The sequence below is a fragment of the Leptodactylus fuscus genome, chromosome 1 (assembly GCF_031893055.1).
Source record: "Leptodactylus fuscus isolate aLepFus1 chromosome 1, aLepFus1.hap2, whole genome shotgun sequence".
Taxonomy (NCBI): Eukaryota; Metazoa; Chordata; class Amphibia; order Anura; family Leptodactylidae; genus Leptodactylus; species Leptodactylus fuscus.
Window position 1 is genome coordinate 197,898,406 of NC_134265.1, and position 60,948 is coordinate 197,959,353.

The 60,948-nt window shown below is 44.2% G+C and overlaps 2 protein-coding genes across 2 annotated transcripts; both read left to right on the forward strand.

Moving 5' to 3' along the window:
* Positions 1-16,734: 16,734 nt before the first annotated feature.
* On the forward strand, positions 16,735-24,615 carry TPGS1 (tubulin polyglutamylase complex subunit 1). The gene is made up of 2 exons (XM_075281724.1): positions 16,735-17,159; positions 21,647-24,615. Exons 1-2 carry the CDS (start codon positions 16,771-16,773, stop codon positions 22,173-22,175), a joined length of 918 nt encoding a protein of 305 aa, XP_075137825.1. The 5' UTR covers positions 16,735-16,770; the 3' UTR covers positions 22,176-24,615.
* Positions 24,616-38,305: 13,690 nt separating this feature from the next.
* On the forward strand, positions 38,306-58,104 carry CDC34 (cell division cycle 34, ubiquitin conjugating enzyme). The gene is made up of 5 exons (XM_075281781.1): positions 38,306-38,731; positions 45,208-45,294; positions 48,874-48,971; positions 50,322-50,456; positions 57,336-58,104. The coding sequence occupies exons 1-5, from the start codon at positions 38,549-38,551 to the stop codon at positions 57,544-57,546; spliced, it is 714 nt and encodes a 237-aa protein (XP_075137882.1). The 5' UTR covers positions 38,306-38,548; the 3' UTR covers positions 57,547-58,104.
* Positions 58,105-60,948: the final 2,844 nt, after the last annotated feature.

The following is a 60,948-nucleotide window of genomic DNA, read 5'->3' on the forward strand; positions in this document are numbered from 1 at the left end:
GTGAACATATGGAGGGTAAAGAGTTAAAAATGAATGGTCCAAACTGTGATTAACCTAAGGTACAGGCAGCTAATAACTTTATTTACATTGAATATATAACGTGTAATGGATTAAAGAGTGTATATTTATGACAGTTCCTGTAATGACCATCCAAAGTCAATACCTGTAGTATAGACTACCTATTCCGCGAAAAAGGGACATGCAACAGGTGTTATTTGTCTATGGGCCCATTCAGACTGATTTTTGCACTCAAAGGAATGGTAAACCACACTTGGATGTCCAAAATAAAAAAAGAAAAAAAAAACAGAAATGGATCCATTAACTCTATGTGAACAGATGCCTATACATTTGCTGCTAAATAGCTGATCACAACATGACGTGAACAGTCCTTCAAAAAGAATTTCAGCTGATCTCAGAAAGTGATATGAGTTGATCCCATCTTTGCACTTAAAGGAGTATTCCCATAACGCTTGTTCTGCCACCTGCAGGCTCTGTGCTCTCTTCACTTCCTGGATTTGTCGGCACATTGGTGGGCAGGCTTTCACTTGCTCTGCTATCTGCTATGTTTGAAGTCAATAATGAGGTATTGGTTGTAAATGCATTACCACAGTATAAAGCTGATGTGGAAACTGATGTAGCAGAGCTAGATTTGAGTCAGCTTGCATTACATACAGAGGTAATGGACTCCTTATCTCAGCCCTTATCAGTCAAATTCAATTAAGCTGAAGAAAGACAGAACAGTAATCCCGGAGCTCTCACCTCCCCCATCTGAGGAGCTCCATTGCTTGTCAGATACACACAGCTCAGAGCTGCTCCCAGGACTCAGCCACTCCCTCCACCCCTGAGAGCAGTGAGCTAGGTCAATTGGGAACTGAGCAGATAAGCTCAGTGGCCATAGAAACACAGTGTCAACAACGAAGTGAATAAATTAAGATAGCGGCCAAACAAAGCAGTTTTGATAAAGCAATGCATTTAGGAAATGTCTTAAATCCACACAAACTAGCAGTATAGATAGGATGCTTTTCATGGGACAACCCCTTTAAAATAATTAAAATAATATGAAATAAACATAGGTTACTCACTAGAAGTGCTATTATTACTATATATTACTTTAATGGATTGTTTTACTTGTATTATCTAATATTCCTTGTTAAACCCTTGAGGATTCAGTGGTTTTTAGAACACAAGCAATTGTATAACACGAAGCTCCTGGGTCCCATAGGACATTTCCCCCAGAATGTGTGATTAATAGCATTAGTGTCTTCTCATGTAGCAGCTCAGTTTTTGGGCCCCCTTACACAATGTGGCCTAAGCTACCTCTGCACTTACTATAGCTACCCATCTGACAGCTGTAGCTTTTTATTATTATTGATGTACTATACTTGTGTTTCTTGCAGGGCAAGTTTAATCATTTTATTTCATTTCCTTTATTTATTTTTTTCTTTGGAGGGAGTGATGGAAAGAAAGCAACTTTTTAATATATATTCCGTTCATTAGTAATAACACTTTAGCTTCTGTGTGTCTTCCATTATTTGATCATATAATAAACATTATTTCTATTAAAAAAAACAAAAAAACAAACTGGTTCATTATTTTGCAACTTTTCTATTACCTGAGTTTACTTTCTAAGGCTAGGTTAGCACCTGCGTCTCCTCTCCACTGGGGGATTCCATTTCCCATTAAGCTTCAAAAATGTGCATTTTTCACTCTTTTCTGGTGGAAACCAGGCAGACCCAGGGTCGGACTGGCCCACCGGGGAACCAGGGAATCCCCCGGTGGACCCCGAGCCCTGACTGTTCGCATTTTGTCAATGCAAATGCATTGGTTAGGGGCCTGATCGGGATGACCAGGGGATCCAATTGTGCATCTAACCAATGCATTTGCATTGACAAAATGAGAGCTAATAGTTTCAGGCAGGGCTGGCATTATGGGGGGGGGCAAACTGGGCAATTGCCCAGGGCCCCAGCAATTGCAGGGGCCCCCTGGCGATGGAATACTTTCTCTATTAATATAGGGAAAGTATATATCGGAAGGACACTGTGTGTAGTTGCAGCAATGGCTAATAGCAGCCAGTGCAGGAGCTGCAGGTATTCATTGAGGAAGCTCCACTCAGCGCTCTCAGGAGGTTTCACAATCCCCCCGCCCCCCCTTCACTGGTTGCCTACCAATGAGAGGGTGAGGAGAGCTCACCCTATACAGATGATGGACCCTGTCGAGCTCCTGCCATTACAGCCTGCAGACAAGAGAAGGAGCAGTGTGGAGAGGTCAGCAAAGTGATAGTAAAAAATTACAGGTACATACTGGAGTTACTACTGTGTGTCTATTAATGTCAGGCATTTGGGGTGATTAATTTAGTTTCAGTAAGTCCATGTGCCTCACGTTAATAGCAATTAACCCCATCATGTCCCTCACATTAACCCCTGTGTGCCCCATATAAGGGTTACTAATATGTGAGATATATGGGGGTAATAATAATGAAGATACTTAATTATTATCTCCATGTCTCTCACATATCAGTAACTCTTATGTGAGGTACACAAGGGTTAATGTAAGTGACATGATGGGGTTAATTGATATTAATGTGAGGCACATGGAGTTACTAAATTGTAATGCACATGACCAGACTTATTATCCTCAATTGTGGATAAAAGTATGAACTATTATATTTCATTGGGCCCGGACATATGGCTGTTGTTTTTGCGGCCATGTGTCTGGGCCAAATTGAAGAGCTGCAAATTATGGAGCAGGTTCTATATGTGTCCTATAGCTGTCCTATACCTAGACCTTTCATGTCATCAGAGATGGGTGGTATTATATACCAATAGAAAGACTGAAATCACTGCCAGCTTTCACGGTATGTGCCCCTGTGCTGGAGATATCGGAGCCATTAATTTCGGCAGCAATATCTCTCCACTGTCAGAAGAACGGGTCTTAGGTTCTATTCACACGGAGGAAAACAGTGCTTTATTTGGCGCTGAATTTTCCACGCTGAAAAAAAAGCCTCCCATTGAATTCAATGGGTTCTGCTAGCTTTTTTTTCCACTAGCGGAATTTTCCAATAGTGGAAAATTCTGCTAGTGGAAAAAAACTACCGGCACCCATTGAAGTCAATGGGAGGCTTTTTTTTTCAGCGCTGAAAATAGCGGTCAGCAGGTGACGTGACAGTATTTAGTCCTGGTATAGCTGTCAGCAGGTGACGTGACAGTATTTAGTCCTGGTATAGCAGTCAGTAGCTGACGTGACAGTATTTAGTCCTGGTATAGCAGTCAGCAGGTGACGTGACAGTACTTAGTCCTGGTATAGCGGTCAGTAGCTGACGTGACAGTATTTAGTCCTGGTATAGCAGTCAGCAGGTGACGTGACAGTATTTAGTCCTGGTATAGTGGTCAGCGGGTGACGTGACAGTATGTAGCCCTGGTATAGCTGTCAGCAGGTGACGTGACAGTATTTAGTCCTGGTATAGCAGTCAGCAGGTGACGTGACAGTATTTAGTCCTGGTATAGTGGTCAGCGGGTGACGTGACAGTATGTAGCCCTGGTATAGCTGTCAGCAGGTGACGTGACAGTATTTAGTCCTGGTATAGCTGTCAGCAGGTGATGTGACAGTATTTAGTCCTGGTATAGTGGTCAGTAGCTGACGTGACAGTATTTAGTCCTGGTATAGCGGTCAGTAGCTGACGTGACAGTATTTAGTCCTGGTATAGCAGTCAGCAGGTGACGTGACAGTATTTAGTCCTGGTATAGTGGTCAGTGGGTGACGTGACAGTATGTAGCCCTGGTATAGCTGTCAGCAGGTGACGTGACTGTATTTAGCCCTGGTATAGTGGTCAGCAGGTGAAGTAACAGTATTTAGTCCTGGTATAGCTGTCAGCAGGTGACGTGACAGTATTTAGTCCTGGTATAGCAGTCAGCAGGTGAAGTAACAGTATTTAGTCCTGGTATAGCAGTCAGCAGGTGACGTGACAGTATTTAGTCCTGGTATAGTGGTCAGCGGGTGACGTGACAGTATTTAGTCCTGTTATAGCAGTCAGCAGGTGACGTGACAGTATTTAGTCCTGGTATAGCTGTCAGCAGGTGACCACTATACCATTAGTATTTAGTCCTGGTATAGTGGTCAGTAGCTGACGTGACAGTATTTAGTCCTGGTATAGCGGTCAGTAGCTGACATGACAGTATTTAGTCCTGGTATAGCGACAGTATTTAGTCCTGGTATAGTGGTCAGCAGGTGACGTGACAATATTTAGTCCTGGTATAGCGACAGTATTTAGTCCTGGTATAGTGGTCAGCGGGTGAAGTGACAGTATTTAGTCCTGGTATAGCGGTCAGCAGGTGACATGACAGCGTTTAGTCCTGGTATAGTGGTCAGCAGGTGACGTGGTCAGTAGCTGACGTGACAGTATTTAGTCCTGGTATAGCGGTCAGTAGCTGACGTGACAGTATTTAGTCCTGGTATAGCAGTCAGCAGGTGACGTGACAGTATTTAGTCCTGGTATAGTGGTCAGCGGGTGACGTGACAGTATGTAGCCCTGGTATAGCTGTCAGCAAGTGACGTGACAGTATTTAGTCCTGGTATAGCGGTCAGCAGGTGAAGTAACAGTATTTAGTCCTGGTATAGCTGTCAGCAGGTGACGTGACAGTATTTAGTCCTGGTATAGTGGTCAACAGGTGACGTGACAATATTTAGTCCTGGTATAGCGACAGTATTTAGTCCTGGTATAGTGGTCAGCAGGTGACGTGACAATATTTAGTCCTGGTATAGCGACAGTATTTAGTCCTGGTATAGTGGTCAGCGGGTGACGTGACAGTATTTAGTCCTGGTATAGCTGTCAGCAGGTGACGTGACAGAATTTAGTCCTGGTATAGTGGTCATCAGGTGACGTGACAATATTTAGTCCTGGTATAGCGACAGTATTTAGTCCTGGTATAGTGGTCAGCAGGTGACGTGACAGTATTTAGTCCTGGTATAGCGGTCAGCAGGTGACGTGTCAGTATTTAGTCCTTGTATAGTGGTCAGTGGCTGACGTGACAGTATTTAGTCCTGGTATAGCAGTCAGCAGGTGACGTGTCAGTATTTAGTCCTGGTATAGCGGTCAGCAGGTGACATGTCAGTATTTAGTCCTGGTATAGCGGCAGCAGGTTACGTGACAGTATTTAGTCCTGGTATAGCAGTCAGTAGCTGACGTGACAGTATTTAGTCCTGGTATAGCAGTCAGCAGGTGACGTGACAGTACTTAGTTCTGGTATAGCGGTCAGTAGCTGACGTGACAGTATTTAGTCCTGGTATAGCAGTCAGTAGCTGACGTGACAGTATTTAGTCCTGGTATAGCGGTCAGCAGGTGAAGTAACAGTATTTAGTCCAGGTATAGCTGTCAGCAGGTGACGTGACAGTATTTAGTCCTGGTATAGTGGTCAACAGGTGACGTGACAATATTTAGTCCTGGTATAGCGACAGTATTTAGTCCTGGTATAGTGGTCAGCAGGTGACGTGACAATATTTAGTCCTGGTATAGCGACAGTATTTAGTCCTGGTATAGTGGTCAGCGGGTGACGTGACAGTATTTAGTCCTGGTATAGCTGTCAGCAGGTGATGTGACAGAATTTAGTCCTGGTATAGTGGTCAGCAGGTGACGTGACAATATTTAGTCCTGGTATAGCGACAGTATTTAGTCCTGGTATAACGGTCAGCGGGTGACGTGACAGAATTTAATCCTGGTATAGCTGTAAGCAGGTGACATGACAGTATTTAGTCCTGGTATAGTGGTCAGCAGGTGACGTGACAGTATTTAGTCCTGGTATAGCGGTCAGCAGGTGACGTGTCAGTATTTAGTCCTTGTATAGTGGTCAGTGGCTGACGTGACAGTATTTAGTCCTGGTATAGCAGTCAGCAGGTGACGTGTCAGTATTTAGTCCTGGTATAGCGGTCAGCAGGTGACATGTCAGTATTTAGTCCTGGTATAGCGGCAGCAGGTTACGTGACAGTTTTTAGTCCTGGTATAGCAGTCAGTAGCTGACATGACAGTATTTAGTCCTGGTATAGCAGTCAGCAGGTGACGTGACAGTACTTAGTCCTGGTATAGCGGTCAGTAGCTGACGTGACAGTATTTAGTCCTGGTATAGCAGTCAGCAGGTGACGTGACAGTATTTAGGCCTGGTATAGTGGTCAGCGGGTGACGTGACAGTATTTAGTCCTGGTATAGCTGTCAGCAGGTGACTTGACAGTAGTTAGTCCTGGTATAGCGGTCAGTGGGTGACGTGACAGTATTTAGTCCTGTTATAGCAGTCAGCAGGTGACGTGACAGTATTTAGTCCGGTATAGCGGTCAGCGGGTGACGTGACAGAATTTAGTCCTGGTATAGCAGTCAGCAGGTGACGTTTTGTTTTTAGTCCTGGTATAGCGGTCAGCAGGTGACATGACAGTATTTAGTCCTGGTATAGCGGTCAGCAGGTGACATGACAGAATTTAGTCCTGGTATAGCGGTCCTATTTGATAATTCTGTATTTATATAAATATTTTTTTAGTGTTGCTTTTGCACCTGAACCTTAAAGTTAAGGCACAGAAGCAACTAGTTTGCCTAGGCAAAAAACTTACAAATTTACAAACAAGCACTTAAAAGACATTAAGAACACCCCTGTAAGTACCAGTGATAGGTACTGCAGCACATCGAATTAACAGAATGTGACTATGTTGCATGTACTAGTGGGGCCCCACTTTTCATTTTGCCCAGGGCCCCATTTTGTATAAAACCAGCCCTGGTGTCAGAAGCCGGAACGGTAACCACGGGGGCCCCAGGCAACAATGTAAAAATTAAAGATGGCCAGCTTCCGGCAATTGCCCAGGTCCTCAGCACACAGGGGCCCCTTGCCATTGCATACTTTCCCTATCGGGAGGACATCATTAATGCTGCAGCATCAGCTAATGGCTGCTTGTCTTTTAACCCTTCCGGGCACTTACCAGCCTCAGCTATCTCTGCCACTAGCTGCCACTTCATAAAGACTTGTCCTTGCTGCCTAAACCCCCCCCCTCCCCCTTATAAACTAGTGAGTCATCCCTTAGATCGTAGTGTGTGGGGACAGTCTGCGGCCATGCTTCACTTCAGGAAAATGTGAGTATATTCTTTTGGTAAAATCTGGATATTTAATATGTATATGTGTGTATATTTCTTTACTGTATGTGTCTAGTATACTGTGTGAGTACTGTATGGTTCTATGTAGGTATGTGTGAGTATATACAGTAATAATGTATATGTTTGAGCATATATGAATGTAAATCTGTGAGTATACAGTGGTGCAAAAAAGTATTTAGTCAGTCACCAATAGTGCAAGTTCCACCACTTAAAAAGATGAGAGGCGTCTGTAATTTACATCAAAGGTCAGAGGCGGATCCAGGGCCGGGCGAGGGCAGATGAAGGGGGGGGGGGGAGAACGGCATGACATTGGGGCAGATGGAGGGGGGGAGAACATCATGACACTGGGGCAGATGAAGGGGGGAGAACGGCTTGACACTGGGGCAGATGGAGGGGGGGAGAACGGCATAACACTGGGACAGATGGAGGGGGGGAGAACGGCATGACACTGGGGCAGATGAAGGGGGGGAGAACGGCATGACACTGGGGCAGATGAAGGGGGGGAGAACAGCATGACACTGTGGCAAATGAAGGGGGGGGAGAACGGCATGACACTGAGGCAGATGAAGGGGGGAGAATAGCATGACACTGGGGTGGATGGAGGGGGGAGAACAGCATGACACTGGGGCAGATGAAGGGGCGAGAACGGCATGACACTGGGGCAAATGAAGGGGGAGAGAATGGCATGACACTGGGGCAAATGAAGGGGGGGAGAACGGCATGACACTGAGGCAGATGAAGGGGGGAGAATGGCATGATACTGGGGCAGATGAAGGGGGGGATGGCATGACATTGGGGCAGATGAAGGGGGGAGAACGGCATGACACTGGGGCAGAGACGGAGGGGGGACATGAAACTGTGGGCAGATAAAGGGGGAGAATGGCATGAAACTGGGGACAGAGATAGAGGGGGGGACATGAAACTAGGGGTAGATGAAGGGTGTATATGAAAATGGGGAGAGATGGAGGGGGGACATATAATTTACGGGTGACTGTAGGAGGATTATACTGTGTGGAATCACATGAAAAATGAATGAGAATGGGCGGAGTCAACATAAAAGTGGGTGGGGCCTAATTTGCTGCGGCGCGCTGCGCGTAGGGCCCCGCCAAAGTCAATTGCCCAGGGCCCCGCAAACCCTGGATCCGCCACTGTCATAGGTAGACCTCATCTATGAGAGACAAAATGAGAAAACAAATCCAGAAAATCTCACTGTCTGATTTTGTAAGAATTTATTTGCAAATTATGGTGGAAAATAAGTATTTGGTCAGTAACAAAATTTCATCTCAATACTTTGTTATATATTCTTTGTTGGCAATGACAGAGGTCAAACGTTTTCTGTAAGTCTTCACAAGGTTGGCACACACTGTTGTTGGTATGTTCGCCCATTCCTCCATGCAGCTCTCCTCTAGAGCAGTGATGTTTTGGGGCTGTCGCTTGGCAACACGGACTTTCAACTCCCTCCAAAGGTTTTCTATAGGGTTGAGATCTGGAGACTGGCTAGGCCACTCCAGGACCTTGAAATGCTTCTTACAAAGCCACTCCTTCGTTGCTCCTTTGTGTGCTTTGGATCATTGTCATATTGAAAGACCCAGCCACGTTTCATCTTCAATGCCCTTGCTGATGGAAGGAGGTTTGCACTCAAAATCTCACAATACATGGCCCCATTCATTCTTTCATGTACCCGGATCAGTCGTCCTGGCCCCTTTGCAGAGAAACAGCCCCAAAGCATGATGTTTCCACCCCCATGCTTTACAGTAGGTATGGTGTTTGATGGATGCAACTCAGTATTCTTTTTCCTCCAAACACGAAAAGTTGTGTTTCTACCAAACAGTTCCAGTTTGGTTTCATCAGACCATAGGACATTCTCCCAATACTCTTCTGGATCATCCAAATGCTCTCTAGCAAACTTAAGACGGGCCCGGACATGTACTGGCTTAAGCAGTGGGACACGTCTGGCACTGCAGGATCTGAGTCCCTGGCGGCGTAGTGTGTTACTGATGGTAGGCTTTGTTACATTGGTCCCAGCTCTCTGCAGTTCATTCACTAGGACCCCCCGCGTGGTTCTGGGATTTTTGCTCACCGTTCTTGTGATCATTTTGACCCCACGGGGTGAGATTTTGCGTGGAGCCCCAGATCGAGGGAGATTATCAGTGGTCTTGTATGTCTTCCATTTTCTAATTATTGCTCCCACAGTTGATTTCTTCAATCCAAGCTGGTTGCCTATTGCAGATTCAGTCTTCCCAGCCTGGTGCAGGGCTACAATTTTTTTTCTGGTGTCCTTTGACAGCTCTTTAGTCTTCACCATAGTGGAGTTTGGAGTCTGACTGTTTGAGGGTGTGCACAGGTGTCTTTTTATCCTGATAAGTTTAAACAGGTGCCATTACTACAGGTAATGAGTGGATGAAAGAGGAGACTCTTAAAGAAGAGGTTACAGGTCTGTGAGAGCCAGAAATCTTGATTGTTTGTAGGTGACTAAATACTTATTTTCCACCATAATTTGCAAATAAATTCTTACAAAATCAGACAATGTGATTTTCTGGATTTGTTTTCTCATTTTGTCTCTCATAGTTGAGGTCTACCTTTGATGTAAATTACAGACGCCTCTCATCTTTTTAAGTGGTGGGACTTGCACTATTGGTGACTGACTAAATACTTTTTTGCCCCACTGTATATGATATATCTATGAATGTGTAGGTATATAGTGTGTGCAATCCCATCCACACATTGCAGACAAATACACACCGTGGAAACGCTGCAATTTCCAAAACTGTTGTGGTTTTGGAAATTGCGGTGTGTCACTTATACCTACAGAAATACCGGCAGTGTCCCTATAGGTATAATGGAAGCAGAAAGTTCTCAGAGGAAACCTCTGTGGAGTTATAGCAAGAAGTGCTGTGGGAAAAACTCATGCGTTGCCGCCGGTATTTTTCCTGCAGCGCTTTTTTGCTGCAGGACATTGTGTTAGGCCTTAGCCTTCATTTACATCTGCATTGGTATTCCATCCAGGGGAGTCTGCATGGGGATCTCTCCAAACGGAATACCGAATGCAACTGCAAGCGCTGTGCAGTGAAAGCAAAAGGACCCCATAGACTATAATGGGGTCCGTGTGCTTGCCGCGCACAAATCATGCGGACAGAAAAGTAGATTGTGAACTACTTTCCTGTCCGCATGATCCCTGCGGAGATCTGGCAGCAAGCACACGGACCCCATTATAGTCTATGGGGTCCGTGTGCTTTCACTGCACAGCACTTGCATTCGGTATTCCGTTTGGAGTGATCCCCATGCAGACTTCCCTGGACGGAATACTAATGCAGATGTGAATGAGGCCTAAGCCTTATAGTGTGATGTACAATATATTGAGATGACAAGGATTAGGCCCAACAGTGAGACACAGCTAAAAAAACACTGTGGAAAAAAATAGCGCTGAATGTCAATGTATTTTTTCCACAGTGTTTTTCATTGAGCTTTTGATGCATTTTTCAGCACTTTCTCCCAATTGCTCATCTGAGAGTAACAGGCCATGTTTTTAGAAGTGCACACATTTAGGAATTTGCAGCATCTTCCACATCTTTTTTTCCTGCAATGTGCGGATGAGGTAAATTTGATTAAATTTCATTCCCTTTGCTGGTTCTGTAAAACACACAATTTTTTTTCTGCAGTAGCCAAAGACGTTGTGTTTCTGCAATATGGGGCTTCAGCTATTTATGGCTGATCTTTAGCAACAGGATGTTACCCCATCACTGCCCCCACACAATATGGCCTCATCACTGCTCCTACACAATATGGGAGACCAGTGAAGTGGCCATAACAAATTTGGACCAAACAACCCCTTAAAAGATGTTATCCATAAACTGTAGTGATTAGGGTTGAGCCGATCTTGACTTTTCAGGATCAATTTTAAAATCCGATTTCCGATCATTATTCATTCGAACCCGATCTCGATCCCAATGCAAGTCAATGGAATTTTTTTATTAATTGGAGATCGGATTTTAAAAGCAATCCTATTCACTAAACAGCATGGAATCTAACAATTGTTATAATCCACGCTGTGTAGTGAATCACTAAAGTAGCCAGAGGATTTTTTTTTAATCCTCTGGCTACTTAGTCCCCCCTGATGTCCACTTACCTCCAGAGATGGCTGGTCCGGTGCCTTCTTCTTTGACTCGCTGCCGCTCCACGCTTCTCTTCTCCCTTTGCTGCCCCCTCCCTGCCAGGTTAGGAGAGTGTGGGCGGGTACTGGGAAGGGAGACGTCACGTTTGCAGAATTATTAGGCAAGTTGTATTTGAGAGGATTCTTTTTATTATTGTTCGACAACCATGTTCTCAATCAACCCAAAAGACTCATAAATATCAAAGCTTAATATTTTTGGAAGTTGGAGTGGGTTTTTTTTTAGATTTAGCTATTTTAGGAGGATACCTGTTTCTGCAGGTAACTATTACTGTGCAGAATTATTAGGCAACTTAATAAAAACCAAATATATACCCATCTCACTTGTTTATTTCTTCCAAGTAAACCAATATAACAATACAAAATTTAGAAATTAACATTTCTGACATTCAAAACCAAAAATCAGTGACCAATATAGCCACCTTTCTTTACGATGACACTCAAAAGCCTTCCATCCATAGAGTCTGTCAGTTGCTTGATCTGTTTCTGATCAACATTGCGTGCAGCAGCCACCACAGCCTCCCAGATACTGTTCCGAGAGGTGAACTGTTTTCCCTCCCTGTAGATCTCACATTTTATGAGGGACCACAGGTTCTCTATGGGGTTCAGATCAGGTGAACAAGGGGGCCATGTCATTTTTTCTTCTTTTAGACCTTTACTGGCCAGCCATGCTGTGGAGTATTTGGATACATGTGAAGGAGCATTGTCCTGCAAGAAAATCATATTTTTCTTGAACGATACCGACTTTTTCCTGTACCACTGCCTGAAGAACGTGTCTTCCAAAAACTGGCAGTAGGTTTGGGAGTTGAGCTTTACTCCATCCTCAACCCAAAAAGGTCCCACAAGTTCATCTTTGATTATATCAGCCCATACCAGTACCCCACCTCCACCTTGCTGGCGTCTGAGTCGGAGTGGAGCTCTCTGCCCTTTACTGATCCAGCCTCGGGCCCATCAAGAGTCACTCTCATATCATCAGTCCATAAAACTTAAGAAAAATCCGTCTTAAGATATTTCTTGTCCCAGGCTTGACGTTTTATCTTATGTTTCTTGTTCAAAAGTGGTCGTTTTTCAGCCTTCCTTACTTTGGCCATGTCCCTGAGTATCGAACACGTTGTGCTTTTTGATACTCCAGTAGCTCTGAAATATGGCAAAATTGGTGGCAAATGGCATCTTGGCAGCTTCACGCTTGATTTTCCTCATTTCATGGGCAGTTATTTTGTGCCTTTTTTTTTTTTTTTATCAACACTCTTCTTGCGACCCTGTTGGCTATTTGCCATGAAACGCCTTACTGTTCAGTGATCACGCTTCAAAAGTTTTACAATTTCAAGACTGCTGCCTCCTTCTGCAAGACAGCTCACAATTTTTGACTTTTCAGAGTCCATCAAATCTCTCTTCTGACCCATTCTGCCAAAGGAAAGGAAGTTACCTAATAATTAAGCACACCTTATATAGGGTGTTGATGTCATTAGACTCCACCCCTCCTTATTACAGAGATGCAAATCACCTGATTTACATAATTGGTAATAGGCTTTCAAGCCTATGCAGCTTGGAGTAGGACAACATGTATAAAAAGGATGATGTGATCAAAATACTCATTTGCCTAATAATTCTGCACGCAGTGTAGGGGCAGACATGTCCACCTTCAGCTACCCCCATGGTTTAATTTCCTTTTCCAGTTGCCCCCAGTTTAGTGTAACCCTCCATCTTTCCCCCCAGTTTAATGTCCACTCCTCCTTCTGTCCCCAGTTTAATCTGCCAACAATTTAATGTCCCCCTACATCTGACCCGTTTAATTGCCGCCTTCAATTGCCACTAGTTCAATGTCACTTTTCATCTGATACCAACTTAATGTCCCCCTACATTTGATCCCAGTTTAATTAACCCCCTTCAACTGCCACCAGTTCAATGTCCCCCTTCATCTGCCACCAATTTAATGCCCCCATCTTCCCCCAGTTTACTTGCCCTCTACATTTGTCTCCAGTTTAATTGCCCCCTACATCTACCTCTATTTTAATTGTCCCCCTTCATTTGCCCCCAGTTTAATTGCCTCCTTCATTTTCCACCAGTTTAATGTCTCCCTTTATCTATCCCCAGTCTAATGTCCCCCAGAGGTTTATCCCCTCCTGGTTTCTGGGTGGACCAATTCTGTGTGCTCATTCCATGCTGAGCTTGTTCACGTGCTGATCAAGGTTGACGGCTTTGGGGATGTCTTCCAATAGAAGGGTTGTTATGGTCAGCAGGCAATCTTAAAAAAAAACTAAAATAAACAATGAGCCTAACTAGGCCCTGAACCGCAGGTCACCCTAGTTCGAACAAGGCCCGACAGCTTCAATGCAAGGCTATACCACCAACTGAGTGCTCCCTATAAACTTAAAGGGCGCTGCCTCTGCAGCACAGAGCAGCCACAAATGAATACTAAAGTCTTAGCGGTTACTTCATTGCTAGACAAACACAAACAAACTATGACCGTGTGCTCCCAATAGCTTACTGGGCTGCATTCATCTGCTGTTGCAGCACCACAGGTAGCAGCCTGACTAAGGTAGGAGATTCCCACAATTCTATCTAAGGATGGAGATTCTCACTACCTACCTAACTAACTAAGGCAGCTTGCTGCCAAAACTAATGTCTTGCAAAGACGTGCACCATTTGGAATTAAGGCTAGAGCACCAGGCTGCCAAACCTGCTTCCTTAAATGGAAGAAAGGCGGGCCTGATCAGCAAGCCCAGGTGCCCATTGGCTGACACCACTGTCAGTCAGCAGACTGAGCACACACAAAGCCTGCAAGGGAATTAACTCCTGCTATGCTGGACTCCCAGCAACAAGGAGTGTGTGATGACACCACATCAGAGGAACAGGCTGCGAGCTGACGCCTTGGCCGCATCTGCCACACTGTCCTAACACTACCCCTCTCTCCACGGCACATCTATGCCATACGTCTCTGGCGGGAAGAGAGTCAGAAACAATCCCCCGGGGACAATTCCGTCCCTGGCCAACGTCTGACATCAGCTGTCACTCTTCTCCTGGCAGGGGACAACCAGAATTTTTTTGCAGTTTTTGGCTTCCTCCCTCTGCCTTGAGGCAGCGTTGCCCCTGGCAACAGGTCCGTGGAGCATATACAAGGCCTGTGTTCTGGCAGAGTCTCAGCAACACTTCTAGAAGAGACGTCTGCAACCCCTGCATACTGAGGGGGCAAGCCCTCCTGTTCCAGAGGCCTCATTGGAGAGATAGCTGGCGGTATGGGTACAAAACACCTCTCTTGACTCCACCTAATGATCTTCCCCTGCCTCCAGTCTATCACTGGGGAGTGACTACGCAACCAGGGGAGACCTAACAACACTGTGTCTCCCAAGCCCTCTATAATGTGAAAGGAGAGCTGCTCCGTAGAAACAGCGGTGGTGTCTGGAACCGGATCTGCGACCGGAGCTGGGAAATGTCGAACACCGTAATGTCAATGGGGGTCTCAAGAGCTCTCTTGGGAATGCCATTCTGCTGGACAAATTTATCTGACATGAAATTACTCATGGCCCCAAAGTCTATAAATGCTTTAGTGTTAACCCAATCGTTTCCCCAGCTTAAGGGCTACTGGAAAACGGACACGAGCACTGGATTTTAGTGCAAGTAGCCCACCCCCGATGGACACTTGGCTAGCCCGTTTTTCTTATGGACTTGTACATTGAAGGGCAATATGCCCTGGCCTGTTGCAACGGTAACAGATCACCCCCCTTGATTTCCTTCTCCTGCTGCCACCAGAAGAGGAAGCTAAGGAGATGTCCATGGGTTCCGCGGACTCCACAACAGGCGTGGCAGCGGATAACTTAAAGGCTCCCCCTTGTGACATATGGTTATGCTCGAACCCGCACTCCACTCTCCGATCAGACAACTGTACATCAATGTGGGTTGCCGAATTGATAAGGGAGGAAAGGGACGTAGAAGGTTTTTGACCTACTACTTCGGCCTTCATTTGGCCGATGTCATCATTTTTGTGCAAGTTATCCTTTGTGGAAGAGGTAGCAAAGAAGAGGACGACCCAGATAACGAGGTTTTATTGGATTGAGTTTTTGCTGTGCATAGCCCACAATACAGTTTAACAGAATGAACTGATGTGGGGTGAGAGTGCTGATGTGAGGACACCCGTAGGTCACAGGCCACGATCAAGGGTAGGTCATAAGAACAGATTAGACAGCAGCTGGTTGTTTGGAAGGCAATTAAAAGGTGAATATACCGCATTGTTATATGCCACCACAGGTCCCAAAGCCATTGTGACAACTAGGACCAGTGTAGTAGTAGATCCCAGGGCACTGTCTTAGTCAGGGCCGTAATATCAAAATGAATCACTAGATGGCAGTATATGGCCTTTCTAAATCTATTCCGACATGTGATCGCCCAAAAAATGAATTTCAATGGTAGAATCCCTTTAATGTCATATGTGGGTACAAACGTCTGCTTGGGCACATTAGGGAAGGTTTATGAACATCATGCCACTTATGTAGAGGCAATGAATAGCTAGTGAAGTGGAATCTGCAAACATGTGACCCCATTTTGGAAACTAAACCCACAAAGAATTTATCAACTGGTGTAGTGAGCATATTTATCACTTGAGTGTAACATTAATTTATTTCCCAGAAATGTGTATGCAGCTGATAACGAAAAGTAAAAATTGCATTTTTACCCGAGATGCGCCATTTCAGTGCCCGATATGTTGCATTACGCTCGTATCAGCAGAGGCACACACTCCCAAACTGCTTTTGGAGCCTTCATCTCTGCTACAAGCTGAGCATAACATTGCTCACGTATTCTTGGAAAAATTGCCATTTTCACCACCAGCTGCATATTAATTTCTGGAAAATAAATTATAGCAGCACTTGGGGAGGTTAAAAATGCTCACTGTACCCCTGGATAAATCCCTTAAGGGGTGTAGTTTCCAAATAGGGTCACATGTCAGAGGATTCCACTTTACTAGCATTTCAGGAGCTCTGCAAAAGTGTCATGGCGTCCAAAAACCAAACCGTTCAAATAAGTAGTCCAAAAACCAAATAGCGCTCCTTCCCTTCTAGACTGTATATTGGGTGAAGAAAAGCACTCATTGCACCTATGTCCTGCAGCCATAATCAGCCCCGTGCTCCACCATTGTATTCAGCTTTATCTGCCCACTGCCACAGCGACCATAATGCAGGATTGTCCCACTGGATTTGTCCCTCACACACTCTCACCTCCATGCTCCCTATCCTATACGGCCAGCACACCAATGTCCTCCGCTTTCTCACACAGACTGCTCCTTCTCCTCAATTGCCTCAGTACAGCAGTCTTTCTACGCTGACGTCACCCTGCCATGGGATTGCGCCTTCTACTCGTGCCTGGTCACGTGGGCATGACGTCATGGCAGGTGTTTCAGCCCAATAGGATATAGCACACAAGACTCCCAGCATCAGTCGCCCTTAGTAACCGGCGGCCCCTGCACTGAGACTCCGCCCCTATTTGTATGGTAGGGCCGGCGCTGCTCTTGACTCTGAGCGCTCACGTTATAGTAAGCTGGCCACCAGACCGCAGTGCCAGGCTTACCACCCCCAGCATGGCGGACAAGAAACGTGCTGTAGCCGGCTCCCCCGTACCGCGGTCTCAGCCGCGAACCACCAGTGAGACGGAGTTTCTGGCTCAGGTCGGAGTACGTGACATGCTACGAGAAGCCGTGCTAAAACTGCTGGAGGCCAGGCCTGAGGACCCGGTGCTCTTCCTGGCTCATTACTTCGAGAAGCTGGGCGTGGGAACTGCCGGGGGGTCCAAGCCTGGTGACCGGGGGTCGCACGTAGTGTGGCAGCAGCGCTTAGGTCATGCCCTGTGGTACCTGAAGCTGGCTCATCACTCGCAGAGGTTGGTGGTGGGGCGGGGCACGGTATCTGCTGCAGCCTGTCAGCGGGCGGCCGGGACCATTGTGCTAGCCTCATAGTGTGCGTATAGCGTCTATGGCAGCCACTTGTCATAACTGAGGGGCACTACGTCCGGGCTGTTCAGCGATCAATAAACTGTTGTGCCTTCTGTATGGAGGACGTTGCCGGTTTTGTTTACTTTTTTTTTTTTAAATGTAGATTGTGAGCCCCACATAGAGCTCACAATGTACATTTTTCCCTATCAGTATGTCTTTTTTGGAATATGGGATGGAAATCCATGCAAACACGGGGAGAACATACAAACTCCATGCAGATGGTTTTATGCCCTTGGCAGGAATTGAACACCAGGACTCCAGCGCTGCAAGGCTGCAGTGCTAACCACTGAGCCACCGTGTGTCCCCTGGTTTTGTTTACTTTCGTGCAGCTGGTACATTGCTGCAGCCAGTCGGTCATCCTGTGCTGTACATGCAGGTCAGTGATTGGTGACAGAAGTCACATGACTGTACGGCATGTCATCACTGCTAGGCTGAGGCACACATTGTGGGAAAGCTGTTTTTGTTACAGATTGGCTGAAAAAAATTGGGCTTAAAGTATAGCTAAAAGGAAGTAAAGTGGTGAAAGGTCATACGATAAGACTGGTTCTGAGACTGTAGTATATAAAAGAAATTGCATAGTATACCAAACAGTAGTAACTACTAGAGATGAGCGAGTAGTATTCCATTGAATACCTCGCTCCCATAGGAATGTGTGTAATCGGCCGAACACCAAGGGGTTAAGCGCAACAAATATTCACTACTCTTAACCCCTTGGTGTTTGGCCGCTTACACGCATTCCTATGGGAGCGAGTTATTCGATCAAATACTACTCTCTCATGTCTAGTAACTACATAAAAGCTGTGCTAAGCACATGCATACAATGTTAGTGCAAGGATGGAATAAATGTAACACTTGCAGACCAATACACTTCTCACTCATACGCTTGGGCCTGGTTCACATCTGCGTTCGGTGTTCCGTTCAGGGAGTCCAGTTGCCCCCCCCCCCCCCCCAAATGGAATACCGAACGCATTGCAAAAACGGTGAGCAGTAAAAATACACAGACCCCCATAGACTATAATGGGGTCCTTTTGTTTTCCTTGTGGTGTCTGCACGAGTCATGCAGAGAGAAAAGTACTTCAAGAACTACTTTCGGGCTAGTTCACACGTGAGTATAAGGGGAGGTTTTTGACAGCGGATTTCGCGTCCAAAACCTCCCCTTATAATGGTGGTCTATGGAGACCGCCGGGCTTTTGTTCTCCGCTAGCGGCGAGCTGCTGCTAGCGGAGAAAAGAAAGGACATGTCCTTTCTTCAGGCGGAAGCCGCGCAGTCTCAGCCGCGCGGCTTCCGCCCCCCGCAGCTCCCTCCTATGTCGGCTCATTCATTTGAGCCGACAGCAGAGGGTTAAGCCGCGACAGCGATGGTCGCGGCGGGCGGGTTTTGACAAGAGAGAGACGCGGCTCGCCGCGTCTCTCTCTGTGTCAAAACCCGCGCGGGCAGTTCACGTGTGAACTAGCCCTTCCTCTCCACATGACTTGTGCGGAAAAAACACGGACCCCGTTATATTATATTATGGAGGTCCGTGTGGTTTCACTGTTCACCGTTTTTTAATGCGTTCAGGAGGTCCCCAAGCGGACTCCCCGAACGGAATACCGAACGCAGTTGTGAACTGGGGCCTTACTACTTTACACACTTTCCTCAGAGGTCAAAGGCAGAGGTCGAAGCAGGGTGCAACACAAATAAATGACCTGTCTGATCTTGTCGTGGATTTTCCACAGAACCAGAAGGGCAGAAAATAAAGAGGAATCTGAGATAGAAGCCCACTTCATTTCCTTTCATCTGAATTGGTTCTAAGACTTGACCTTACTGCATGACATGGTTTGGGGCTTGAACAGAGGCAGAGGCAGCTGCCACAGGGCCCAGGACATTAGGGGCCCGGTGACAGCCGCTACTGCTGCTATCAATATACTCTGGGATCTTTTCGGACCCCCGAGTATAATGATTGGCGGACCGGGAGAGGTAATAAACATAAAAAACACTGTTACTTACCTCTCCACGATCCTGGCCAGGCCTTCTTCCTAGTTATCTGATGTCACATGAACCCGGCTTGCGTCCCGGGTCATGTGACATCCGACGTCATTGAAGAAGGACAGCAGCATATGATGTCCGACGTCATTGAAGAAGGACAGCAGCGGAGGCCGACAGCATAGGAGCCGGGGAACAGGTAAGAAACAGTAGTTTTTTATGTTTTTCTTCCTCCGGGTCTCCGATTATTATACTTTTCAGACCCCAGAGTATAATAATTGTTTATGGGTGTCCACAGTGGGACATAATACTGTGTGCAGGAGCCACTAAGGGACATAATACTGTGTGCAGGAGCCACTAAGGGACATAATACTGTGTGCAGGGGCCACTAAGGGACATAATACTGTGTGCAGAGACCACTATGGGACATAATACTGTGTGCAGGGGCCACTAAGGGACATAATACTGTGTGCAGGGGCCACGAAGGGACATAATACTGTGTGCAGGGGCCACGAAGGGACATAATACTGTGTGCAGGGGCCACTAAGGGACATAATACTGTGTGCAGAGACCACTATGGGACATAATACTGTGTGCAGGGGTCACTATGGGGACTAATGCTGTGTGCAGGGGTCACTATGGGACATAATACTGTGTGCAGGGGCCACTATGGGGGATAATAGAGCGCGCAGGATCGGGGTCGGTCGAGGTCTTCGGGGGGATGTCAAAAGTTCACCACAGGGCCCCGCCATTCCTAGTTACGCCACTGGGCTTGAAGGCATATTTGCATGGCAGTTTATATGTTGAGACCTGCCAGCCAAAATCTGCTGCAGAAATTCTGACTGAAACAGAAAGACTCTCTACTCCCATTCCCTTTAATGTGTGTATGTGGTGTTTGGTTTTTTTCTTTAGGTAATGGAAAATGAAGAGCCTGATTGAAATAAATAGAAGGTGTCATTTTTGTGGAAGATTTTGTTGTATATGGCTCAGATTTTCCAGATCACTTTTGCTCATGTGCTGGGTAGTCTAGAAACCCAGCATAAGATGAAACCATGTATTGTGGCCCAATTCTAGTGCAAATTAGGTGTATCAGATTCATCATCCAGCATTATCTCCTGTGATAAATCTGGTACATGTAAGACTGTCTACTCTAAAGTTTGCACTAAAATATAGTCAGGCTTGGTAAATCTGTTTGGCACCCTAGAAGTTGCCCTTTAAAGGTGTGCAAACAAATCTCAAGTGAGGCCATGTTCACACTATCCTTGATCTATACATTGGTAAGCATGAGACTTGTTGAACAATGGTAGTGTGAACATAGCCCAAACCACATATTAAAATAGCAGTGAATGATTTACCAGCCTTTTAAATCTTTGCTTACATAGCTGCGTAGTAATAACGTGTCCATGGTATCCACTGACTGCCCACAGCAATGAAGTCACTAAGGTTGACATGTCACCACTGCAGCCAGTCGCAGTCACATGTTAAGATATCACACAATTGATGTAGTTCTTTAAACAGTGGTCAGAGGATCCTCACTGTACTTTAAAGATTACTAACACACATATAGTTTGTCTTGTGTATTTAACCAACCTGGAGCTTTGTACCTTTGGATAAATAAAGCAGAGATTAGTCCATTCTGTTTCTTCAGTACACAACTCCTTTGCACTTGCCACAGCTATAAACTGAATCACCTGCATTCAAATGATTGGCTGGGGTCCCAGAGAATAAAAACTGCTAAATTCACTTTAATTGCTCCATAACACTGTAGATTATATGCTCAATGCTTTTTAATTATTATTCTTTTTTATATATATACTATATACCACTAATTCTGCACTTTCAGATTTTCATACCTCGTGCATAAAGGGATTGTCTAGGCAAAACTGGACATTGCATTTATTATTTCTAGTTTTGACATGTGGTGGAAGTTCCAGCAACATGTGACTGCTTAAGGCCAATTAGCGGCCTCAGGAAGGGCATGAGATGTCACTACCTGTGACCTCACGAGTCTCTTCCTGAGGCCACTGATTGGTCTCAGCGGTCATGTGCCCACTAAGGCCAAACAGCAGCTTCAGTGAAAGGGATCCATGACATCACAGATGTTGAGCAATTTCACTTGAGAAGACATCGGATCAGTAGGACTGAACCGTGCTGGGAGGACACTGGGGACAGACACCTTTCCCCACCCTATACATAAACTAACGTTTTGCCTGGACAACATCTTTAATGTACACAGTCACTAGTTCATGATCAGAACTGACCAGACCTTACTAATCTTATATAATGCTTTTGATTGACATGTCATGAAAGTCTTCCCTTAGACAACCCAGTGTATGAAAGCTACGCTCCTTTATTGTTAACGGTGCGTTAAACAAATGATGGAGGTAATATGAATTCTCTTTCTCTGTACAGAGCTGCTTTCAACAATAACCTCACCATTGCATATGACTGCCTCAGTGCTGGCGGGAGAAAGAAAAAGCCTGGCTTGAATGGAAAGACATACAGTGAGGTCCTGGCCAGGATTTGTCAGGACAGTGATGTCCCAACTGAGATTTCCTCTGCTCTTCTGAAGAAGATCCAGTGCCGAGATCATGAAGCAGTTCCTTTTGATGTCTTCCGCTATGGGGTTCTCACCTGCTTTGTGTTAGTTGAGTTCATGTCTAAAGCAGACACTCTTTTCAGTATTCTAGATGGGGACAACCACTTGGACGAAAGAGTGTGTCAAGCTATATTAGACACTTTACAAGAAGCACTTACTGCAAGTGACTTATCTGTCCCAGCAAGCTACCTGGAAGCTGGCTCAAAACTAGGACCAGACTGTTTGGCCATTGCTATGGACAGAGCCCTACAGAGCCGGAAGTCGGGTATCTCTATGGGACATAGTGAATTTTTGCAAGAGGCATGCTTGATGTTTCTTGATAAAGTCAAGTCAGTTCAGTGAATGACCTGTTTGCCCCTTTTTTCCATAAATCTGATGGTCTAATATGTTTCCATCAGGATAAATAACAGAATTTCAGGTATTGACCCAAATTGTACTGTAACTGCAGAACAAGAATTCAGAGTTGTCCCCATGGTTGTGTTCATATATCCACTGCATTTTTCTTTCTAGTTTTCCTTGTTCTGAGATGTACACTTTGCTTTCTATCTAGTAGATGGCTTGTAGCACTTAAAATCCAAAAAAAAAAAAAAGCATGCGTTTTTTGTCTGTATTTTCGATGTGATCTTAATTTTTACGGGTAAATGTCTAGTTTACATTTTTCAGCCGTAAATAAAAAAAATAAACTACATTTTGAGGGAACATTGCAGCAAGACTGCTTATCCATTCTTTACATCTGTAAAAGGGCCATCTCTAAAATAAAAATCTCTACTTTTCAGTGCCTCTGGGTCCATGAAAAACCAACTGTCCATGATTTTCATAGACCCATAGACTATATTGGGTGTCCACGGTCTATAAAACGGTCTAATACAGTGCATGTTTCCAGTCTTCTTCTACAGATCAATAAGACCTCTACACGCACCCATTGAAAGCAATTGGTTCATGTGTAGTCCATGATTAGTATGGATGTCACACATCCACTCAAAGACGGAAATGTGAATAAACCCTTATTTTGATGCAGTTATAACCTTGCCCTAAGTGGTTATGCTCATGACCGGGTTTCATGTCTGTTAGCTATTTTTAAAGCCAGTACTCTTCCCTTTAGAACATTTTGGATGTAGTCACATTTTTGTTCTTGGTCTGTCACTGATAGAACCAGTGGCGTAACGAGGAATGGCGGGGCCCCATGGCGAACTTTTGACATGGGCCCGCCCCATCCCAACTGACGCCGAAGACCTCGAACGACCCCCTCCTCCGCACTCTATTATGTCCCTTAGTAAGACCAGCACACAGTATTATGTCCCTTACTGGCCCCTGCACACAGTATTATCCCCCATAGTGGCCCCTGCACACAGTATTATCCCCCATAGTGGCCCCTGCACACAGTATTATCCCCAATAGTGGCCCCTGCATACAGTATTAATCTCAATAGTGGCCCCTGCACACAGTATTAACCCCAATAGTGGCCCCTGCACACAGTATTAACCCCAATAGTGGCCCCTGCACATAGTATTATCCCCCATAGTGGCCCCTGCACACAGTATTAACCCCAATAGTGGCCCCTGCACACAGTATTAACCCCAATAGTGGCCCCTGCACACAGTATTAACCCCAATAGTGGCCCCTGCACACAGTATTAACCCCAATAGTGGCCCCTGCACACAGTATTAACCCCAATAGTGGCCCCTGCACACAGTATTATGTCCCTCTTTGGACACCCATAAACAATTATTATACTCTGGGGTCTTTTCAGACCCCAGAGTATAATAATTGGAGACCCGGGGAATAAGAACATTAAAATAAAACACTGTTGCTTACCTGTTCCCCGGCTCCTAGGCTGTCGCCCGCGCTCACGTCCTTCTTTAATGACGTCGGACGTCACATGACCCGGGAAGCATGCAAACATGTCATGTTCTGCAAAGACCCCCGAGTATAATGATAGCCTTTGTGGGGCCCGCGGTGTCACTTGCCGATCCCGGCCCAGCCAGGATCGGCAAGTGAATAGGGCCCGTAACAGCCTATTGAAAAAAAAACTGCAGCGGTAGCAGCTGTCACCGGGCTCCCTAATGGCCCGGGCCCTGTGGCAGCCGCCTCCGCTGCCTCTACGGTAGTTACGCCACTGGATAGAACATGCTATTTCTCAGTCTATTTTCACAAATTCTTTAATAGTCTCAAGTCTATGATGGATCCATGAAACCGTGTTGTACACTTGGCCATGATAAACGTACTTTACCAGTGGTGTAAATGAGTTCATACTGTGCAGTTCTGTTGTTTGTTGTTTTGTTTTTTTGAGGGGGGGTTGTTGCAGGTGTCGTTTTCTTCAGTCAAAGAATCTTAAGACCTGTTGCAGAAAGGCAAGGTTTTTGTTGTGGTTTTTTTTTGAGCCAAAGCCATGAGTGAATTCAGCCAAAGGGAAAAGTATAAGGTCTTCCTTTATATTTCTCATTGCTTTTGTAGCCAATCTTGTCTTCCGCTGAAAAAACTGCAGCAAAATGTCCAATTAAAAACAAAAACAGAACAAAACATCTCTTATGTAATTTTCATTTTTTGTTGAATGTAATGTGTATGTGAGGCCTAATACTGCTACATGGAAATCCCTATAGATTGAAGGATTTTTCTTTCTGGCACTGATGTTACAGCAAGCTGACGTTCTTTATTTTATATAATGTATTTATTTTTCTTTTTTTTAGCTTTGTAGCCAATGCCTGCATTTTCTGTGGGGTTGTATAGCATGTTGTAAGTAAATGCTGACTGTGATCTATAAAATAAATAATGCTGTATGAGATTTAATGTTAACCATTCATCCTGAATATCCTGAATTACCGTATTTTTCGGACTATAAGGCGCACCGGACTATAAGGCGCACCTGCAAAAAATGCCTACTAAGGCATCTAGGTTCATATATAAGGCGCACCGGACTATAAGGCGCACCATATAGGGTGCGATTATAGGATGCACCAGATTATAAGATGTGCTGAATTATAAGACGCTGTACATTGGATATTGAATGAAGCACAGTTATGTCACTGGGCTGCTGCACACAGAGCTGTACATATCACAGCTTCTGTATACGGTGGCCGTAGTGCTGAAACCATTTACAGCAGGGGTGCTCACACTTGTATAGGGGTTGAGCTACTTACAAATTGACCATTTTAAAATTATCTACTGTGTGGGCAGAGGCTTGGGCTGCTGTGTGAGCGGGGCCCACAAGTTTACCAAAACTGGGTGGGGCTTAACACGTCTTAGGGGCGGGGCCTGCTCTGATGCAGACGTTCTGATTGGCTCATAGCACTGCCCGGGCACCCAGCACAGAGCCAACACCACTGCCAGTAATGCCGGTGCCCTCAGCACAGACCCCCACAGACCTCCTGCCCGCGGCTGCCTGGAGAGCGGGGAAGGCAACATCCCCCAGAGCTGCTACTGCTTCTGTTCTGTGTGAGACACAGGGGACAGAAGCAGCAGCAGCTCCAGGGGATGATGCGCTCCCAGCTCTCCAGTGTGACACAAACTAGGCGGGGCTGCGGCCCAGGCCCTGCCCACACAACAGACTGCTGTGAAGAACACGTAAGGCAGCGAGGGGGCGTGGCCAGCAGCCAACATGGCCGGACGCTGTCCTAACATCATGCCACAGAGTGCAGCAGTCACACAGCGGTCACTTCGGCGTGGTGGAGAGACCAGCGACAGCACGACCGTGACCCAACCAGTTGTATTGGGGAAGAGACAGCTTCAAATTGAGTTTCTGCAACTCTCATTAGAGGTAGGACAGATCCATATATAAGGCGCACTGGACTATAAGGCGCACTTGCAATTTCTGAGAAAATTCTAGTATTTTATGTGCGCCTTATAGTCCGGAAAATACGGTATGCTAAAAATTTTTATATTGATCTTTTTTTTTTTTTTCTTTCTTATATCCTATATTCCGTGAGAAAAGGATATATCCATATGGGACTTGTATGCTGAAATGTTAAGCAGCATGTGAGTATGAGATAGCAGTGTTCTAGTTAGAGTCCACAGCATCATAAATCACTATGAAGATGTGAGTTCAGTTCACACAAGCCGCAGTTGGCCCAGGAAAAGTGGGGGTAGTCCAGACACAGCAATGTGAAGTGGTCCTTAACTCCTTGTGGACAAAGCCTAAAAATACCTTAAGGACCAAGTCTCCTTTTTCAAAACGTACATTTCACTTTGTATTCTCACAAACAGAAAAAGATAGACGCCGAGAGGCACATGGCGTGACACAACTTTTTGATAAGAAAAAATGTCTTTGTACCGTGTTAGCCAGTGGATATGAAATGAAAGAAATTTTTTGAGAGAAGTCCTCAGTAGTTGATACCTTTTTTAATGGCTAACTTAAAAAACATTTTTTGATGACATATCGAGCTTTCGAGACTCTATAGAGGTCCCTTCATCAGGATGGTATAACACAATTTCTGAAGTTAAGCATATATATATATATATACAGAGAAATGGAGTGTTTGATGCAAAATAGATGGAAAACAGAACATGTAAATAAACAGTTTAAAAAACATATATATCAGTTCACAGGAAAGTTCTCTGGGTTTATGGCTTCTTTTGATCAGTGACGTGGTGTCTAGTGGTTATAAAAGGTCATAAAACCCTGGGCCTGATTTAACCCCTTTTGGAGAGTGTTGAAGGTCATCATGAGTTTAATCTCCCATATGCGGCGATCCTTTTTGTTTCTAAAATTCCCTCTTAGTACCAGGATCTTCATATCCTGGGTCATATTATGATTTTCATTGTAGAACTGTTTTGGTACAGGGAGGTCCAGTCTCTGTTCTCTAATCGTATGTCTGTGTAAGTTCATTCTCATCCTAAGTGTCTGTCCTGTCTCACCTACATACAGGCCCCCAGGACACTTAGTACACAATATCAAATACACTACATTAGGTGTGCTGCAGGTAAAGTTACCTGGGATCTTGTAGTGTCGTCAGAGTTCGGGATCTTTATTTTATCCATGGTCAGTATGTGAGTGCAGGTTTTGCACCTCTTCTGTCCACATGGAAATGTTCCTTTGTTAGTTGGAGATGACAGTGAGCTGCTAATAATCATATTCCTGAGGTTTGGTGGCTGCCAAATTACTTTTTCTGTGCAGAAGTCAGTCATTGGCACACTCCACAAGGAGGGTAAGCCACAAAGCATCATTGCTAAAGAAGCTGGATGTTCATAGAGTGCTGTATCAAATCATATTAATGGAAAGTTGAGTAGAAGGAAAAAGTGTGGTAGAGAAGGTGCACATGCAACTGGGATAACCGGAGCCTTGATAGGATTGCTAAGAAAAGACCATTCAAAAAATTTGGGGGAGATTCACAAGGATTGGACTGCTGTTGGAGTAAGTGTCTCAAGACCCACCACACACAGATGTATCCAGGACCTGGGCTACGGGGGTTGCATTGCATGTGTCAAGCCACTCATGCCCAATTGACAATGCCAGAAGTATCTTACCTGGGCCAAGGAGAGAAAGAATTGGACTGTTGTTCAGTGGTCAAAGGTGTTGATTTCAGATGAATGTAAATTTTGCATTTCATTTGGAAATCGCAGTCCCAGAGTTTGGAGGAGGAGCGGAGAGGCTGCTGTACACAATCCAAGCTTCTTGAGGTCTAGTGTGAAGTTTCCACAATCAGTGGTGGTTTGGTCAGCCATGTCATCTGCTGGTGTCAGTCCACTGTGTTTTATAAAGACCAAAGTCAGCACAGCCGTCTAACAGGGAATTCTTGAGCACTTCATGCTTCCCTCTGCCGACAAGCTTTTTGGAGTTTGAATTTTTATTTTCTAACAGGACTTTGCACCTGTCCACACTGCCAAAAGTACCAAGACCTGGTTTAATAACCACAGTATCACTGTGCTTTGTTGGCCAGCAAACTCACCTGACATTAACCTCATAGAGAATTATGGGATAATGTCAAGAGGAAGATGAGACACCAGTCAGTAAGGGTGATAATGAGGGTCTTTTATATTTCAATGGTAAGGAAAGAGTGGATCTGGAGATGGTTTTTGAGGTTGAGATGACATAAGCATGTGACTGATTGGATATAGGAGGTAAAGGAAAGGTCTGAGTCCAACATAACCCCAAGGCAGCAGGTATGTTGCCCCAGAGATATGGTGAGACTGAAATGGAAATATCAAGGTTAGGTTAGTAGATGGAAACTGGGCAATTGCCCATGGCCCCACACCCATTGGGGCCCCATACTTTGCCTATTAGGAGTAATGATCAAGAGTAGAGAAAACATTAGAACATGCAAGGTCTACTGATCACTGAATACAAAACTTTCCAACACTAGAAGCAGCTTGTTTCCCCCTCTTCTCCTGGCAAGCAGTGACTCATCCAGCAGATTGTAGTGTGAAGGAGGAAGTCTGCTGCAATGTAGGAGCTTCACATGAATTTCCTCCATGTCTAGTTCACCAAGAAATTCAGGCAAATGTAAGTGCATTTTTTGGATAAAATAGTTATATTTAATATACATATGTGTAGCTTTACAGCATGTGTCTTACATACTGTGTGAGTACTGTATGTTGGTAGACAGGTGTGTGTGTATTGTATATGAATGTTTGTATGTGAAAATATAAATCTATCTTATAAAAATGAATTCTTGTCTGTCTGTCCTTTATGCGCGACCAAACGACTGGACTGATCTTCACCAAATTTGGTACAGAGATACTTAAGGTATTCGGGAAAGTTTAAGATGACACTCCAACTCGCTCGGAAGTACCGTTGCTGAGATACAGCATTCCCAACACAATGCCCCCCCACTTAGCCAATACAAACCTGCAAGTCTTTCACTCATATTCCAACTGCAATAAACATGGTCACTCCACATGCATAATCCAACACTGATATCCAAACTGAGATACATGCCTCAGAGGATTAGATACACAGATCAGCACACAGTATCACACGCCAGAGGATTAGATACACACATCTGCACACAGTTCCACACACTGAAGGATTAGATGTGTGCGTCTGCACACAATTCCACATGCCGAAGAATTAGATACACGCGTCTGCACACAGTACCACACGCCGGGGGATTGGATACATGCGTTTGCACCCAGTACCACATGCCAGAGGATTGAATACGCGTATCTGCACACAGATCCACAAGCCAGAGGATTAGATACGCGTGTCTGCACACAGTTCCACGCGCCGTAGGATTAGATAAGCGCCTCTTCACACAATAACACACAGGGGAGGATTAGATACGCCAGTCTGCACACAGCACCACAAGCCAGAGGATTACATACGCACACCTGCACACAGTTCTAGACGCCAGAAGATTAGATATATGCATCTGCACTCAGTACCACATGCTGTAGGATTAGATACGCGCGCCTACACATAGTTCCACGTGCTGTAGGATTAGATACGCACCTCTTCACACAATACCACACGGGGAGGATTAGATACGTGCTTCTGCACACAGTACCACACGACCAAGGATTCAATATGTGCATCTGCACACAGTTCCACACGCTGAAGGATTAAATACATGTGTCTGCACAAAGTACCACACGGGGGAAGATTAGATACTCACCTCTTCACACAATACCACACAGGGGAGGATTAGATACACACAGTTCAACACACCGGAGGATTAGATACGCATGTCTTCACACAGTACCACATGCCGTAGGATTAGATACGCGCGTCTGCACACAGTTGTACACGCCATAGGATTAGATACACGCGTCTGCACACAGTACCACATGTTGTAGAATTAGATACGCGCGTTTACACAGTTCCATACGCCATAGGATTAGGTACGCGCCTCTTCACACAATACCACACATGGGAGGATTACATACGTATGTCTGCACACAGTACCACATTTTTGAGGATTAGATACATGCCTTTGCACACAGTACCACATTTTGGAGGATTAGATACATGCCTCTGCACACAGTACCACACGCCAGAGAATTAAATACGCGTCTCAGTACACAGTACCACACGGGGGAGCATTAGATACGCGTGTCTACACACAGTTCCACACGCCAGAGGATTAGATACACACGTATGCACACAGTTCTACACGCCAGAGGATTAGAAACACGCGTCTGCACACAGTACCACATGCCGGGGGATTAGATACATGCGTCTGCACACCGTACCACATGCCAGAGGATTGGGTATGCGCATCTGCACACAGTTCCACACACCAGAGGATTAGATACGCACATCTGCACACAGTACCACATCCCATAAAATTAGATACGCGCGTCTGCACACATTACCACCCGCCGAGGGGATTGGATCCATGTGTCTTCACACAATACCACACCCCGGAGGATTAGATACACGCCACTGCACACAATACCACACAGGGGAGGATTAGATATGTGCCTCTGCACACAGTACCAAACGCCAGAGGATTAGATACGCAACTCTCCACACAATACCACATGCCGGAGGATTAGATATGCGCCACTGCACACAATAACACATAGGTGAGGATTAGATACCTGCGTCTGCACACAGTACCACATGGGGCAGGATTAGATACATGCCTCTGCAAACAATACCACATGCCGGAGAATTACATACGCATCTCAGCACACAGCACCACACGCCAGAGGATTAGATACGCACATCTGCACACAGTTTCACTTGCCGGAGGATTAGATAAGCGCCTCTTCACACAATACCACAAGGGGGAAGATTAGATATGTGCATCTGCACACAGTACCACACCAACAAGGATTAGATACTTGCGTCTACACACAGTACTACAAGTAGGAGGATTAGATACGTGCCTCTGCACACTACCACACGCCAGAGGATTAGATATGCATACAGTCCTATGAAAAAGTTTGGGCACCCCTATTAATCTTAATCATTTTTAGTTCTAAATATTTTGGTATTTGCAACAGCCATTTCAGTTTGATATATCTAATAACTGATGGACACAGTAATATTTCAGGATTGAAATGAGGTTTATTGTACTAACAGAAAATGCGCAATATGCATTAAACCAAAATTTGACCGGTGCAAAAGTATGGGCACCTCAACAGAAAAGTGACATTAATATTTAGTACATCCTCCTTTTGCAAAGATAACAGCCTCTAGTCGCTTCCTGTAGCTTTTAATCAGTTCCTGGATCCTGGATAAAGGTATTTTGGACAAACAATTCAAGTTCAGTTAAGTTTGATGGTCGCCGAGCATGGACAGCCCGCTTCAAATCATCCCACAGATGTTCAATGATATTCAGGTCTGGGGACTGGGATGGCCATTCCAGAACATTGTAATTGTTCCTCTGCATGAATGCCTGAGGATTTGGAGCAGTGTTTTGGATCATTGTCTTGCTGAAATATCCATCCCCGGCGTAACGTCAACTTCGTCACTGATTCTTGAACATTATTCTCAAGAATCTGCTGATACTGAGTGGAATCCATGCGACTCTCAACTTTAACAAGATTCCCGATGCCGGCATTGGCCACACAGCCCCAAAGCATGATGGAACCTCCACCAAATTTTACAGTGGGTAGCATGTGTTTTTCTTGGAATGCTGTTTCTTTTTGGACGCCATGCATAACGCCTTTTTTTATAACCAAACAACTCAATTTTTGTTTCCAAAATGAAGCTGCCTTGTCCAAATGTGCTTTTTCATACCTCAGGCAACTCTATTTGTGGCGTACGTGCAGAAACGGCTTCTTTCTCATCACTCTCCCATACAGCTTCTATTTGTGCAAAGTGCGCTGTATAGTTGACCGATGCACAGTGACACCATCTGCAGCAAGATGATGCTGCAGCTCTTTGGAGGTGGTCTGTGGATTGTCCTTGACTGTTCTCACCATTCTTCTTCTCTGCCTTTCTGATATTTTTCTTGGCCTGCCACTTCTGGGCTTAACAAGAACTGTCCCTGTGGTCTTCCATTTCCTTACTATGTTCCTCACAGTGGAAACTGACAGGTTAAATCTCTGAGACAACTTTTTGTATCCTTCCCCTGAACAACTATGTTGAACAATCTTTGTTTTCAGATCATTTGAGAGCGGGCTGTCCATGTTCGGCGACCATCAAACTTAACTGAACTTGAATTGTTTTGTAGAAAGAAATGGTCCAAAATCCCTTCATCCAGGATCCAGGAACTGATTAAAAGCTACAGGAAGCGACTAGAGGCTGTTATCTTTGCAAAAGGAGGATGTACTAAATATTAATGTCACTTTTCTGTTGAGGTGCCCATATTTTTGCACCGGTCAAATTTTGGTTTAATGCATATTGCGCATTTTCTGTTAGTACAATAAACCTCATTTCAATCCTGAAATATTACTGTGTCCATCAGTTATTAGATATATCAAACTGAAATGGCTGTTGCAAACACCAAAATATTTAGAACTAAAAATGATTAAGATTAATAGGGGTGCCCAAACTTTTTCATAGGACTGTATCTTCAAACAGTACCACATGCTGGAGGATTAGATATGCACATCTTCAGACAGTACCACACTCCAGAGGATTAGATACGTGGGTTTACATACAGTACTACATAGGAGAGGATTAGATACATGCCTCTGCACACAGTACCATGTGCTGGAGGATTAGATAGACGGCGCTGCACAGAGTACCACACATTACAGTTTTACTCCAGGTTTCCATAGCATCCCAGCCATTTTTCTTCACTGCTGTATGTCAGCTTTAAAGAAGCAGTGCACTGTGGATGACACTGTTACACAAGGTCACATACACACAGCTTTACTCCAGGTAACCATAACAACTGATCGCAGGTTTTTCACTGATATCAAAAATGAGATACACATGATCACGTGACGTTTATGGACACACACAAACGACATACAAAGTACACCAGTGCAAAATTGGACAATTCTTATGTGGCCACTACACAAACAAAAAATGTAATATACCCGTGCGAAGCCGGGTCCTCCTGCTAGTGTATATGTATATATATATATATATATATATATATATATATATATATATATACACATATATATATATATATATATATATATATATATAGCATATGTCTAGCTAGCTGTGTTCTCTTCTGTACATGTGTATCTTTATGCATACTAGAATTGTATTCTAAAATGTGTTGCTCAGTATATTGAGATGTTAAAGGGATTGTCCAGGAATTACAGTTTTCTGCAAGGAGATCGGGGAAGGTGAAAAATAAGAAGAAACCCCATACTCACCGGTTTCTGGTGTCTTCTGCGGCTGTCCAGTCCAGAAGCATATGGGATGGCTTGTTCTGACAGAAGTTCTTGGTCTCAGCAGTTACCTGCGGCAATCAGTGGCCTAAGGAAAGAACACAGGACATCACAGGTGACTTATATGAGTGACATAGCGATTCCATTCCTTAGGCTGCTGAGGTCACAGATTGGCTTCAGTGGTTACGTTTTCTTTTTCCCACAGTGTTTTTCATTGAATTTTTTTTCTCTCATTGTTCTCTTTTTTTCCTTACCTCACCTATTAAATAAATGCTTGCAATTCTGCAGCTAAAATGAACATGCTGTGGATGAGATTAAATCATTTCTGCAGCTGCCATAGCCGCTGTGTCTCACATTACAAAAAAAGCAGCTTTTTTGTTGCAGATTTTGCTGCGTTTTTTTTTCGGCCAATGTCAGGAGTGAGTTGAGCAGAAGGGAGAAGAATACGAAGCTTCCTATATATTTCACGTTCCTTATGTAGCCATTCATGGCTTTGGCTCAAAAAAAAAAAAAAAACTGAACAAAATCTGCAACAATATTCGAACCCCATTATAGTCTATGGCGAAAAATGCTTTGTTTCAGGGGAAGCCACACTTCGACTCAGGAGAGTCACCAAGTCCACTATGACACCACAGGAAATGATGCCAACACCCTGGAATGAAACTGGGATAGCAGGGGAAGCATTCCTGGGGGCATCTAACATGTCCAAGTACCTGTATTACGCCACTATCTCGTCAGGATCCCTGTCAGCTTGGTGTAGCAGAGCTCAGCGCACACTCAGCTCTGCTACATCTCTGGTGTAGCAGAGCTCAGCACACAGCCAGCTCTGCTACATCTCGGGTGTAGCAGAGCTTAGCGCACGGCCAGCTCTGCTACATCTCAGGTGTAGCAGAGCTGTGTGCTCAACACTGCTACATCTGAGATTGGACCACAATGGAGACCGATCTTAGACTCCGCCTCCTCCAGCAGAACCAGCGTTGATTGGCCGAATGCTGTACTCTGTATGGCATTCGGCCAATCAATGCTGGTCAATGCATTCCTATGGGAAAAAGTCAGCTCCCGCATATCGCAAGCTGACAGGGATCCCGACGAGATAGAGCCCCAAAGAGCTGTTTGAGTGACGTTCCCACCTAAATAAAGCTAATCCCTAGCTAACCCTGCCAGTACATCTATCCCTGTCTCACAGTCACATAGTTCACAGTCTCATATGACTCGGATCTTAAATCCACTATTCGTATAAATTGGAGGTCACCTGATTTAGCCAGCCAATTACTTTTTCCAATTTTTTTTTCGATGTCTCCGTTGTCGTAGTTCCTGTCCCACCTCCCCTGCGCAGTTATTGGTGCAAAAAAAGCGCCAGGGAAGGTGGGAGGGGATACGAATTCTTAGTGCGTTTGCCTGGTGATATTCGATTGTAATCAAATACCTCGAATGGCCTGATATTCGATTGAATATCAATTCGATCAAATGCCGTTTGCTCATCTCTAGTAAAAACCGTAGCATGGAGATTGCTATATGTATTTTTGGAAATTGCAGCATGTCAATTATATTATATCTACGGAAACACCGGCTGCTTTCCCGTAAATATAATGGTAACAGAAAATCCGCGGAGGAGGTGGCAACACGGTGGCTCAGTCGTTAGCACTGCAGCCTTGCAACGTCGGAGTCCTTGGTTCGAATTGGCCAGGAACAACATCTGCAAGGAGTTTGTATGTTCTCCCTCTGTTGGGTGGATTTCCTCACATTCTACAAAAAAACATACTGATAGGAAAAAAAAATGTACATCGTGATTCCTGTATAGGGCTCAAAATCTACATAAAAAATAAAAAAAATCTGCAGAGGAAAACTCCATGAACTTTGTTTAAAGCGCTGCAGGAAAAAACCACGATGCTTTCCCGCCGTGGTTTTTCCCTTAGCGCTTTAGGGCTGTGGATTGTCCTGTGGGGCCTTAGCTTTAAAGGATATTTTAAAGGTAACCATGATGAGGGTAGGAATTTCATAGGATAGAAAAAGGGGAAGCCAAGAAACAAGGTGTCCAGAAATTGGTAGGGTGAGCCAGGTGGACTGCAGATCAAGGCTACGCAGAAGTGAGTGGTAAACTCTGAGCTGTGGACCTCAAGTGAAGGCAAGATGAGTGACGGTACTGAAGAAATAACCTTAAAGGGATCCTATCATTAAAACTGAATTTTTTTGTCCCTAACACATAGGAATAGCCTTAGGAAAGATGTCTTTAGATGTCTTCTCCGCGTTGCAGTTTGGTAGAAATCCGGGTTTTCGTCGGTATGCAAATGAGTTCTCTTGCAGCATTGGGGGCGGTCCCAGGGCTCAAACAGCACTGGGGGCGTCCCCAATGCTGCGAGAGAACTCTCCAGTGCCGCCTTCATCTTCTTCAGGAAGGCTCTCTTCGTGTCTTCTTCCGGCGGTGGCTTCCAGCCTAGGGCAAAGCTGACTGCGCATGCCCGCTGGCCACAAGAAAATGGCCGTTTACAATACTGTGTAAGTGTCCATTTTCAAATGGCCGCTTACAATACTGTGTGAGCGGCCATTTTCTTGTGGCCGGCGGGCATGCGCAGTCGGCGTTGCCCGAGGACTAGTGGCCATTTTCTTGTGGCTGGCGGGCATGCGCAGTCAACTTTGCCCGAGGCCTAGAAGTTTGAAGCCACCGCCGGAAGAAGACGTGAAGAGAGCCCATTCCTGAAGAAGATGGAGGCGGCACTGGAGAGTTCTCTTGCAGCATTAGGGACGTCCCCAGTGTTGTTTGAGTGCTGGGGACTGCCCCCAGTGCTGTGAGAGAACTCATTTGCATACCGACGAAAACCCGGATTTCTACGGAACGGCGGCGCGGAGAAGACATCTAAAGGTAAGAGAAGAATAGCCTTTCTTAAGGCTATTCCTACGTGTTAGGGACAAAAAATTGAGGTTTAAAGATAGGATCCCTTTAAAAAATGCACTGTGGTAAAGAATCAGGCTTACTCCTCCATCTTGCATGTTGTGAAGCCTAGAAGAATTGGGGACATAATAGAGACAGAGCAGCAGGGGAAGCTGTATCAGATTACTGGATTGAGATTTCAGTGAGAACTAGCAGGTTGAATGAGGTAGTATAGAATAACTCTTTAATATATTCTAGTTTGTTACAGAAAGAACAGTTAAAAGGGACAGGAGACAGATAAGGAGAGGCAATACGGTGAATATTGTATTCTCATATTGTATGCTATGGGTCGGTTTGATTATAGTGTGTAAGGGTCTGGGGTTGCTAGGTGGGGTGGCATTAGACACACAAGCCCAGATTCTTAGTCCAAAACAAAGGTAGAGTTTATTTTTACTCAAAAATATAGTGCAGCAACAAAAGGAAACAATACAAGAATAAATCCCTGCCCGGCTAGGCTCTAACTAAACATAGAATAGGTTACCTCACCTAGAATAACAGAACTCCAAAAGTCAGTAGAATCACTCAGGACACAACTCCAAAAATATGATCTCTCTCTTTCACTCTCCAGCCAAGCTCTGCCCAAGTGTTGCTGCTGGAGCAACTTCTTAAGCTTCTTAAGCTGAGTCGCTGCCGGAACATCCCCAAAGTGTGGACTGGAGGGGGGTGGAATGACAGGTCCCACTACCAATCCTATCTGCCATTCCTAAAAATCCAGCCCAGTAACCGGAACTTTGAAATAACCCTCAGCAGACAATAGTTATCTGCTGAGAAGTGTTCTTTCTGGAGTTTTCTCATCTCACCCACCATAGTAGTCTGGGTGAGATGTGCACCCCCTCGATTACCTGACCAGCCATCAGCTTACAAGTGATATTTTGTAAAATTCTTGGAGTCACCATAATCTGACATCAGTATTTTTTTTTTATATTTCACTGTGAGAGGATGCATAAGACATCTTTTTTTGCAGGGCCAGATGTGCTTTTTAACTTGGCAACTAAGGCAGGTTCCATACTTCTGCCATTGGGAAAGAGTTAAAGATCTAGAATGAGCCATGAGGCAATGTGGATCCTGCTACTGGCATTTACCCGATGATGTGGAGTGATCTTGCTTTAGTAGGTGGTTGTGTTATATAACACAACCTGCCAAGGTGAGAGACCACCTATATACTGGGGTGCTGCTGACATGTAATGGGGGTCAGGGTCTTGTGGGGTTCGGGCCCCTGGGGGGCTGCTGCATGTGTCTGTGTGGGATCCCTGGGTTATTGATTGGGGAGGTTCCTGGGGTATTGCTCTCCTGGATTAATATGCTTTAGTAAAGGCTCCATATTCTTCTCCTAACTGCCTTTTCACCGCCTCATCAGCCAAAAGAGCCGATTGCACGTGTCCGTCGGCCATTTTCCTGTGGATGCTTGTGTAAGAGGCCACAGGAAAATGGCCGATGGACATGCGCAGTCAGCTCATAAGGCTGAAGACGCGGCGAAGAAGCAATTGGGAGAAGATGGAGGTGTCACTGGAGAATCTTCGGACAGCACGGCTTTTTGAGCAAACGGGAATGCCCCCTGTGCTTTCTGAAGACTCATTTCCATACAGCAAAAAAAAAAAAAAACCACTGAAACGGCGGCACAGATCAGAGTAATAAAGGTAGAATAACCTTTCTTAAGGCTATTCCGACGTGGGCTTTGTTCAAAAAGGGATTTTATTGATAGATTCCCTTTAAACTGGAGGTGGATAAAAGGGGCATTAAACGGGGGGCAGCTAGAGGGGGGCATTGAACTGTGGATGCCCCAGGAGAGAGACTTAATACTGTGGGGTCAATTTGAGGAGAACATTATAATGTGGGGACATATAATATCAGGGTTATTATGTGGGAGCACAAATAAAAATAGATCGCAATGGGTGGAGTTAATTTGGAAGTGGGAGGAGCTACATTTTCCATGGCGCGATATGTACGCCACATATTTTGCCTCTCTTTCTGTCCTTTGAAAGTTAGGAGGTATGATTGTAGTAGGTCAAGAGTGAAGTTGGCACAATAAGGGTATTGGATATTTCCATGGTAAAAAATAAATGGCGGATTCTGGAGAGGTTTTCCTCCATAAATATCATAAAATGGCCACAGCTAGAAACCATCTGTACAACATCTCCTCACAGTGGTTTTCTAGACGAAATAAGACTGTAAACAATGGCTGACTTGGGGACGTCCCCACAGAAGAACAATAGAGTCAATCTCTGTACACGACCGGTTACGTTCCCTTTAAATGTGCGCAGTGTGATTGTGTATACACACTAGCGCCATTATGACGTAAGTTTAGACAACAACAGCAGCATGTAGCCATACGTCACAACATTGCTCCGCCCCGCAGCCCCTTCTACCGAAGCCACGACCTCCTCAGTGACGTCACCGGCCCGCCTCCTCAGCTGCTGGGAATTGTAGTCCGCGCCTCCGTGATCCCCTGACAGTCTGCCTGATTCGCTATCCAGCACCGCAAGCACTGCCACATCCGGTGACATGTCCTGACAGAACCCACACAGACGAGCAGAACTACCGATCCCAGCGTGCTGTGCGCGGAGGAGGACCGTAGGCCCCAGGCAGGATATCGGGGAGCAGAGCCGCCATGGCCCGGCCAACATTGCCGGTGCCCAGCTCCCAGAAGGCGCTGCTGTTAGAACTGAAGGGGCTGCAGGAGGAGCCAGTGGAGGGGTTCCGGGTCACCCTGGTGGATGAGGCGGATTTGTACAACTGGGAGGTGGCGATATTCGGCCCCCCCAACACCTTCTATGAAGGGGGGTACTTCAAGGTGAGGAAGGGGGCAGGGGCCAAAAGGAAGGGTAGTGCCCTTCTAATATTAAAGAGTTAAAGGGGAGGGGGCGGCATAGACGGGCTGCTTGTGCAGAATAGACAATGGAGTACCAGTGACGTCACAACATCTGGCTATCCTGGTGCACTACATGGCTGAAGGATGGGGGCTATGGAGGGTCTCTTACCTATGAGTATAGAAGTGGAAGATACACTGCTAAGAAGCCTTGGGTTTCACTGTAAACCAAAGGTTGAAATCCAGATGTTGTGATTCTTGTATCCCTCACATCTGTAGTTCAGAGACCCCTCCACACACACATTAGGTTGTTAGAGGGAACTTTATGAGGACATTAATCCGCTCTTATCTTTGGCTGAGAAAACCACAGCAAAGTCTGCACTAAAGAAAAAAAGTAAAAAAGAATTCTGTGAGGGAAATTTATTAATTTCCCTTTTTTCTGAATAACATGTAAGAATAGACTTAGACAGGCTATTCTTCTCCTTCCTTTGGATGTCTTCTCCGAGCCACCGTTCGGTAGCAATCCCGGTTTTCTTCGGTATGCAAATGAGTTCTCTCCCAGCACTGGGGGCGTCCCCTGCGCTCAAACAGCACTGTGGGTGTCCCCAATGCTGAGAGAGAAATCTCCAGTGCCGCCTCTCTTCTTCTGGAACGCCCTCTCCCTGTGTCTTCCTCCGTCCTGAGTTTCAGTCTTCTAGGCATGCCCAGTCAGCTCTGCCATAGGGCCTCGGGCAGAGCCAACTGCACATGCCTGAGGCCACAAGAAAATGGCCACTTACAGTAAGCTGTGTAAGCAGCCATTTTCTTGTGGCCGCGGGCATGCGCAGTTGGCTCTGCCCGAGGCCTGATGGCAAAGCCAACTGCGCATGCCATGAGATTCTTGTCTTTAAAATGAATCTGAAATTATCTTCATAGTCCAAACGAGTCCAGAGATATCAGCATTAAAAGTAAAGACGTAGTAGCTACGCCCTCAACTAGAGAAGTGCCACCCTGGGAGGACGTAGAGCTACGTTCTTGGCAAGGAAAGAGTCGTAAAACATAAACAAAAAATGGTATTGCTGTAATTATACTAACCTGCAGAATAGAGTTAACATGTTGTTTGTACCACAAAGTGAAATAGTCTCTTCATCTCCCTAAAAAAAAATTGCACAACTTCCTTTTTTTCATTTGTACCCAACAAATAATTTTCGATTCATTGTGTAGTACAAATATTGAATGGCACTATTAAAGGGATCCTATCATTAAAACTCAGTTTTTTCTGGGGCCCAGGGCAAAGAAAATGGCCGCTTACACAGTATTGTAATCGGCCATTTTCTTGTAACCGACAGGCATGCGCAGTCGGCTGCCCGAGGCCTAGAAGTTTGAAGCCACTGCTGGAAGAAGACCTGTTCCTGAAGAAGATGGAGGCGGCGCTGGAGAGTTCTCTTGCAGAACTCATTTGAATACCGAAGAAAACTGGGATTTACCGCATATACTCGAGTATAAGCCGACCCCCCCCCCCCTAATTTTACCACAAAAAAACAGGGAAAACTGATTGACTCAAGTATAAGCCGAGGGCGGGGAAATACAGCAGCTACTGGAAAATTTCAAAAATTAAAATGGCCGAGTTCTTGGGTGCAGTAAGTGCTGGGAAAGGGGAGGGGGTGTTTTGGTTGTCTGTCTGCCCCTTCCCTGAGCTTGAGGACTGGGTTTTTTACCCCCACTTGGAATTCAGCCTGGCTGAATATAGGGGATCTGCACTGCTCCTATTAACCCCTTCCCGACGGAATAGGAGCTCTGCAGGTACCCTATATTCAGTAGACCGGGTACTTTCAGACACAGGATACCTAATGTGTTTGTGTTTCACAGTCATTTTCTACTTTGAGGGCAGGTTCACACCAGCGCCCAATCTCCGTTATGCAGGTTTCCGTTTCCTGCCCGAGAAACATTCATGGGTTTGAAAAGTGTCCGCCAGTGAGCGTCTTCTGCTCTCTGCAGCAAAACCTTTTTTTGTTGTTTTTTTTTAGCCGGACATGCAGGACTTTGTGTCCGGTAAAAAAAAAAAAAAAAAAAAAACGGTTTCGCCATGGGCAGCAGAAGACGCTCACCGACAGACACTGAATGTCGGTTTCTGTCCTCTGCCGACAGAAAACGGAAACCTGCATAACGGAGATCAGGTGCTGTGAACCCGCCATTATATGTATTCTAGGGAAAGGAGTGATTTAGAACTTTTATTTTTTATTATATTTTTTTAAAAACTTTTTTTTTTTTTTTAACTATTTTTTAGCCCCCCCTGGGGGACTTGAACCTGCAGTCATTTGATTGCAAGTCCCATAGACGGCAATACAAGTGTATTGCCGTCTATGGGAGATTCTCTACATTACTATAGTAATATAGCGATGACAGGCCTGGGAGCCTTCATTAGGCTCCCGGCTGTCGTCGGAACAGGTCGGCTACTGCGAGCTCGCTGCGCAGGAGCCGGCCTGCAACTTCAAAAGTATGGGGCAGGCTGAAGGGAGGAGGACATCTCCGGAGGGCACCTCCGCTGTAACGCTTACAGCGGAGATGCCGAAGCTTATGCCTACAATCGCAGGCATAAGCTTCAGCATCTCTGTTGTAAGCATTACAGCGGAGGTGCCGGTATCTATGGCGACCGCTCTGCAGGGCGGTGCCATTACATTTACAGACCCGGCATCCAGACACTGGGGCGGGTGTCGGGGCCCACAGTATCACCACGCTCCTGCCAGGAGCATGGCGATGCTGTACTTTAAAATCTGCAGAAGTACTTACGGTACTTCTGCTAGCAGGCCAGGAAGCAGACACACGCCGGGTGCGGGCCACGTCACCCGGTGTGTGATGGAGCAGTGGGGGGCGGGATCTGCTATCCTGGCCTGCTACAATAAAATTACCGTAATGACCTGAATATAAGCCGAGGAGCACTTTTTCAGCACATAAACTGTACTTAAAAACTCGGCTTATACTCGAGTATATACGGTATACCGAAAGGAGGTGCAGAGAAAACATCTAGAGGTAGGAGAAGAATAGCCCTTCTTAAGGCTATTCCTACGTGGTAGGCAGAAAAAATTGAGTTTTAATGATAGGATCCCTTTAAAAGATACAACTTGTCTTGCACTGGACAAACGCTCATAAATCTATGTTGACAGAAAGATGGTAAAATAGGCTTTGTCCTTAAAGGGGTTTCCCAAGCTTATAAACTGTTGCTTTGTCAAGTTGATTATGGGTAATCAATTGATGATGTTTGAAGAGGCCATAGCGTTCAAAAGAATACTGTTGCCACTTCACACAAAACAAAGCATGGTGGATGTGCTTGGTATTGTAATTTAGCCCCATTCATTTGAATGGGAGTGAGTCACGAACAGGCCATGTGAACGATGAATGTGACATGACATGTCTGTGAAGCATAAGTGGCACTCTTGAAGCCAAAACGCTGAATGGCAGGGATCCCAGATGTCAGACCCCTGTCAACCATTAATTGTTGACCTGCATCTTCATGGATAGGTTATCAATTGATAAGCCCAGAAAACCCCTTAAGGCTTGGTTCACGCATCAGTATGCCATCCCTCAGTTTGAATTCAGTTTGAGACTAAAAACGGACTGATGCACATACTGATTGTATACTGACACCTTTTTATGCTGATAGCAAATGCTGTCCTTCCCCTAGAGGACAGATAAGGGGATTAAAAGTAGAAAATTGGGACAGATCCCCTTATCTGTTTGCTATCAGCATAAAAAGGTGTCAGTATACAATCAGTATGTGCATCAGTCCGTTTTTAGTCTCAGGCTGAATCCAAACGGACGGATGGCATACTGATGTGTGAACCAAGCATAAGGCTAAAGCCCCACGGGATGGAAACGCAGCGATTTGTCCACAGCGGAAACGCCATGGGAAAAATTGCGGCATTTTACAGTAATGGCAAAGTGGATGGGATTCTAGCGAATCCCATGCCATGTTGTGGTAAAAACAGTGGTGCAGACATGCTGCGATTTCCAAAATCGGCACGGTTTTAGAAATTGTAGCATGTCAATTATACCTACAGAAACGCCTTGGTTTCCCTATCGGTATACAAAGTCCACAGAGGAAAACTCAGCGAACTTTCTGTCTGAAGTGCTGCGGGAAGAACCACAATGCATTGTTGCCGTAGTTTTTCCCACAGTGTTTTATTGCTGCAAGACGTCCCGTGGGGTCTTAGCCTAAAGCTTGAAAAGGAATGGAAAATATAAAGGAATTACTTAGATGTTTCCCGTCTATCACACTACTGACTTTGCCTCAAAAAACTGCAGCAAAATCTGCTAGAACTGGGTCCCTCAGCCTTAAAGGAATAGACCTGTTGTCCGTGTTGTTGTATTTGTGCATTGTCCTAGAGTTCAGACATGTTGTGATGACTTTTTGTGAAGCTGAGTTTACATACTTGCAAAGATTCATGAATATTTGTGCTTAGAAACTTCTTAAAAATCTCCTTTACATAGTCTAGCCTTTAGGGCTAGTTCACACAGGGACATGGAGGAGGATTTTGACAGCGGAATCCATGTCATAATCCCCCTCCATAGAATGATAGTCTATGTAGACTGCTAGTTTTTTTTTTTCTGCTAGCGACATGGCCTTTCTTCAGGGGTTTTCCGCCTGAAGAAAGCAATAGAAGTGAATGGGATGCGGTTTTTACCGCAAACCGCGTCACGTTTTTTTTTACAAAAAAATGCGCGGTAAAAAATTTGACGCGTTTTTTGTGGCCCGTTGTCTTAAAGGATGGGAAAACCGCCTGGAAGCGGTTTTTACAAAAAACACTCCACAAAAAGCGTGCCAAGGTTAAAAAAAAAAAAATGCTTTCTAATTAGGAAGCGTTTTTTTCCGGTGCCAAAATAAGCCACACATTATTTACGTGTGAACTAAGCCTTAAAGGAATTCAGCTGAAATTAAAATCCACACCATGGCCTATAACTTAGGGAGTTTTCTGTGGAAATGGGACTGAAATCCACATGTTGATAATGTATGTGGATATATGCAGATCTCTTTCCATTGTGCCGTCTATTGTTTACTATTCCCATTTAAAGGGAGTGTGCCAGAGCCTTAACAATGAAACTAACTGCAGTCATGAGTAAGGGGGTTAGATACCTTTTATTTAGTTTGAGCGAGGTCCTTATAAAGAGAAAATCCACTTTAATCCAATATACTAAATACCATTAGGCGGACCAGTGCTTGCCAAGTTCTCCACCATTTCTGCCCTGCGCCTTCTCCATCCACTTGATTTACATCCTCACATTTGTGAGTGACATTGGGCTGCAAAGGGCCTGTAAATACAGTGAATGAGGAAAGATCCGGGCAGGGATAGTGGAGAACTGTGTGAGCAATTACAGATTTTGCTGCTGTTTTATTTTATTTTTTAGTAGGAAGGAGAATTTTTTAAGTCCTTCTCTTATAGTTCCCATTCCCTTTGAAGCTACTCTTGCCTTTGGTACACAAAATGCATCAAAATCTGCAACAAAACAAACTACTTATCCAGATATTTGGAACAAATTGAGGTCCACGTGTAGCTGATATAAACTTTCACTCAAATCACTCAAAATATTACCGTATATACTCCAGTGTAAGCCGAATTTTTCAGCACAGTTGTTGTGCTGAAAAAGCCCTCCTCTGCTTATACTGGGGGGGGGGTCTATGACCAGGCAAAATAGTAATGTATAGAATCTCCCATAAAATAGTGAAAAAAAGCTTTAAAAAATATAATAATAAAGTAAATAAAAGTTTTGAATCCCTCCTTTCCCTAGAATACATATATAAGTAGAAAATGACTGTGAAACACATACACATTAGGTATCCCTGTGTCTGAAAGTGCCCGGTCTACTGAATATCTGCAGGTATCTGCAGTGCTCCTGTTCCGTTGGGAAGGGGTTAATAGGAGCACTGCAGATCCCCTATATTCAGCCAGACTGAATTCCAAGTGGGGGAAATAAAAACCCAGTCCTCAAGCTCAGGGAAAGGGCAGACAGACAACCAAAACACTCCCTCCCCTTCCCCAGCATCTACTGCACCCAAAAACTCGGGCCATTTTAATTTTTGAAATTTTCCAGTAGCTGCTGCATTTCCCCCCCTCGGCTTATACTCGAGTCTATAAGTTTTCCCAGTTTTTTGTGGTAAAATTAGGGGCCTCAGCTTATATTCGGGTCGGCCTATACTCGAGTATATCCGGTTATTTAAAATTAGTCTTTGTAAATGTGTTTGTTTTTCTTCTTTCTCTAACCCCCCCCCCCCCCCCCCCCTAATAACTGGTTAGATTGGATCTTTCATGTATAAGTGTCATCTGAGTAATGTGATTGGGAATCTGGTTGGACAGTAAGTCCAGACAAATTTCCCCTCATTGTTATGTTTCTGTCGATAGGATTGTGTCCAGTATCTAGTCACTACATGTTCTTTGATATGCAGCTGTATGCGCACGATGTATTGACTGTTCTTCTGTCTTTCACAGGCTCGTCTAAAGTTCCCTATCGATTATCCATATTCTCCCCCTGCATTTCGATTTCTAACAAAAATGTGGCACCCGAACATCTATGAGGTAAGCATAAGAAGACCTGTCTTGGGTGATTTACACGTATCCAGATAAAAGAGATGGCCTTCATACAATGAACTAGTATATTGCCATCGCTTTGCTTAGAGTTTCAGATGCCAGGCAGTGATGCTAACACTACTTGTCTTTCATTGTGCAGCACATCCACCATAACCAGAATGAAATTGTGTTATACCACATTTGTGTAATGGGAATTGCCTGTTAAAGGGGTTTTCCAACTTCTTATAGATGAGGTTCCCACCATTGGGACCCATATCTTAACAATTGGTTTACAATCTCCAGTTCCACTGGTAATGAAGAGGTAACACTGTATGCATGGCTCACTCCATATATTTTTATGGGAGCTCTGAGTAGAGAATAGACAAGCACACTGACTCTGCTACCACGTTAAGTGAAGGAGACTGTTCACATAATGTTTTTTTATTGTAGGTGAACACACAGCTTCTGATAATATGCTAAAATGTGTTGCTCAGCATTCTCATTGACGTCTGCTGGTAAAACGGATGTCAAAAGTACATACTCTGTTTTACCTTCATGATGTCCTAGTCCATCGCATTTAATGGACAGAAAAGCATGGCATACCATGATTTTTCATTTGTACAAATGAACAACAGACTGAGTCTCTTGAGGATACTCCAGAGTATAAATGATAATAAATCTTTTCAGGACAGTGGCAAAGGTTGTGCAGAAACAATTTTTTTTTTTTTTGTTTAAAAAAAATTGCATGCTTTTGTGTCATGTCCACCACAAAGCTACGTTTTGGCCAAAATAGGCATTCTTTATGTTGGTGCTCTAGACCTCAGCTTTGGCATAAATTAAGTGATATGATTTTAAGTTCTAGTGACATAAGTCTCTATACACATGTGGCGTAAAAATGTGCTACAAAATCCACAGAATAACTCTCACAGATAGTATGGTGTATTTGCTGCAGATTTGTGTTGGGACTTTCGGTGTCTGTGATAAAAATCCACAACACACACCACAGTAGTGAATAGATATCTATTTATTTAGGAGGTTAGTTCCATATACGATAATCTATTTTATTCAGAAGATGAGTTCATTATTTCTGCTATATACTGCTATTTAAAGTAGAACTTCCACAAACAATATTACTCTCTGGCCCATTAGAAAGGTACTTGGAGTAATGCAGGCAATCTTCTTAATGGTGGCTGTGTATGTGAGTTATTTACTCTGTTCTGGGCCACAGCTTTATCATGTGGGAGAGTCTTATTGCTGTTCACATGGAATAGTTGTGGACCATAAAAAATAGATAGATATAGCCATCATTAAAGAGGACCTTTCATCAGATTAGGCACAGGCAGTTCCATATACTGCTGGAAAGCCGACAGTGCGCTGAATTCAGCGCACTGTAGGCTTTCCCGATCTGTGCCCCGGGTGAAGAGCTATCGGTCCCAGTACCGAAGCGCTTTATAGTCAGAAGGGCGTTTCTGACAGTTAGCCAGGGACGTCCTTCTCCACAGCAGCGCCTATCGCGCTGTACAGTGTGAGCGGGGAGGAACGCCTCCCTCCCCTCCTGATAATACTCGTCTATGGACGAGCTGTGTGAGCAGAGGGAGGGGGCGCTCCTCCCTGCTCACACTGTACAGCGCGATAGGCGCTGCTGTGGAGAAGGACGTTCCTGACTGACTGTCAGGAACGCCGTTCTGACTGTAAAGCGCTACGGTACTGGGACCGATAGCTCTTCACCCGGGGCACAGATCGGGAATTCAGCGCACTCTCGGCTTTCCAGCAGTATATGGAACTGCCTGTGCCCAATCTGATGAAAGATCCTCTTTAAGACGATTACCTTTACTATAATTCACATCATGTGCCTTTCTCAAGAAAAGTAGTATAACTTTTTTTGTGGGATTTTTACTGTGTCAACATTATTGTACATGTTTAGTATAGTAGCATTCTTCTGTAATCTAAATACATTGTATTTGTGTCACTATGATGCAAGCTGTTGTTAGAGCGACACTAAGGGCTAGTTCACATGGGAACGGGACGGGATGCCAATGCAGTGCACCAGCATCCAGTGACGGCTTTCCGCTCTGGATTAGGCCCAAATGAATGGGTCTAGTCCGGAGGGTGCTGCCGCGAGGCAGACGCCGGGGCTGAATCAGCCGCGGAATCCGCCTGAAGAGAGGGCAGCTCACATCTTTTTTTCCGCTAGCAGGAACAAACTACTAGTGGAAAAAAGAACGCTAGCATAGCATAGACCTCTATTGTGAGAGGGCGGATTCTGCGTCAAAATCTGCCCCCTCTTGCCCTGTGTGAACTAGTCCTTAACCACTTCAGTACCGGGCCAATTTGTGGTCCAGGACCAGACACATTTTCGTTTTTTTTTGTATGTGCCGTTTTGAGGTCTGTAACATTTTTCTCGTATGTTTCAGTCAACTAATTTTTGCGTCTTTTTTCAGGGACACGTAGGGCTTTATTTTTATGTTATTTTTATTTTCAAATGTGTTTTAATTTTTTTTATATCCAGGAAAATATAAACAAAATAGGAGGAAAATTGTGTCTGGTTTTCAATTTATTATTTTTTTTTAATTTAATAACACAAAGTGTCACTGAAAAACTTTATAATATAGTTTTTCCTCTCCGTTGCGGTAATTTTTATTTTTTATGGTGTCGTCGGGGATGGGGCTATAACCTTTAATAACAGCGTTTTATTAGCGTATTATTTTTTTAAAACTTTTTTATTATAAATATATATATATATATATATATATATATATATATATATATATATATAAATTTTTTTTTTTTTTTTTTTTTTTTTCAGATTGTGTCCCCATAAGGTGATGAGACCTTTGAGGACATCTGATCACTTATTTTTTTGTACTGGAGGCTGATTTCTCCTATAACTGGGGCTGGTACATTTAGCCTCAGTTGCAGGAGAAATCCAGCCTACTGCACGCTGTATACACAGCTTACTGAGCTGATCTGGGGTCCTGTAGGACCCAGCAGCTTTTGCAAGACTCTGCTCCCAGTGGATCACGTGACCGCCGGGTCAGAGGGCGGCTGAATTATGGCAGCGCCCATAGCCGTGTATACAGCGCTCATTGAGTGCTGTATACACAGCGATCAAGAAGGCAGGGGAGGTAATAAATCTTCCCTGTTCTCTCTGGGAGCTCCGGCTGAAGTTACAGCCGGCTCCCATTGAAAGCAGCTGCACGATCTCCGTGCAGCTGCTGTGTTCTGACTGGACGTACCGGTACGTCCTGTCAGAACAAGGCAACCACTTCCCGGATGTATATAGTCTATGGGCGGTCCGGAAGTGGTTAAGGTTCCCTAACAGCAGGTTCAGTGTACAGAGAGCTTTGTGTTATAGGGGTTCTCCAGCCTCTGACTGTCATCTGGAACATTGGTAACCCAATCATTGGGGTACCATTTCCTCATGCAGGAGCTTGGCTGATATAAAACTGACAACGCGCTATATGGCTGCATAGGACACTCAAGCAGGACTTTTTTTTTTTTTTGTATTTTTAGTGAAGTTACCATTATTATAGTGAATTATGACCTGAATGGTATACATTTTCATTCTTCCTTTTGTGTTTCTTACAGAATGGAGATGTATGCATTTCCATCCTGCATCCTCCAGTGGATGACCCACAGAGTGGAGAACTTCCTTCTGAGAGGTGGAATCCAACCCAAAATGTGCGGTAAGTCATTATCTACAAATAGCAGTATGTCAGCTTAAATGAAAATATGTCCTGTGACAGGGCGATTATGACCTAAATCAACATTTAGCAATTAATTGGGCATTTTAACTTGACTATGATTAATGGCATTCGTTTAGGTTACGCCCTTTTACAGCATGAGAAGGTGAAAAGCGCGAGATTAGTCTCTCACCCGGCGGTTTTGTAATGGCTAAATTGTAACTGCCATTATACTATGGGGTCTCTTCAGACCCTAGATCTGTTGTAGAAAACCTATAGCATGCGTACCAGATGTGGTACTCAGAGCCCTCCCTGTGGGCACCCATCTGTGGAACAGGTTATACTCTGTGGGGGCCACTGTGGGGCAGATTGTACTGTGTGGGGGCCCTTCATTATTTATATCACACAGTATCTGTTTTATAGCAGACGTGATATTAGTACAAGATGTAATAACATTGCACAGTCACTATAAAACAGATCCTGTGCAATGTAAATAGTGAACATTAATTGTTCAAAAGTACCAAATGCAGAGACCTCTGCCTTTTAGTAGAAAGTTGTTTTGTATCACTGAAAGCTCTGTAAACTGTATTTTGTGGATCCGCACTATTGCCGTGTTGGTACTTTGCGATAATTTAGTGGGTTTTGGGTTGCAGTTTGGGCACTCGATCTTTAAAAGGTTCACCATCACTGCTCTAGATTATAATTCGCGTAGGCTCAGGGGAGATGAGCAAGCATAAGAAGGGAATAAAAAAATAAGTTGTTCGTTTCTCCAGAGCTCTGGTGAGACTCCCTGCTATCTGGGGTCTTCTGACCAACATTGGAGACCACTGAGGCCAAATAACATGGGTCAATGCAGAGTTATGACACTTGCGTCTATGGCCTCAGCAGTCCCAGATGTCAGTCAGAAGACTTGAAGACAGCAGACAGTTGCACCGGAGCCCAGGAGAGGTGAGTATTCCTTGTATGCTAGACAGCTGTCGTATAAGGCCTGATAAATAAGATTAATGATGTTTAATCACTGATTTGAAATTAGCGACTCTTACATTTCACATTTTGCTTTGTAGAAGAGACAGATAGATGGACCAACTCTCTTTCATAATGACTTGAAACCTTGAAAAATAACTGATAGTTATTGAGAATTTTGTAAGACTTTATGATGAAGTCATAAGGAGGGGAGGGAGTGTTCCCTGGCAGAACCACTAGACACATATGGTTGGCATATAACAATATATTTCTCCTACAGTGGCTCCTGTAGTGGGAATGTGTATACCTACTCTTTATAGTTTCAGAAACCAGAACAATTAGCAAGCATCGTTTAAAAGGGAAAAAAAAATTATTTTTCATTCTACATAGGACAATCCTCCTCAGTGTCATCTCCCTCCTGAATGAGCCAAATACGTTTTCGCCAGCTAATGTGGATGCATCTGTTATGTACCGAAAATGGAAGGAAAGCAAGGGGCGTGATAGAGAGTACACTGATATTATACGGTAAGCTGATGTTTGTGCGTACACTGAGGTAAAGGCATTTCTGTCTTGGGACATGGAGAAATTCCATTTTGCCATAAATATAACTTTTGCCGCTGCTAGAACTAATACACAATAATGGAGGTCTATTAATAATGCATAGGTGTGTTAAAGCGTATTCTTTTTCTGCAATGATTTTCAAGTATCACATAAGAATGGCTCCATTTACTTAAAGAAATCCCCATGGGACATGTTCAGTTGATAGATACTCCATTAAGAATTCTTATGAATATACTCTGGTAAATCTTTACCTTGGTCTATTTAAAGGGGTTTTCCTAAGCCTACATAATATTAAAATTTCTCACAAATTTGGAGATTCATATCCCTATCCTCTCACCAGGTTGCTACCTCAATGTTTACGGATTTATGTGCCCTGATCAATTACACTGCAAATAACATGTTGTAATTGTGGACAGAACTACAGATGAGGATCAAAAGGGTGCCCAATGCTATTAACAACTTTTCAGTTTTGGCACCATTTGTGACTAGTCTCACTACCTCTTTCAGAAAACTAGCAGACAGACACCACACACAGCTGCATAAGATGGCCACATGTGGCAAATACGACTGTATCTGTGTCCTCAGGATGCATATAGAGTTCAGTAGAATGGTGAAGCAGGAAGCCTTTATCCTGTTCCACCATTCAGACTGTCACTAGTACTGTCTGTAGCTTGGCATAGGCTTGCTGCATAGAGTTGTAGATCTGCTTTCTGCAGAAAGCTTCATGGGAATGGGGCTTGATAAGATACCAGAACACAAACTTGCAGTGTGGGACCCTCCTTTTTGGCATAAGCCTATTTAAAACAAACAGCTAAGGGACTGTGGAACTGTGAGAGTGTACATGTATCTTAAGTGTGACTTTAATTAAGTGTTTTTTCTTCATTCACATTGTTTTGCTGTACATATCCCCATAAGGATGAACTCCATTAGTACCAATGCAACTCAGTGTACATCTTGTGCAATATATTCTGTCCTGGAATAGCCGTTTGAGAGGGTATATTGTTGTAAGTTACAAAAAAAGAGACCAATCCCACACTTACAATAAAATACAAAATTTATAAAATCACATAGAAGACAAAAGCTTATACAAACATACAATATAAGGGGAATATTACTGGTAGGGTCAAATAGTAATACTAACTGATTAAAGGCATAGTAAAAAGCTCACTAATAGTAAGTATGTTATTATGCCAAGCAGCACATAAAATGCTAATAGGCACCACACCAGGGTATGACCATAAGTAGCTAACAATCATAAATAGTAAAGCCCCAGGTGAAAGCAAGAGACATGTATATGAACTTATAATACCATACCAATATGAACAGCGCAACGTTCTGTATACGTATTGTATGTGTTACTATTGTAGTGGTTGCAATATTGTCTTCTTAAGGGTATATATTGTTTTGCATCGTGTAAGAAAAATGATCATCTGGAAGCCTAGATTCAGGATCTAACTGAGCAACTATCAACACTGTGGAATTAACAACATGGAGATGTAGAATGGACAGGCACAGAGCTGAGTTACAGTTCAGAAGAGGGAAGAGAGTCAGGGAAACTAGTCCTAACCTGGAACACCTCAATAGGATTGCCAAGTTTGCGTATTAGGGGGACGTTGGCTCATGGATAGCACAGATGCAGTAGGATGCTTCCTGTATCAACCAGGGGAAATGTTTGCTTCAGTAAGAAGGGAAATGGGAGTGTTGGAATGTCGAAACATATGCTGTTAGCGGGAGACTCTATTATTAGGGGTACAGATAGGGCAGTCTCTGACAAAGACTGGGAATACCAAACAGTTTGTCATCATCCAGGTGCTCGAGTGTGGTATACTGTGGGTTGGGCTGACAAATTACTGAGAGGAGCCAATGAAGACTCAGTGGTCATGGTACACTTTGGCACTAATGACAAGTGGAAGGTCCTAAAAATTTATTTTAGGAACTTGGGCAGAAAGCTTAAGGCAAGGACCTCAAAGTTAGAACTTTCAGAAATGCTACCTGTACCACAAGCCACACAGGAGAGGCAGCGGGAGATTAGGGAGGCAAAAAATTGGTTCAAGAGTTGGTTTAGGAAGGAGGGGTTTGGGCTGTTGGAGAACTGGCTCGAGGTCTGTGTTGTCTACAGGTTCTTCAGTAAAGATGGACTGCACCTCAATGGAGAAGGGCGCAGCTGTGCTGGAGGAGGAAATGGCTAAAATGATGTTTTAGGGGTTTTTTGTTTGTGTTTTTTTTCCTGTTCACAGAGACATATGAAGGCTTAATATTTGCAGGAGAAATTGCTCTTCCTAATGGTGCCATTTATTATTCTGTACAATGTACTGGGAAGCTGGAAGAAAATTCTGAATTTGAGAAAAAGTACATTTGTGCGACTTTCTTACAGGCTTCCTTTTTACAGCGTTCACTATGAAGCCAAAATGACATGTTACCTGTATTCTATGATTCAGCAGGGGATACCAAACTTACATAGTTTTTCCATTTTACCCCCTTACCAAAAATCCAAAACTTTACAAAACAAAATTTATTTTCTTTAGTGCTGCCATACATAGTTTGTAGACGGGGGGTTTTCAGACACAGGAATATCTAAGAGCGGGTTCACACCTGCGCCCGGTCTCCGCTTTGTGGGTTTCCGTTTTCTGCCCAAGAAACTTGACAGGAGACAGAAACCCGGCAGTCAGTTTTCAAACCCATTCAAAAGTGTCCACCCGTGAGCGTCTTCTCGTCTCCACGGCAAAACCATTTTTTTTTTTTTAACTGGACCTAAAGTCCTGCATGTTCGACTTTGTATCCGGTTAAAAAAAAACGGTTTCGCTGCGGAGAGACAGAAGACGCTTATGGGCGGACACTTTGCAAATCCAGTCAAGTGAATGGGTTTGAAAACTGCCTGCTGGTTTCCGTCTCCTGTCCAGTTTCTCAGGCAGAAGATGAAAACCTGCAAAACGAAGACCGGGCGCTGATGTGAACCCGCCCTTATGTGTTTCACAGTAATTTATAGTTTTATATCTATTCTAGGGAAAAGTGGGTGATTTGAATTTTTAATACTTTACTTTTTTTATTTATTGCTATACTGTAATTTTTATTCCCCTAGGGGTCTTGAACCTAAGGGGTCTAAGGTATTGCAAAATATAGGCAGTTATACGATAGGCTGCTTAAACACGCCTGTCCTACAAATGCATGCCAGACAAGACTGGGAGACCTCAATAGGCTCCTGGCAGTCATGGCAATGGATCATTGGCCCCGAATCATGTTCCCGATCCTAGGCAAAATTGCAGCTCCCAGGCTCTGCTGGCTTTGAGTGAGGGCCCTAATGTGGGCATTGATCACGGCCATTGGTGCCAGGTCTCTGCGGGGGGCTATAGTGGCAGTTTGGCTCCTCATCGGTCGCCTTATTTAAGTACCCAACATACGCTCTACTATTACAGTGGATTTCAGGAAGGAATTAAACAAGTGACTGTGGGGGAGGGCAAAAATGATATAGAAGACTAGTGTAAATAGTGACTGGGGGATAAACAAGGAAACTTGAGGTGGAGAGGAGGGAGGGGTTATAGCAGTTAATAAAAAAAAAAGGAAATGCAGAATAAGGATAAAATAAAACCACTCTATTGCATGTAAACTAATTCCAGGATACTCAGCAACAAGATTAAAGAATTAGTCATATTTCTCTTACAACATTATTGCTTCTAAGTGAGACATGACTGGGTGACAACTGTGACTGGGCTGAAAGTATACAGGAGTACAGTCTATTCAGAAGCGACCAGATAAATAAGAGAAGGAGTGGTGTTTATGAATAAAATCCTGTCCAAAGCCAGGGCCTCATATTGCGAATACACAGCGTTTTGGTCGCGACGTGAACACCGCAGCAACTGTAAAGGTTGTGTATTTCAGCAAGTGGATGAGATTCTGGCTAATACATTACAGAAAAATATATGATGTGGGAATGCTGGAATTTCAAAAACTATTGGGTTTTACTTAAGGAAATGCTGGTTTGTTTTGGTATAATAGAAGCAGAAAGTCTGCAGAAGAAAACTTTCTGTGAAAAAGAACTGCAAAAAAACACAATGCATTTCTGCCACAATCCCCCCCCCCCTCCTCCCTCTTCCCCAGCTGTGGCTTGCTGCTTGGGGTTTTAGCCTCAAATCCATGCTGAGATGACATTTCTGAGGAAAATGAACATTTAGCTTTCTGGCATAAATGTTGAAAGAACACAAAAGTAGAAAAGTTGCAACTTGCAACATTTTTTTTGCCTTGTATGGTTTTCTGATGTACAAGGCATTATAAATATGCCCCAATTAACTAGCCCAACTAGAGAAGGAACCAACGTAAAAGGGGGCATTTCTAGACCTGATTTTAACCAACAGATCTGATAGAATAGCAAAAGTGGAAGTTGAGGGTCACCTGGGTAATGGTGACAACAACAAAATACATTTTCAAGGATCCTTTAACAAGACTGCCTCCCACCACCCCTTAGACCAGGGGCAGGGAACCTTTGGCTCTCCAGCTGCTGTGAAACTACAACTCCCAGCATGCTCCATTCACTTCCATGGGAGTTCCCAGAACAGCAGAGCCAGTATGCATGCTGGGAGTTGTAGTTTTGCAACAGCTGGAGAGCCGTACGTTCCCTACCCCTGCCTTAGACCCTTCCCCAGGATGAGATTACTGGTTTCAGTATCCAGAAATAGCATCATTTATCCTGTGTGGTAAGTGCTGTAAAAAAATAAATAGATAAATGTTATATCGCATTGCGCAAATTAGTGTCCCCCTCACTTCCCCACAAAAATAAAAAGGTGATCAAAAACTCATACATAAAAAAACAGGGGTTACGTCGGAGTCATTACGCATACGAGACGCCCTATAACCCAATCAGCAGATGCTGACTTCAGGCAGAAGTACTGAAGAAGTGGAGCGCAGGGAAGGTGAGTAACAATATTTTTTTTATGTATCATCACCTCCCCGGGGCTCCGCTTATTATACTCTGGCATCTGAAAAGACACCACATTATAATAATAGCTAGTGAATGTCAAAATTTAGAATATTATTAAAGTTGGATTATTACACTATGTGGAGGGGGCACTAAGGGACATAATGCTGTGTATAGGGAGGCTATGGGTCGTAATACTGTATGCAGGGGCCACTATGGGACATAATACCTTGTTCAGGGGCCGCTATGGGACATTATTCTGTATAAAGGTGTGTATTTTGCATCCAGATACATAATGTGTTTCCACCATAAGGCTGCTGCCATACAGTGCTCCTGGACACATACATTTACCACTAATGGGGCTGCACATGGACTTTCATTGCTGCTAATGGAAAAGTACGGCGGAGTCCCAGGACATATCAGTAAGCACATGTGTCCTGAAGCATCTTCTGGCAGCATTTCTGTGTGGTATATGACTTTGGTTTAGGGGTCGTCAGACTTACAATTATTGACCATCACTCCGAGAACCTCATTTGTGATTTTCTTTTTTTTTTTTTATTTAAATTGGCACGCTGAACAAAAAAGGTTACCTACCCCTGCTGTATGGGAATAAATGTAGTCTGAACAAAAGAAACACAATGTGGTTAAATAAAACGGGGAGGCACAATAAATGACAAGTAATTGTTTAAAGAGGACCTTTCACCACTTTTGGGCACATGCAGTGTTATATACTGCCAGAAAGCCGACAGTGCGCTGAGTTCAGCGCACTGTCGGCTTTCCCGAAATGTGCCCGGTGTAAAGAGCTTACGGTGCCGGTACCGTAGTGCTCTATGGTCAGAAGGGCGTTTCTGACCATTAGCCAGAGACGTCCTTCTGCCTCGTGGCGCCAATCGCGCTGTACTGTGGAGCGGGGAGGAACTCCCCCCTCCCGCTCCTGATAATGCTCGTCTATGGACGAGTACTGCGAGCAGAGGGAGGGGGCGTTCCTCCCCGCTCCACAGTACACCGCGATTGGCGCCGCGAGGCAGAAGGACATCTCTGGCTAATGGTCACAAACGCCCTTCTGACCATAGAGCACTACGGTACCGGCACCGTAAGCTCTTTACACCGGGCACAGATCGGGAAAGCCGACGGGAAAGTCGGCTTTCTGGCAGTATATAACACTGCATGTGCCCAAAAGTGGTGAAAGGTCCTCTTTAAAATATTAAAACAGGAGGGAAGTGACAAAGGGTTAAATTACAAGGATAAAAACAAGATTGTAACCCCGCACTATGAAAAAACCTCCAACCCCCCCCTCCGTGCGTCACTGGGTCCACAAGGTTGAAGACGTCAGAGTCATGGAGGATCTCGCCTCTTCTCTCCATGATGCCCATTCGGCCTATGTGGATGCTTGGACGCCTTGGCTTCTTTTCCAGGGCTCTCAGGCATACAGAGATTTGGCCGACTGAGGTTCTTTGGCGAGCGGTGGCTTGTTTGGGGCACCCCCCCCCCCCCCATTTTTTTTTCTTTTCCTCCTCCCCCTACCCTCTTCCTTCACCTTTCCTTCTCCTCTCCCTTTTCTCCCTCCTGCATATTGGATATAACTGTTGTGTTATGCCTCACTTTGTTGTCTTTTATGACGTTTTGCGTCTACTTGTTACGTTCTGGGTGTCATGATCCAGGTTCCCTGGTCCGGTGCTGCTCCTGTATTGTATTTGTGTTTATTTATAAAGAATTTATAAAAAAAAAAAAAAAAAAAAAAAAGGATGAAAACAAGATGTATAAAATGTGTGTGGGAAGCAACGGGGGGCCATGGAGGAACAATTATACTGTGAATGGAGGGGGGGGACAGATGGAACTGTAAGATATAATACCAATATATAGCAGATTACTGAATGATGTAAACCGAGCCATCTTGCACTACTGTCTTTTAATTCACCTGTTTTAATTCATAGCAAGCAAGTTCTCACTACGAAGGCTGATGCAGAAAATGATGGAGTCAAGGTTCCTACCACACTAGCTGAGTATTGTGTGAAAACCAAAGTTCCAGCTCCAGATGAGGGATCTGATTTGTTCTACGATGACTACTATGAAGATGATGACTTGGAAGAAGAGGGTGACAGCTGCTATGAAGATCAGGATGATTCAGGCAATGAAGAATCCTGACACTGCCTGTGCTTGCCTCCTTCCCTATCTTCTCCGCATCAATAAAATAGACAATGATGAATTTTCACTCTTTTTCTTTGACCATATTACCACCTGGCACATGTGGTACTGGAGAAATAGAGGAGAGGTTTGAGGCTTTGCCCTACTGGAATGCCAAGGATGGTCCCTGAGCTGCAGTAGAGGATGGCTTAATGCTTGCAGTAAAAGCTTGTGCCACAGGATGGCAGTAGAGTGCTTTGCAAGTCCTGCTGCTATACTAACTCCACACCCTTTACCTCTGCTATTTCAGGCTGCAGTGCAGGGCTGAAATTAGGCTAGGAGGGTCGGTGCGAGAATAATTTTTATTTGGTTGCTTTTTTTGTTTTGGGGTATAGGTGGAGGGTGAAGAGGGATGCTTTGGTTGTGAAGATTTTCTCTTATTGTCTGACACTGTATTTAGCGTATGGTCGGGTGGTTTAGCTGACAGCATTATTGTATGGTTTTGACTTTTCTCTGGGTGGGGTTTTCTGCTATTTTCTGGTTTGTTTCAAAAGAATTTAATAAATAACGAGAAAATGACTTGTCTGATTTATATATTATTTAATTAATTTAATTAATCTGGAAGTCAGTGGAGTTAATACTTTGTGTGTGTGTATGTGTAAATATATATATATATTTATTATTATATTTTTTATTTTTTTTTATTGACCTATCCTTTTTGCAGAATGTTTTAATTGCCACGTGGAAACTTTTTGTCTTGAAGTGAATGTCATAAATTTTGATTATGGTTAAAGGTTTACCCTGGAAAAGTACTTACACGAAATTCAGGTCTTAAAATACTTTGCTAAGCAAACAGTATAAAACAGGCTAGTAAGCGATAACAAATCAGATATAGATATCACTGCCTTATAAACATTTTACCTCCTGGAGTAACATTATAAATGGCACCAAAAGCCAAGCCTACACTACTGAGAGATTTTGACAATACTAGGGAAAATTTACCATTGAAAATGCCTCAGAATTCTTGGGGTTACTAGAATGTGGAGGTATGGTTTTGAGAACTGACACTGCCCCAAGATTATTTTTTTTCTACAGTGACTTGCAAAAGTATTCATACCCCTTGAATGTTTTCACATTTTGTCATGTTACAACCACAAACTTATATTTTATTGAGATTTTTAGTGATAGAATAACACAAAGTAGCAAATAATTGTGAAGTGGAATGAAAATGATACATGATTTTCAAAATTTTAATCAAACAATCTGAAAATTTTCAGCCCCCAAAACTCTAATACCCCTAAATAAAATCTAGTGCAATCAATTGTCTTCATTGGTCACTGTTCAATCCATTATCCAAAAATACATCATGTATTCTACAACTGCAAACCTACCAAGACATGGCCATCCACCTAAACTGGCAGATCGAGCGAGGAGAGCGTTGGTCAGAGAAGCAGCCAAGAAGGCCCATGGTCACTCTAGAGGAGCTGCAGAAATCCACAGCTCAGGTAGGAGAATCTGTCCACAGGACAACTGTAAATCGTGCAGCGGGCCAGAACTCATAGAAAACCAATATGGCTAACTAAAACGGTAAGGAGTGCAATGAGGGACAAAAAGGAAGCATTTAAAGTGCTAAAACAAGAAACTAGCGACAGCATTAAAAAAATTATAAGGAGAAAAATAAATTTTGCAAAAGACAAATAAAGGAGGCAAAGATTGTGACTGAGAGAAAAATTGCCAAGGAAAGTAAATGTAATCCAAAATTATTCTTCAATTACATAAATATTAAGAGAATAAAAACTGACAATGTGGGCACTCTCAAAAATAATCTGGGTGTAATGGTGGAGGAGGATGAGGAAAAAGCACAAGTATTAAATGCCTTCTTCTCTACAGTGTTTACACAAGAAAATCCATTGGCCAACAACATGATTAGGGGTAATGTTACCTCTCAATTAAATGTCACCTGCTTAACCCAGGAAGAAGTGCAGCGTCGCCTGCAAAACACTAAAATAGAGAAATCACCCAGTCCAGATGGAATACACCCCCGAGTTCTGAGGGAATTAAGCATGGTCATAGATAGACCCTTGAATCTAATATTTAAGGATTCAGTAATGACTGGGTCTGTTCCACTGGATTGGCGAATAGCAAATGTGGGGCCAATTTTCAAAAAGGGGTGTAAGAATGAGCCTGGAAACTATAAGCCAGTAAGTTTAACTTCTGTGGTGGGAAAGATATTTGAGGGCTTTCTAAGAGATGCTATCCTGGAGTATCTCAATGTAAATAATCTTATAACACCAAATCAGCATGGGTTTATGAGGAATTGGTCCTGTCAGACTAATCTGATCAGCTTCTATGAGGAGGTCAGTTCAAGACTGGACATGGGTAATGCAGTAGATGTGGTGTATCTGGACATGGGTAATGCAGTAGACGTGGTGTATCTGGACATGGGTAATGCAGTAGACGTTGTGTATCTGGACATGGGTAATGCAGTAGACGTGGTGTATCTGGACATGGGTAATGCAATAGACGTTGTGTATCTGGACATGGGTAATGCAGTAGACGTGGTGTATCTGGACATGGGTAATGCAGTAAACGTGGTGTATCTGGACATGGGTAATGCAGTAGACGTGGTGTATCTGGACATGGGTAATGCAGTAGACGTGGTGTATCTGGACATGGGTAATGCAGTAGACGTGGTGTATCTGGACATAGGTAATGTTAGGAGTATTTAGGTTCTTTACTTTCTATTTTTCTTACCTGGGGAGTTTTTGGCTGCGCAGTGTCTGGGGTGGCATCCTGGCGCTGCGGGGTTGTCCTGTCGTGGGTATTGGTGCACACCTTCTGACTTGCACGTGCGCACTGCTGGTAGGCAGCTTTATTTCCTGGTTGATTAGTCTGTCCTCCCATTTGCACCTGGGAGGAGTGGTCTCTACTCTGTATTTAAACCCATGCCTCCCATGGTTCTGTGCTGAGTGTCGCTTTTACAGAGCTAGGCCTTAGCAGGAGGAGTAGGTGGTTATCTGGGATGGAGGAAGTTCTGTGGTTGATTTTTGGGAGGCTTGGGTGAACGAGTTGGTTTGTGTGTTTTCCCTTCTGTGTTCACCAATCCTCCCTCTGTGTATAATTGACTGTGTGAGTGAATTGCCTTATCCTTTGATTTCTACTCAGTTTCCCTGTGTTTGTTTCCTAGTGTAAGGTTCCTTCCCATATTGGTTTGGGGGAATCCTTTCCCACATTTTTCCTGTGTGCTGCTTGTGTTGTTAGTCAGCGCACACCCTTGTCAGTCCCTGTCAGTAGCAGCTTCACTTGTTCGTTAGGGGTGACCCCTTTAGTCTCCAGTCCCTAGAGTTCTTATAGGGCATTCCTTCTCCCACTTCCCTCTAGGCCTACGGAATCAGTGAGAGAGGAGCTGTTGGGGTCAGGCTT

Coding starts and splice junctions, on each gene's coding strand:
- TPGS1 (XM_075281724.1), top strand. CDS start 16,771: ATGGTAGGGCCGGCGCTGCTCTTGACTCTGAGCGCTCACGTTATAGTA. Junction 17,160..21,646: donor CTGGCTCATCACTCGCAGAG/GTTGGTGGTGGG, acceptor TTCTCTGTACAG/AGCTGCTTTCAACAATAACC.
- CDC34 (XM_075281781.1), top strand. CDS start 38,549: ATGGCCCGGCCAACATTGCCGGTGCCCAGCTCCCAGAAGGCGCTGCTG. Junction 45,295..48,873: donor GGCACCCGAACATCTATGAG/GTAAGCATAAGA, acceptor TGTTTCTTACAG/AATGGAGATGTATGCATTTC. Junction 50,457..57,335: donor GAGTACACTGATATTATACG/GTAAGCTGATGT, acceptor TTTAATTCATAG/CAAGCAAGTTCTCACTACGA.